The sequence below is a fragment of the Passer domesticus genome, chromosome 2 (assembly GCF_036417665.1).
Source record: "Passer domesticus isolate bPasDom1 chromosome 2, bPasDom1.hap1, whole genome shotgun sequence".
NCBI lineage: Eukaryota > Metazoa > Chordata > Aves > Passeriformes > Passeridae > Passer > Passer domesticus.
In genome coordinates, this window is record NC_087475.1 from 55633342 (window position 1) to 55705430 (window position 72089).

Here is a 72089-nt window from a genome sequence, read left to right on the forward strand (position 1 = left end):
TTTATGTTGGATATTAGGAGAAGGTTCTTCACCCAGAGGTGGATGGACACTAGAACAGGCTCTCCAGGGAAGTGGTCACACTGTCAAGCATGACAGGGTTCAAGAAGCATTTGCAATGCTCTCAGGCATGATGTAATTCTGTGCAGGGCTAGGAGACGGATTCCAATGATCCTTGTAGGTCCCTTAAATTTAACATATTCTGTGATTCTGCGATTCTTTCCTGAGGAAACCATTTATAATGAATCAGGTGGCTTCAACCCTAAAAGAAACAATTTCCAGCTTGGGAAAGAGGAAAAGTGAGGCCCTGATCATATAGCTGAGCTATTTTTATACTGCAAAAGAGAAAGACAACGATTTTCTGTGAACTGTGAAAATGAAGGGTACACTCTGCCTTTGACCATCTAGCATTTCTAAGTTCCCAGCTATGTTGTATATATGGATATGAAATTTTGTTGAGTATTGGAACAGGAGGTATTGGGGTTTTTTTAAGAGAATATAATATTTTAACATAATATAATGTTCTCTGAGTTCACTATGCTCACTTCTAAAACAAATAAGTTTGCTGTCCCAATTACTTTTATTTTCTTTTGTAAAGATTGCTCAATGTTTTATAATATAAGTGAAGACTGTTTGAGTTATACCATAGTTTTCCTAACACTGCTGATAATTAAAAGAGCCATTAATTCAGTGAAGTTACAAATACATTATAGCAAGAAAATGCACTCCACTGTTTTTCACATTTGTATACATCATATATGATATTATTAAATGAGTATTATACCAACTTTTTCCTGTGGAACTGTAAGTGACTTGAGCATAAACTTTCATTTAACTAAACCATAGAGAAAAGGTAATAGTACACAATGATTTTCCTATGCAGAATGAAAACAGTGCGGAAATATGAATTAAGGTCCTTAAACAAGTTTTTTATCATGAGCATCATTCAACACATTCTACACAGCAGTAGTCCCAACATAAATACTTAATAATAGAGAACTTCAGAACATTAATATGGTTTTGATTACATTTGCTAGCTTAAAGAGATGCTTGAAAGGGTTTTAACAGGGAAAGAAGCTGACATTATTTCTTAACATTTGTTAAAAAGGTATAATTGCTCATAACTGACTACTCTGAGCTGTCAGATTTCACTGCATTTCTTTATATATTTGATGCAGGTACTGATTACCTAAATTAAAAGTAAAAATATTCCTAGATTTTGAGTGGAATATATCTATATATAGATATAAGTAAACTTGTTTCTAATCCCTCTGAATTCAGGAGTGTAGAACAGAAACGCTTATTGAAATTCCAATAACCTAGATAACAAACTAATGGAAACTAAACTCCTGTATTCCTGCATCTGCTTTAAGTGCACCTTCAGGTTATAAGCAGTGAACAGTAAACAAATATATATCATAGAGTGTCCTCTAACTGAAATGTACAGGTTGGCTTTACTACGTTAATTTAAAAAAAAAAAACAAACCAACTTTTCCTTGTTACAACATCTCTAGCATTTTTGCTAGACTTGTTAATATTATACAGTCGTAATATCATATCTACTGCAATTTGACAGCATTACTTCTTTACATGTTGAGCACAAGAAAGTTAGGTGAGTTTTACAGCTCATAGTACACAATAATTTAAGTTTAGTGGAAAGCATAGGCAGATTTTATAAGTGCTTTTTTAACTGCAGAAAAATATACCATTTACTTTGAAGCATTTTAAAATGAGCATCAGGCAGTGTTTAAAATCTATCTAGCTTACAGGGCTGTAAGCAATGATCCAGAAAAGTGTCACACAGAATTAAAATATCTACTTCTGTACCAAGTTGTAGTGTAACTAGTACCAGTACTATGTTATCCTTGCTAAATGATCAGTTTTAGTAGTTTCATATCAACAAACTTTACAAGTATATGGTTAACATTTCTTTCTTTTTATATAATTCAAAAAGTGGGCATGACTACAGTAAACGGAATGGTCATCTTCACAAACATGGATGTGAATATAGCATGAATGCTATATTTTTTGTTAATTTTTTATTTTGTTCTTTTAAAAATTCAGATACTTTACCACTAAAAGTAATGAGAAACTTAGGATCCTGTACTACAAATAAATCAAAACTAATGCAAGAAAACACAAAAGACAGCCTTTTGATAAAAGAGAGAAAGTTCTATCAGCCAAATAATCCAAAGTCTTTCATTTGTATGGCATTATTTAATTTTTGCATTTCTCCTAATGTCCTACTGATATAAATTTTAGTCTTCAATTCCTAGCCATGGCTCTTGTTAAATATTAACTTCTTTTTTTTTTTAATGTGGGTAGTTAATTGCACTTCTTTTAATTATGTGTTTTAACTGCTTGCAGTTTTTCATTCTCCATATCCACACCTGGTATCTCCCTCTGCCTTAATCCTGTTGCGCATACTTTTATGTAGAAATGTTTACACTTTTATGAAGATTACCTGCAAGATATCTTGCATACCAACAATCTGTAGATTTTTGCAATATTTGTGCAATTTCTGCATCTAGATAATTTAATTATTTTCCTTGCTCTCCAGGCCACAGTGTGGGTTATCTCTACAGTAATCATTACTTTGTGGTAAACTGTGTTTAAAACTATATGAATTAAAAGAATACTTCAATAATTTCTCACAAGCTCTCTTGTGTTCTGTTTTCCAGTTGATGTGCTATTTGGATTATCCTTATTAATTATATATACAGAGTCGGAAAATTGAACAATTACTTTGTTATTAATTCAAACATTTTGTAACGTCATTTGCCTTTTGGAAACACTATGTATGTTATACACAGTTAATCACCCATGTATATATTTCTATTGTATTTCTACTTGTCCTTCTCTTGTGCTATCCAAAAGCCTTTAGGCTTAGGAAGTTAAAAATATATTTACTTCTTTATATTTTATAGAGCCGAAATTTTCAGAGAAGTCTTAGATCCCTACTTATCCTTAAATTCCTTCTGTGACCAAGTTATACTGATAGACATATACTGCTAACAATGAACCATTTTTGAGTGAGTTTGGTTGTCCTCTTAGAGGGTGGAAGACATGCCCTGGAGGGAAGACCCCTTGTGTAAAGGGCCTCTACTGGAAGCTTTGTCTATTTCTTGTGAGATACTGATACACATATAAGATAATAGAGAAGAATTCCTTATCTTGTAATCAGCTGGAAGAAGGAAAATGATATTATGGCCTAAATGCACTGTTTTCCTTCATGTTACTCTATTTCAGCTCTTACCTTTAAGGCAAGGTGAAGAAAGGAGTGGGTCCTGACAGAGAATTTTTAATCCAGAGTTTTTATTTCTGAATACTGCAACAGCTCCACAGCACGCCCAACTCTGTAATGTACTTGTCCTCTTACATGGGGAGAGGGGCAGAGGAGGGGACCCAGGGAGCACCAACCAGGTACAGGGGGAGGGGGTTTCAGGTGAGAGGGACACCTGTGTGGGCCAATGGCCCCCCAGGGGGTGGAGAGCATCCTTTAAACCTGCCTAGCACTCGGCACTCCCCTTGGAATTTCTGGGTCGATAGACAGTGCCCAGCAGGGGTCAAGGGTGGGGAAAGGAAAGGTGATTGACATCCACCTGTCGAAGGAAATTTCAGGAAGAAGCCAAGGGAACTGAGGCAAGCAATGACATCATGCTGCAACAACTTTTAAGTTAAAATTGTGCCTGGAAATATCTAAATCTTGCAGTTCCTGATTTGAATTGAAAATATTCTATCAGCTATTTAAGCTTAAGATGAAAGAAATGTGTGAAAAAAGCACCAGACTAGAAAACAGAGATGCTGTATGGGGGAAGAAAGATATCAAATACAAGTAAAGAATACCCTTAAACAGATCACCTTCTGATGGGCATTAGAGGAAATTACAAGAAGTAAGTTTATATGCATGCACTCGATATTTTCTAAATTCACAGCACTCCTTTGAAGTGTAACAAGGAAATTAAATAGCTGTCTCTTATCAGTGAAATCTGAGCTACCTTAAAATATTGTCTACACCTTAAGCTGTAGAGAATGTTAGAGAATAATAAAGATTACACAAAGGTAATTGTGTTTAAGAAAAATGGTTATCAGTACAGAGAAAAAAAAATAAATGAAACCTAAAGGGGTAATGAGCACTAAAATACTGCAAATGAGAGGGCATAAAGGCAGTCTATCAGGGAGTATAAACTAAAGAGGAAAGAATAAAGGTTTGCAGTGTCGGAAGATGGGTCATCCTGCCCTCTTGGAGCACATATGTAAATACATACCTATTAAATTTAAACATCTGAACCTACATGAGAAGCAGGAGGTGAAAACTATACTTCTATAAAAAGCAATGGCTTTCTGAGAGGCTTTATTTTCATGTTAGTCTCAATAAAAATGAAATGTTGCATGTCGCATGAAAAAAAAAGCAAATCCTAAGTTTACAGAAGAGATGATTTCCTTGGATCCCTTCAGGATATAATGTTTGTTTACTAAAGGGACAGATGTGAGCATGACACAAAAGGAAGGTATAAAACTTTATTATAATATTTTACATATTTCAAAGGAAAAAAATCTATAAAAAGACAGACATGGGAAACTAACAATGAAAAAATAAAATCATTAGGTAATTGATTTATTGAATCATCAATCTTTCTCTTGTCTTCTGTATGCATGAAATAATGCACAAGACTGATGTAAATGAAGCCTACACAAAGTGTGAAAATCTCATTTCAACTTCTTGAGCAAGGAAGGTCTACTAATGTCTATTTATCTCATATCAGGTAGATTGGGATTTATTGGAAAATGGAGAAACTATGAACACAGACTGTATGACTGAAAAACATACAATAGATAAAGTACAGGTTTGGAATTCAGAAAAGTATTGAAACAGCTCCCACTATCTTTTCAGAGAACGGCTTAAGTAAAATGAGAAGCTAGATCCAAATGACCTGTGAAGGCACTTTGGAAAGCATTTCAGTATAGAAACCTTTGTAGAATCAAAGCTGAGAAATAGACTGGGTTATAAAACTTTTATAAAAGATTCATTTGAAATACTGCAGGAGCAATTGCTAGCTCTAGGGAAGCAACTTTAAAAGAAAGTTGAAAGTACTAATCTATTTCTTCTTATAAAAAACAATGCATTTCTGAAGTTATCCCATGTGGAATAGGGAGCAATCTCTAATAGAAAAGTTAGACTAAGGCTTTATAATCCAGTAAAAACTCTAAATTCCCCACCCACTCTTCTGTATGGAAGTGGGAAACAAGGAATTTTCATCTGCCTTTTCAAAATCTAGAACTTAGAAGCGATATTGACCCCACATTTATTTGATGTCCACATTACAGAGAAAAGTTTTGGGGTTTTTTTTGACATCCTGCTGGACACATAAAATGTTGATTAACTTGGTAACTGTTCTATAGCAGTCAAAATCTTCTTTGGGGAAGACTGTGGATCTCACCCCTCTTCTTGTTGTGTAAGTTTTGTGATAATTCTTGAAATATTCAGCACAAGCAAAAGCTTGTTCATATGACTCTCTCCTCAACTCTGAATCCTCTTTTTAAACTGGACTTGTCTAGGCAGTATGACTACCTTAGGAATACAGGTCTTGAATGCACTAAAATGCCTGAAAAAGAAACTAGATAAAATCTGTTAGGGACTGTGAGACCATGGCAGATGTTTCTGGACAAATGGCTATTTTAGACAAATGATCATAACTACACAATGATTTGGGAGGCTGGGCAGCAGACTGTGAGGCTGCACCTTAGTGCTGTGTCCAGTTCTGGGCCACTCAGTTTAGGAAGGACATTTTGATACTTGAATGTATCTAGAGGACTGCAAAAACGGCTGGTGACGGGCTTGGAACAAAAGCCCTATGAGGAACCACTGAAGGAGCTGGGGGTGTTTAGCCTGGAGAAAAGGAGGCTCAGAGTTGATCTTATCACTCTCTGCAACTCCCTGAAAGGGCATTGTAGCCAGGTGGGGGTCGATCCCAGGCTACAACTGATGAGAACAAGAAGTCTTAAGCTGTGCCAAGGGAAATTTAGGTTAGGAAAAAAAAAAAGTTCTTTACTGGAAGAGTGATTGGACACTGGAATCATCTGCCCAGGCAGGTGGTGGAGTCACTGTCCCTGGAAGTGTTTAAAAAAAGACTGGATGTGGCACTCAGTGCCATGCTTTAGTTGATGCGGAGATGTTAGGTCATAGGTTGGACTAGGTGATCTTAAAGGTCTTTTCCATCCTAGTTCATCCTGTGATTCTGTGATTGTCTACCACAAGATGGACACTGAATCAAGAGTACTAGTTCATAAAACCTACCAATACATAGGCAAGTTTTTATAAACTTACTGGGAAACATCAAGTCATGCAAACTGCTAAGCTTCCACCTGGCTTTATCCCCAGCAGACTGTGTCATTGAGTGTTATAGACTGTATCTGACAAAGGATGTATATACTGGAAAATTTCCCTAACTCCAAGTAGGCAGTCAGTCCTGGGCATGTGCTTAAGACACAAAGAGTCAGGGTAATTTTCTATACAGCTCTAGGTTCTAGATAGTTGTCGTCATGCCAGCATCCATATTTCTTTATTGTCAGAAGATGGAGGGAGAATAAACAATACTGAAGACTTTCAATGGTCATCACTGAGCTAACCAGTCTGCTTCATTTATGATTCCATATCTCTTCAAAAATTTTCAATCATGTTTTCATTTCTAAAAGTACAATCAGTTTACTGATTATTTTGAGCAATAATATTCAATTTATTTCATTATTACCTGAAAACACACACATAGAGTCTTCAACTCTCCATCATTACCCTCTCGGAGAAGAACCACAGAGCTACCTGGGGAAGGGAGGGAAAAGACTTCCAGTAGGGAGCTTTTGATGAGGACACCAAAAGCACTTCCCACATAGTTGCTGCATTGACATTATTCCATCAGTAAGAAAAACTCAGATGAATAGATCAGTAAGTTATGTCAATGCACATTCATTTTAGTGAGAAAATGCACTGATAGCTCTAACAGCCTTGTTGAAAATACATAATGTTTTATTTACAGGTAAAGTTATTAATATGCATAACCAATTCAATTTACCTGAACATTCACCATCATTTGCTAAAGCAAAGATTTGGCTTACTGGATGACAGCTCTAAGAAATATTTCTTACCGTTTTTCTGTCTTACTAAATATTAAAAAAATACATGGGGCAGAATGAAAACCTTAAGGACAAAAAAAATTAAAGGTGTTATTCATAAGACAACTTACAGGTGGATTTGTCAGCCAATATGAAGATGTCTTTTTGAGAGTCAAGGAACGCAAAAAATGGCATACGTAAGCTGTTGTGCACCTGTTTCCAGGGGAACATATTTCTCAGATGTATTCTTTATTTCTTCTCTACTTCCAGAGGATGCTAAACAACTGATATGAAGTGTCAGAAGATTTGTCTTCTAAAGAATCACGGAAAATGGAGGCATGGTAAGCTGCACGGAGACATCATTTGCATAATCATCTGTAGAAAATATGTAATCATAAAGATGCTCTTGCTGACACTATTTAGCGCCTGTAAACAGCTAAGAGTAAATAGGTTCTGTAATCTTTTTTTTTTTCTACCTGCAAAATTGTAATCAGATCTGGCTATGGTTTCAAATGAATTTCACATAAATGAACCAAAGAGCAATCATAGTGAAAAACACCATGGAGAGGTGCTCAGTAGTATTTTGCATACTTCAGCATAAATAGATAGTGATGAAGGACAAAGGGACATCTGGTGACTATATAGGTATATACATTAATCTTAATATTCTGCATTGCTGTCAAAAAAAATCAAAGCTACAGAGAACTCAGTCTATCCAGACATAACTGTCACTGTCTATTTGAATAAAATATGCAGATTAATATACTTGATCACACAAAAATCAGATGCTGAATAAATTATTTTTTAATCCGATTCCATGCCTGTATTTCCTGAACAAAACAGCCAGTCACAGATGCCGTATCCAAAGCATAAGGACTTAGTTATGTTAGTGTTTTACCCTTGCCTCAATATGGACTAGAGCAGCATATTTTCCTCCCTAAAATACTTTGAATGTAATTTATAAAAAACACATTCTTCATCTGTACTGAGAGAAAACCACACCTGAATAATATATTGCATTCAGTTTAATAAGACTAGTAAGGCAGTTACAAGATATATTCCTTTCCTTCACTCAAATTCAAGAAGGCAAAAAATAGTAAATGGTTGCTAGCTGTTGGGTTCTTTCATATTTTAAGGTCTGCCTTCTTCTGTACCCTAGGTTGCATGTAAGCAGCAGCTAAAAATTTATTCTTAAAAGTACCACTATTTAATTCATTGATTCTTGTGTCTCCATTCTCTTGAGTACAAAAATACCCTACTGCTTATATAAGGAATAGCTTTTTTTTTTTTTTCTATTTCAGATAAAGTTCAAGCAAGCATCATTTTTCCCAGGTAGCTTCAAAATATATGTAGCATTTCTTTGCAAGCAGTAATTTCCCCATTTCTGCATTGCAGTCTATCTCTCACTGTAGGAAACATAGCATGCTTATAGATTAAAAATTTCTAACCACTGATATTGGTGAAAAGCAGCACAAAATTAGCTCTTCTCTGTCTTCTCCCTCTTGCAACCCTTCAGTTCATAATGAATAGCAATGAGGAACTACAGCTAAATGGAACAGTCAAGCTGTGATCTCAACTATTAATACTCATAAGCAGTGATTACACAATGCTAAGTATTGTCATTACAACATGATTTTCTGCTGTTAGGCCACAGAATATGCTGCAGAAAATCTTTAAAAAGTCAAATCAATAAGAGCATAAATGAGTCTGATTTCTTTATTTCTTTTTAGTTATGTAGCACATCAAAATAATTTCTAACATAAAATAAAATTTTGAATATTAATTTTAGAGAAAGATGATGAATAAGAGCACTAAACAATAGAAAAGAAATAACAAAAATAATCCCACCCTATTTTTGCAATAGTTGTATGAGTATTGTTAATTAAGTCTCTTGGAAAATAAGCTGTTAATGGCATTCACATGTTTTAATTTATCTCAATTATTAATTAAATACTCCCTCCAGGGTCTGAAAATACGGTTCACTGTTTTCAAGTTTCCCTTGATCTGAGTAAAACCCAGTTCTGATTTTGCTTAGTCCTCATTATCTTTCCCTCAAAACCTTAATCAAGTGCACTTTTTCAGAACTTTGCAAATTGGGTATCTAGCTCATAATTAAACCCATTTGCTTGCCCTACCAGACACCTGTTCAATACTTCCAAATAACTTGTGTCCTTTCACAAGTATCTTGCTATCCTTTCCACAGATCCTCTAGTTTACAAGTCTACTTGCAGAGCCAAATGAAGTAGAAAAATAAGACAAAGCCTAATGGAAAAAATAATTCTTTATAATGGTCTAAAGAAATGTGTGTATATATTAAAGAAGGAATATGTGTATATATTATAGAATGAATATACATATATCATTTTCTTTCCAGTATTTTGTCAGTGTTCTTTCTGATTTTCAGATATATTTTTCTAAACCCACCAGGGCTTTCATTTTTATTTCACAAAATGGATTGCTCTAAGCAATTCTGGTGCTTTTTCTGTATTCATTCTCCTTCTGACTTTTCTTGGTCACCTGTCTCAAGTTCGTCTTCTCCTGAGAAGATCCTTTGACCTATCAAACTTATTTTCTCCAGGTGGTAACAAGCTCTTTTTGTATAGTTTTTCTTCTTTTTTTTAATAGGTCACTAGTACTTGACAACCGTACATTTTTCCACTTTGAATACTGATGCAGTTTCATGTGCTTTTAGCTGATGATGGTTCTGTAAGAGCAGCTTCCATGATTCCTTCTGCTGCCCTTTTATTATACCGCACCTTTGAAGTCTGGCTATGAACTGTGCCCTTCAAGAGACTCTACAGATGCTGTCAGCCTACAGTAGTAAGGATTTAGTGAGGAAGTGCAATAAAATAGAACTGTGGGATTTTTGTTTGGTTGATTTCTGAATATATGGTCTTATACACTTGTCAAATTCGAGTTTTTGTTGTGATTGTCACTCCAGCCAGCAAATGTCACCCAGCCATTCACTCATTCCTCTCCCCCCTTCCCTGTGAGATGGGAAAGGGAATCAAAAAAGGGTAAAACCTGTGATTTCACAAACCAATAGTTTAATAATTGAAACATATTAAAATATTACTATGGTGATGGTAATATTATTATGATCATTATCATTAATAGTAATAATAATAGCAAAAACAATAATAACAATGGAGGGAAAAACAAGAAACACAAGTTTTTTTGCAGTATATTATTTCTTAAATAGCATTAGGGACAAATAAAGTAATATCTCCTGTTTGTAATAACAAAAAAGGGTGATCTCAAGATCAAAAAATAATTGTCCACCTTTGCTTTTCATAGATAACTCTTCACAGACATTAAAAATCATAACAGAAACCTTCACTTGGTGGATAAAACCTCTTGGACACTAGTCATGTGTAGTATATCAGTGAGATAAAATGGTATACATCTGGTTGTCAGTAGTAAATATCCTTTCGTAATAATTAGCATTTCAGAAGAAATTTGGCTTTTCTATTTTGAGGTATACTGGGGAAAATAACTTCCAGAAAGTAATAAGGTTCAACACAGCAGGTTTTAATACTGTATCTTTTAACTTTACTATTGCAATCAATGTGCTTATTTGCAGGATAATATTTTTTAACATGAAGAGCATGTCAGACTATCCTTGCCCCTTTGGAAATGGTGGTATGGGACCGAATTTAGTCTCCTGTTTTCCTTCTTGCCATTTCCAAATTTAGCTCTACTTAAGAACTTCTCTTAATTCAAGACTGTAGAAGGAAATGTTAGTATGCTCCTACAGGGAGTATTTGCTGAAAGTTCATCAGCTTTTCTCTTCTCTGTGAAACAAGACTAGTGAAAATTGGTGGCTTTTAGAGTTGTTTTTACATACTTTTACTAATTTGTTTTTGCTATTTTGTAAAGAACAAAGCCTCACTTTGCTTATAAATAAGTTTCTCTACAAAGCCACTTTCACCTATTTGTAAATGTTCTATCCATATACCTTATAACAATGTACTGATATAAGATTTCCTACATGTTGTATTGAAATTAAAAGTGAAAACTATGGGAGAGTGTTTAATAAGAAAGTTATTTAGAAAAGGAGAAACAAATAATGTGTTTGATTGTATTAACTTATTTAGGTGACATTTTATTTTTACATTTAATATAAGCTTCTTTTACCCCACTGCCTTTTAGCTCAGCATGCTGCCTGTGTGAGACGACAGTACAGACTGCATTGAGCCAGGCTTCATATATTGCACAGGCATCAGATTTCTAGAGCAACTTAATGTTAACTCCATTCAGCTATTAATTCCCCTGAGAACAGCAATACTACAGATTATAAATTTGTTTCAAGATGTATTGGTTACCTTCTCTTGTTTACCTTTATATCACAGTAAATTAACATGCATATGTGTTGAAACTCTAGCTGGTGACCTCCTCTAGTTACTAAAGCTTGACATTTTAATAAGATAAACAAATGTTTTTATTTGTACAGTGTGGAGTATTTTACCAATGATCTGATGAGATTTTTTTAAGATGCTTGTTCTTTATATACTGGACATAAAAAACATGTTTGCTAGATACCCTATTAATCTGCTGATTCATTGAATGCTTGTTATAATTTAAAGGTCAGGGCTATCCATTAAACTTATCAACATGGTGCAAGATTCTTTAAATCAAAAATGTTCTTGAGTGAACTTCATTAATTCTATGGCATGAATGCTAAAACAATAGTAAGAAAAGTTAATTCTCCAAGCTGATGGATTGCAGCCTGTGGCCCTTTTGGCTACAGACTTTCAATAGAGTGGAGTGACAGGTAGTTCACATACAAAGTAGGTAAATTTCCTTTGGAACTTATAATTTATTTCCCATTAAATTAGATCATTAGGAAAAATAATTCAAGACTTGATTCCAGGAATATGAGGTATAATACCATTATTTTATTGGAACACATAGTATATCAGAGTAGCAGAATTTAGACTGGATTCAGCTTTCAATTTGGTTTCGTGAACTGTTTTAACTGAGACATTGTAGTTGAGCCAATAGAGAAACTGTACACCTGATATTATCAAATTAATAGAAAATAATGAACTGGTGAATAATTAAAAGATTCTATGTTTTATTACTGAGAATCATTCAAAGATTCTATGTTTTTATTTCTCAGGAAAATTAAATAACCTCTAAAAAGACATGGCAAATAATATTCCAGGATATATAACGTTATGTAACAGCTGTATTGTTTAGCTATGTAGAAGAGAAGATTTGATATCAGCTTCATTTTCACTGTTATATTAACCTGCTATATAATATTGTAATTCATTGTGATTCTCCTAAATGTCTAAATCAATGCTTAAAGAAAAGTCTGAAAAGGTTACCTTTTTGGGTTTCTTCCTTTCTTTTTTTTATTTATTTTTTTTGTTTGTTTGGGTTATTTTTTATGTAATAAAGATTTATATAGATAGAGTTCCAAGCATGCAAGTAACAAAATATATTGACAACTGCAAGACCACTGGCAATGTTTAGTTGTGGGTGACCTTTAAAAAAATATCTTCTGCCTCCAGGCACACACATGCTATTTACACTAATCCTCTTAAGTTTCCCTTATGGTTCCAGTATGCTGCTGCTTACCCTAACACCACCTTCTGCCTTTGGACCTAATTTGTCTACTTCAGATTGTTTTTTCAGCTTTTGATAGTAGCTGCTAACATGGCAAATTTTCCTGTAAAATTTGCTAGGACTGTGCAGCTGATTCCAAAAAATCAGGATAGGCATTATGGAGTACAGCCTGACGATTAGAGGAAGGCATTCCAAAGCAGATTTGCAAGTTGTTGGAGGTAGAGTGGAGACTAAAAAGGGGCTAGAAAATTCAATCAAAAGTTATTATGATGCATAAAGAACATTTAGGAAAGGATAGAGGGGATTTTTTTGTATTGTCATATCTGCTCTTCAGTGTTATCAATGAGTTATTGTCTAACGGTAAGAAAACAACTTATTCAAAGCTGTACATGAAAGATTAAAAATTATTAAAAATTAAATAATTTTTCATTGACACTCATTTCCATGGAGTGTGCTTTTTCACATTTTCTTTGATTGTAAAAACCTAAATATAATTAGACACAGGTAATACTGCTAACATATATATGTATACCCAGATAATACTGTTAAAAAGTACTGTCTTACAAATGTGTAATGTACACTTACAGCCTAGATATCCAGATGCATCCTATTAAAAGCAGCATGGGCTGCAGGCAGAGGGAGGTGACTCTTCCCCTCTACTCTGCTCACTCAAAATGCCACCTGGAATGCTGCATCCTGCTCAGGTGCCCCCAACATGGACCTGTTGGAGAAATTTGTTCAAAACATAAATTCCCTTTTTAGGTGAATAAAAGTTCCAAATTCAGTTGGCTTTCTTTAGTTTTGGTATCTTTATTTATGAATTACTCAGTTTAGACTGTTTTAGCTAGATCTAGAAAAGGTTAAATATGCCTAAAAGTGAGATGTTTCAGTATAGATATTGTCAAGTCACTGTTAGGAGTGGAAAAAAATCATTTAATATATTTAGATTATCCAAACTGCAGTGGAAATGCTGAGTATCTCAATATATAGACACCAACTAAAATCACAAGTGGGCCAACAACATAGCCATAAGGAAATTCTGAAGACAGGGTCTGAATTAAATATTAACTTTCTGCTCTTTAAATGAGAACTTTATTTCCTCAAAATACCATAAATCATGTTTTAGATCCTTAAAACCTATGCTATTAAAATATATTGAGATCCAAAAGTCAAAAAATTTATTTTCAAATAGAAACAAAATTAAAGTGTGAATGAACAAAAATCTAAAATACTGCATTAAAGAAAAGTACCAAAAAATCACTTCCTTAGTAGGCCAGGGTGCAGTCCTCTGTGTCATAGCAATTAGAGTACTGGCTGTAGTGAAGTCTTGTTTATACAGATATGTGTCTTTTCATTGATTAATCAATTTAATTTTAATACAGCAAATCAGTAAATTTGTACTTAATAAAAAAATTGTAGCATCTTTTCCCCAAAGAAATATGATGGCTCAGTGAAGACTGTTGTGTGACAGCTTCAAAGTAATTAAACCTTTGTCCCAGCACTAGCCATCCACTTATTTCTGTGAAACTAGAGTCACATATCTTTCAAATTTCCACCTCTGTATTAAATCTGCTTTAAATCAGTCAGTGGGTTCAAAAATTTCTCCATAAGGGAACTCTCAGACAGAAATAGAAATTAAATAATCCCCTTTGCCATCACTGGAAACCCAAGTGATACTTATGCACTTAAACTAACAGAAAGATTTTTCTCCTACATGGAGCAGGTAAACATCACTAGTGTATTTATTTGAAGCTTTCTCACAGTGGGCAAATTTTATCAACAAAGGGCTAGTCACACCTGTCTGTGTGAAATAGTCTCAACACAGGAAGATTTAAAGAATGCCTTAGAAATCAGTATATGCTCTGTTTCATTCTTCTTTCTTTCTCAGGGGATAAATGGGTTGGGGCAATGGCCTTCAACTGAGAGCTTATCTATTTAAACCTGAGATTTAACTATGATGGTTTACATGTTGTTGGCAGTAAAAGAGCAATGGTTTCTAAGATTGAGTGAACAAGGTACGATGTGTCTATCAACGTAAAAGAAGGTCATGATGGAAATTAAGCTTCACAAAATCAACAGGGATGATAGTACAGGTATTTGAAAAACTCTTTCCCTGTGTCAGAGTGGCTTGAAAAGTAGGGAGTCTGAGTAATAAAAAGGAAAACTTGAAAGAAATATGAGACATATTACTGAGGGTTTATTTTGCAGAGATGGAAGAACTAGGAATCAAGGTAGAAAGCATAGCACTTGAACTTTGGAGGTGACATGTGAAAACAAAATGTGTATCCTCAGAAGTTCAGCCACTGCTGGTTTAAAAATTGTCTGTCCTAAATTCATTCTCTAGCATTTAGCAAAATGAACTTGCATAAGCTTTTTTCCCCAGTTCCAAGGTCTAGCTTTTAAGCCTGTGGAGGTTTCTGAAGCTCAAAAAATTGAACTTAGAACCCTCACATATCTGTCCACACTGGTTGATATGGAATCCAGGTTTGTTTTTTTTTAAATGTTTATGATCAAATAAACTATGTTTCTCTGTCAAAGCAGGGTGAATAAAACCCCAGAAAATCAAGTTCCTGTCTTTGAAGTAGATGTTCCAGCTGTAAAGATATTTAGCTATATTCACTTCTCAGCAGTCTTTCTAACCTCATAAATCTTGAATTCTTTCCTACATAGCTTCAACACGAGGAATGAAGAGTAGTCCAAAAGACATGAATAACTTATAAGCTGACAGTTATGGCACTTAAAAGTAAGTGATAGTTTGTAAAGAGTCAGATCTTGTCATTGTGTATTAGTCATGCTCTAAGAACACCTCTCTGGTTGCGACATTGCCTTTGTCAGAGATTGCTAGGTTCAATGCCCTTTCTAGATGGAAAAAAAAATCTTTAACTTCCTAGGAATATTTTTATCAGGAAACTACTACTCAGGCTGAATGCAAAGTTGTGGATATTTTGTTACCTAATATTGTTAGATAAGAAGTAATAGGTAAGAAAAAAAAGCTTCACAAAAAAACATGCAAAACCAACCCCACAAATAAGCAAACAACAAAAAAAGGACACACAAGAAGGGGACATAATATGTCTAATTTATTGATTATGGATGTCAGGGAAGGGGCATGGTCTTTATATACATTAGGCTATGGTAAAAAATTAGTCCAGATGTCCCACTATCTTTCTAAATGCTCAATATATGGTTTTACACAAAAGGTTGTTAAGAGACTGCTGTTTAGTGGAGAAATCTGATCCCTAGATCTAGAATGGAGAAAAGGCCTTAGACATGGCTGAGGAAGATACTTGCAATGTGAATAGGTTGTGTCTAGATGCAATTTTCTCTACTGATTAGCTTCTGACATGTTTTTCTTAGATTCCCCAGGGTATTTAAGAAAACAACTCTTAAATTGTCTTTGCCCTATCACACTCTTTTCTCTTTTATCCATCAAAAACTTTGCAACTGATCAATTTCATTCAAATGCTGCAGAGGATGAAGGACCCAAAATGTAAAAAATGTTCTTTTGCATTCTGAGATAAAAAAATGATAGATTAAGAAAAATTAAATACTTTATTAAGCTGGCCTATCAGCACACACAGTCAACCAATCAGTCACAGCAAGCAGATTTCTGAACTCATTGAAATACAAGTAATCTCTGTCACAGAAAGTCAGTGAGTCAGCATTTCTTCAATGAGCTGGAAAGAAAAGGGGAGGAGGCTGAAAGTGATAATTCTGACGTCAAGTTGTCATGGGCAGTATATTATATGAACATATAAATCATGAATTAAACTTTGTTGCTGCAGTTGCCATGGAAAAGGTTGCTTTGCACTTCCATTTTAAGGGCAAACTTACACAGACAGAAATAGATAAACTTTTTAAAGTTCATCCCCAGGCCTATCAGAGGCAGTCCAAGAAGCTAATGCTCCTTTTAGACTACAATTGGCTCAAAATATAAGCAAGATGTGCTGGGTTGTCTTGGTTAAGGGACAAATTCCCACCTGGTGGCTCAAACACTCCACATGCCCAAAAGCTCAATAATTTACTCTTCATAAAAGCAAATAAGTGGTACTTTTATTCAAATTTTTGCAGTTTGAAAATCTTTGCAATTTTTTTCATGATCATTGTGGTCATAGGTGTTCAGTATGTCACATTTCCTTGTAGAGTTCGTTTACTTTTCTTACATATTGAGGGAAAAAAATTAGGTTACAGTTATGCTAAAGATTATCTATTTTTGGGGTGTCTAAAATATACGGAGGTGATTCTAACCTTTTATTATCCAGGGAAAAACCGTTGAAACCACATTTGTGTTTTGCCCAGTTTTGGAGGGATTTTTCTTTCTGGTCTGAGCCTCTTCTTTACTATGAATTTTCTTCACTGCTCTGAGTTTTAAATGTAGGTACCTGACTTAATTAGCAAAAAAAAAAAAGTTTCATATCTATATTTCTTTTTTTTTATATAATCTTTTAAAGTTTATATGAAAGAAATATTTTGACTTTATTGTTCAAAAGAAAATGCCATATTCCTAAGTCATGTTACCTTTCGAAGAATCATTCTAAAGGAAGAGGTGAAATGGGGTTGTGGTACTGAATTTAAAATCCACAGAAACCTGAGATTGATTAATAGATTGATTCTATCTCTTAACTTTCTTATCATTGCCTTGTCCTGATTCATGGTTGCATAACCCTGTTAACACTGATTCTTCGGTGCTTTGTCTGAGATACTTTTCTACAGAGATAGAAGGTAGAGGGACCATAATCAATACTATCTCTCTTACTATTAACTTAATGTAAAATTCTTGCAAGGTTCATGGTATGACAATGCTTGCAACACATCTTCCTTGGTTCACTAGGGAGCTATGAAGTGATCTGGGAGAAATGATGGTGCAGTGGTAGATGAGAATTGGCAATTTTTCTTTTCAGAAGAATGGAATAGTTTGGAAACCTAGCTCTCAGTTCTGAAAAAGAATTCTGATGAAAGAAAAAGAAATCAAAACTCTCAGATGTTTTTGACCTATCTGCTTTAGAGCAGAAACTTAACCTTACAGACATGCAAAATTCAGTGATGCTTAGTGTTCCAGGCATCTTATCTGTGTTTCAGAACTCTATTATATCTCTTTTTTTCCCTTCCAATAAGGAGTGAAAACAAGTCTTAAAATACACTGTGAGATTAATTTCCACTTCTCTAGGCAGATATAAATATTAATCCCTAGCATACACCCTAAAACCTCTAATGACTGAGATAACACTATTTGTATCAAAATGCAGATCTCCTGTAGGCTGTTGAGTAGCATTGAAATTGGTAGCAATATTAGAGCAATCCTATACTTAAATCCAGCAAAATAGAGCTCTTTTAGTGTTTGTTCTATCTGCATAAGCTATTCAAAACCTCAGTTTAGAAAGAGAGGGACAATGTATGCAAAAACCTCTAATATTTGTACTTTGGGATTTTTTTTAAGGAACCTGACTAATTTCCTATTACAGACATTTCTAAAATGAGTTCTATTATTCAGACACTGTTGTTTTAAATCAAATTGGTTCAAGATGTAACAGGTAACTATTATTAAAACATTTATGTATTTTATTGTAATTTTAATATTGAATTAGTTATATGAAATGATTCAGTATACAATTGAAACTTCTGTTTGAAAGTGGAATCATCTAAATCTATACTCATGTGTCAATATAAAGCACATTCTGAACACTGATGCATGTGCTTCTGAAAAAAGCTTACCTTGATCCTTCTTATCAAATGATTGTGCAAGGCACATAATTTTAAGTTTTTCTGGCACTGAAAATTGGATTACATGGAATGAACACAAATTTATAGAAACTAAGGATTATCTCATGAAGATCTCCATTAATTTAAGGCCATACTACTTTGATTCTGTCCTTTTAGAAGGAAAATGCGTGTTCCTCAGCAAGTGAGAAGGCTCCTGACAGCAGTGTGTGTGCAGGCGTATGTGTGTGCAGTAGCATTCTAAGTATTGAAAATATTTGTGGTTCTGTGATGGGCTGACCTTGGCTGGCCACCACGTGCCCACCAAGCCACTCTATCACTCCTTGTCCTCAAAGGAACAGAGAGACAAAATTGAGACAAAAATGAGAAAGGTCATGGTTTGAAATAAGGAAGATAATTCACTCACCTAGGTAAATGGGCAAAAGAGATTGGATTCAATTTAGTCAAATTTATTTCTAGTTATTAAAAACAAATCTAAAAACACCTCCCAGATCACTTCTTTCCAGATTTAACTTTCTTCTCGACTTCTCTATCTCCTCCCATCACATATCTCAGGGGCCTGGAAAAAGTGGATTGGAGTCAATTCATAAGGCTTCATATGTATTTTTTCCTCTGATACCCTGCCACAGTGTGAGGTCCCTCCAGTGGGATACAGTCCTTCCCAAACTGTTCTAACGTCCCTTCCCACAGGCTGCAATGCGGGCTTCTTCTATGTGGTAGAGTTAAGAGACCTTCAGATACAGACTGCTCCACTACGGATCCCACAGCTTCTTTCAGAAAACCCACAATAATTTGGGCTTCTCTCCATAAGCCTTGTCTCCTGTTAATAACCTGTTCCTGTGTGGGGTCTCCATGAGCTGCAGCTTCATTCATGGTTGACATGGTCCACTGTAGGTTCCTCCACAGACTGCAGGTGGATATCTGTTTCATTGTGGTCCTTTGTAGGCTTCAGGGGGACACCATGCATCACCTCAGTCTTCTTCATGAACTGTGGGGGAATTTTGTTGCAATGCCTGAAGCACCTCCTCCTTCTCCTTATTTGATCTTGGTGCCTGAACCGTTGTTTCTCTCATAGTTCTCAATCCTCTCTCAAATCTGCTGCACAGCATTTTTACCATCTCTTTAAAATATGATATCACAGAGGTACGACTGACATAGAGAATGGGATCGGCTTTGCCAGGTGTGGGTCCGTCTTTGAGACAGCTTGAGCTGATTCTCCCTGACATAGGGGCAGCTCCTAGTAGTTTCTTTTCATAGAAGTCACTCCTGAAGTTTCCTTGCTACCAAACTTTTGGCATGTAAACCCATAACAGATTCTAAAGACCTATCTAGTAAAGCTTTCAGATACAGCTGCTTAGAACAGTCAATCCCCTGCAGAATCTGGCTCATACCTTCATAGAAGTATGACCATTTACTTCATCTCTTATTTGCATAGAACTCAAATATGATGGCCTTCTGTTCTTTTGAATACGTGCATGAATTTTCAGGAGTGTCTCATAAATCTAACAAATACCTTTCCTGTAAGAGGTATCATGGAAGAAATACTGTAATGAGTATCTGTTTCCAAGAAAAAAAAAATTTAAAACCATAGTCAACAAGAATATCAATTCACATATTAATTCAGACACGTTCCACTTCTGATGATATACTTGGTTGACTTGGATTGTATTTGGTTTTCAAGGCCAATCTTTAGGAAAGACAGCTATAGTTAAGGGAAAAATGAAAGTATCAAAATAATTTGTTGCAAATTTTTGCTCTTTCTCAAATTCTCCCGAGGATCACAGGGAGATAAATATTGAATTTAAGATCCCATAAACTATTCAGATTGGCTCAGCTCTAGAAAGGAAATGAATTAAAGCATTTCTCATCCAGCTGAGAGCAAAACACACTAAATGAACTTTAAAAGCCTTCTGTTTCCTGGATATCAAGGACTCTAGGAAGATGCTAGATACATATATGTTATTTCATAATGAAACTTTTCCTTTAAAACTCCCCTCTGGTAGTCCACAGATCCTGGAAATTCAAGAGTAAGATCTGTACTTCCCACTGTTTACCTCTAAAAAGGTTGCATGCTAAAGCACTTAGCTTTAAGATTAAGATATTTAAAAGCTATGGAATAAAAGCAGACAAACAAGCAAACAACAAAACCCCAGGTGAAAAAGCAAACAAACAAGCAAAAAGAGTCAAAAGCCTGGGGTAACACTCTCATAATTCCTTCAAGATGAGAATGTGTGAAAAAAAAATCAGTGATTTTTCACATTTAAATATATATTTTATTTAACTGGAACAAGATAATTATATATATATATCTATAAAGGTTTTGAGCTGCTGAATTATAAAGACAAAAAATGGTTGGAAAATCTTTTTATTTCCCACTGCATTTCTATAGTTTGAAAGTATTGCTTCCACCATTTTGCATACAAATTTCCTTTTCTTCTCTGGTTTGTTTGTCTGTAGCAGATTCCCTGATTACTGTATTTTTTCACCCATCTGTCCCTATCCTCTGGTCCAAAAAGCCCTCATCAAATCATGGTCAATTGTCCTTCCTCATTTCTCAGGATTTAACCTGATAAAATGTGCTGTAGCAAAGACTACAGCTATCAACAATCATCACCTCTGCTGCTCAGTGACAGCCTACATAGCACTATATGTTTGGTCTGTACAACGCCCAGGAACTGACTGCATACTTATACTATTTGTCATAGATTGGGATTTATGTATTTTGATACATCTATCTTTTTTCCTCTTTCATGATTATCAATTGTGTTATCTAACAGTTTCAATAGAAATGACAATTTTATGAAGGGTTCTGGTTTGGACCCTTAAAACAGAAACCATTTGATATTTTGGAGCATTATCAAAAGACTATGCTCTATTTCTTACATTTTCCTTTGTAATGCTTTGTTTTAGTAATATTCCTCAGTAACTCACAGTCTTGTGAGTGATTTTTTTCTGGTTATCGCTGATCACTGAAGATACTTTCTCTGCTGACCTCTGTAACATTAGCTCTCAAATTGATTTATGAAGCTTTAGTAGATGTATAACTTGTTACCCTGTGGTCTCCTTGTGGAAATTGGTAGGAGTGTTGGGCTCTGTGTACAAATGCTGCAGTGACCTAGTTATTTGGATCTGTGCAATTTTGCTAAGCATACCTTAGGTAGTTTTTTTAAAATACCTTTAACTTAAAAGGTTATAGTAAAATGCAAATAAGGTGTTTATTTACAGCAGGTCATAAAGACAACATAGTTAGAAATGCTTTGAAAAGACAAGTGAAAGAAAATCAATTCCTAATTTACACTAACATAATATAAAAGACCTGTTTGGCTGCTTAGTCCCTTATATTTTGAGTTGCATTTGTCAAGGAGAATCACATCTTTACAGATCCTGGCTTTAACATATAGTTTTATTCTTAGAGTCTTCTCAGTATCACATTCAGATTCAAATCTTTTTCTCCATCCTTCTCTTTATCCAGGTTCTCCTTTCCAGCCTGTAGTCTGTTATGCTATTTCCATGCAAGGTGGCAGCTGTGAATACTCCTTAAGAGAGAGAAAAAAAAATCTGTGGGGATATTACAGACATATTGTATTAATTTTAATTTGAAAAATAAGTTTTAAAAAAAGTTATATCATATAATTTTATGACAATGAGAATTCATTGTTTTGTGTTTTGTTTTTTGTTTTCAAAGGAAGTGAAGAAAGTATTTATTCCAAAAGTCAGTTTCAGACTAGATTGGCTCCAGGTCTCTGTCTACAAAATATTCCTCACAGTCAATTTTTGAAGCCCAATGGTGAGATGTTTTTAGGATTTAGCTAGTGTAAATGTGCTCACAACCACCTGTGATAACCCCTTCTAGTTATAAGTGTGGCTAAAATGTATTATTCTTTTCCTTTTCTGCAGAATATTTCTGGGGGATTAGGTTTGTTTTGTTTGTATGTTATTTTGTACTTTTTTTAAAAAACTACAACCAAAAAAAAAAAAATTAAGCAACCAAATAAACATTTTGCTTTAGCCTAGAAAGAAGTAACCACTACTTTAAAAACAAATACAAAACCCCCCAAAAGAAACCTAATGAAACAATCCCAAACCAAACAAACACAGCAAACTCACACACACAAATACAAAAACAAACCATGAGCAGCTGCCTGGACACTACAGGTCATTGATTGTCAATTTCTGACATTTACAGAATAAGATTTTTTGAGCTAAAACCTATATTTTGTTTATTAATGTGCACACAGTCCATGGAATAAGGGATAGTGGTCTTGATGAAAATTATAAGCACTATAACACGTTGAACTGAACTGCCAGGAAGAGGGGAATCCAAAAAATTTGTTTTAAAAAAAGTTTGTACCTTTATCATTGTTCAGAGATTATTCAGTACTTCTCTCTTTAGTAACTGTAAATATATAAATCTCAAGGATCAGAAGCTTGTATCTTTCTGAGCAGAGTGAGAGCAATTCTCATTTTACAATACTAATAATTAAAAAATAAGTGGATGATCAACACCTTTTAAAGGGAATACTTTTGAAAATCAGCCTATAGATTTAGATGTTGCAGACTTTTAAAGAGCCTGGTACATAAAAAAATCTCATTGGATCAATAACAAAATTTCTGATCTTCTCCAGATAGCAAATGACTACACTGACATTGGTTGTCATATATCTTAACACAGAAATCCATCATCTCTGTAAAAAGCTGATGAAACTACAACAGATATATTACAAGAACCTTATTCAGATTCATTTCTCAGAAGGACATAATAGTTTTATGTTTCTTTTTGCTTTTATATTCAAGTGTAACTAGTCATTGACAGAGTTTGTAAACCTTGGATATCCTAAAAGCCTTGTTCACCAATTTGTATGGTTCTTTTCCTGCAGAAAAAAACCCCAAAAACCAAAAACTAAAGAAAAAAAAAAAATTAAAAATCACTGACAAAATAGAAATGCATCTCTGATTGATGCATCAGCATTACATCTCCTGGAATTTCTTAAGTGCCTATCAGATCCTGAAAAATGGCATTTATACTGGGTTTTAGGTATATATGTAGAAAATACTGGCTTTAGATGTATGAATGTGCTTATCTAGTTTTACATTAAGTTCTAGTATAACACACATTCTTACAGATGAACTGGGTGTCTGGTTGCTATTAGGTTTTTCCTCTCAAGAAAAAACCTGTACAAGTGGTCTTCATGAAGAAAACTTACCTATGTTGAATTCTGATGGAACAAACTTGCTTGTAGTCAATACTTGTTTACTTTTATATATAGGTGTTCCTTTGTGTAAAATCTAAGTATAAAAATACTCACAGGATAAAAAAGTAACTTCTCTTAGAGTTCCTTTGTGCTTGCTTTTTTTATCTCTGCAAGTTTCACCAGTTTTGACTGCTATTCAGAAATAAACCTTTAAGGTGATAAAATAGATATTGTATTCCACAAGTGATTGGAAGAATAACAAATGATAAGAAAATAATTCAGTTAGATATTTATAAAAAAATTATGGTCTTTTACTTTTCAAGTACACTGATTTCTTTAGTGCAAAAAATAATTCAAAAATTTCTTTTAAAAACTTGTTCTATTTTGTGTCACTTATTTTTGAGGCAGTTACTGATGTATTTTACTTGTACACAAAAAATTTACAAGAATGATCTTTGCTTTCAAAACAACATCAAGAATAAATGACAGAATGATAAAAAGATTCTACTTTGAAATAATTAAACTGTACACTTGATACTAAACTGGCCTGCAGGGAGTAACAGAGCACAGTGTGCTTGTTCTGGTTTAGTAATGATACTCCCTAGTATAGCTCTCTCACTGGGACTCCCCAAACCGCACTGCTGCTGGCTTGCTCCCCTTCCTTCATCTTCCACTCACGCTCCCTCTAATCCACCTGTTTCTCCCATGGATGGCCACAGAGGAGATTTGGAGGCACAATAGGCAGAGGTCATGGGTTAAAAGAAGAATGAGATAAGAAAGAGTATCAGCAACAATATTAATAACAAAAGTGCACAAAAGAGAGGATAATTTACATGTAAAATGCTCAGGAACCCAACCTCAATGTGATACCCCCTCTCCCTCACCAGCAACAAAATGAAGTGAAATCAAATAACATCTGGGTCCTGGCTTCACCCCCTTCTCCCTGCCCCCTCCCGCTATTGCAAAAAGGCAACCCTGTCCTTGGCTGAAACTGGGACAACACACAAAATTGGATGAATTACAAATAAATGACATATCCATATTGCTAAATAAACCAGGCTAAAAGCACACTGCGTCACTGAACTATTGATTCTCCATACAGCTTGTTAAAACATTGTCTGATACAGTTTTGATCCACAACTGTAGAAACCAGTAAATAACATAGTTCAAATGACAGAATGTATAAAAAAATACCTCCAATAGGTAGTGCAGATAAAATTGATTTGGTTTGACTTCCCAATCTTCCAAAACTATTCCACTCTTCTTGTATAGGCATCTCTCTATCCTTTCACTCCATCCCAGGCCATGTCTTTTGTGTCGTGCTATGTGTGGAAAAATGACTGGGGACACAGTTAAAGTGGAAAGTTATAGACACAGTTATATCCACATGAAAATTACTGGGGGGAATATGTTTGCTGCTTCCTGGATGGAATGTGGTCAGCATGCCCAGCATCCCCAACAAAGAATACAATATGAGACGGATTAAAAGTTGAACTCCAAGAGGAATCTGGTGGTACTTTTTAGCTGATAAACCTTGCAGCAGTTGACAAATAAGAGAGATAAAGGAAGATGGCCTTCTTTTGAATCAGGAGTTGTGGTAAAATCTCTTTCCTTGGACTGATGTGTATCCCTATCCCAAGATTATCTCAGATATAATACTGACATTACCTACCTCCAAAGTATGACTACTGCTTGCTGAATAAGATGTATTATCGCGGGAATTTCCAACCAGGCGATGCCTGGTAGGGTGCTGTGGCCAAGATAGCTCAGGTAGGCTCAGCACAGCGGCGGAATTCCGCAGGATTCTTTATTAGGGTCTTCCACGAAGGTTGTCAGTGACAGCTCTTCTGCCGAAGAATTAGGCAGAATTAGGGGTTTATATACCCTACAGTGTAGGGTATATAAACCCCTAATTGGAAATTGTCCAATAGTAAGGGTCAGGGGAAAGTGACCTATAGGCTTACAGAGAGATAAGCGGGGTCCGAAAGGCAGAAGAGAGGGGCTTCTAAGGTCCAGTCATGATGACTTGGCTTTTCCTAGCTCAGGCTTCTGACCTCCAAGGAGGCCTTGCAGCCCCTGGGCCTGCTATAATGTATGACTAGAATCATTCACTCTCTACCTAAATGCAAAGAAATACTATAAAAGTAAGTTAAGAATGGTGAGAATTTAGGAAAGACTCCATGGTAACTTCTTGGAACTGTTGTAAGGCTGAATGTGTCTTCTCTTCCATAGGGACACCTATTGAATAAGAACCACACTCTACAGGCCCTGAACGATTATCTTTAGGTAATTTTTGTTAGGGATTAGGGCTTGTCTTGTGCATTGCTTTGAATGCATTTTGGAGTCAGATACTATCAGTGGCAATCCTCAAACCTTAACTTGTCTTGATATTATTATTAAAGAATGTTATTCTGCAAACTTTTAGAGCAAATCCTTCAAGGTTGCTAGCAGTCTCCTGTGGTGAGTAAAGGTGTGGAGACCCATGAGGAGATCTCTCTGTTGGCATCTGTCCCTGAATAAGTCAGTCAAATCAATCTCTGATCCAGCACACTATTCAGTAGAGTCCCCACAATGGGATGCTGACAGACTGGTCAGGCACAAGGGTCTCAGCTTTCCAGGAGCACGGACAGACTAATCCAACACTTGGGATTTGAGGAAATGTCCCATTTTCATGTGACTCTGTAAAATATCAGCCTGGCAAACTCCTACACAGATCTTACACAATTCAGATGTTTAAAACCAGAAAATAATACGTGCACATGTACATATATACCTGTATGTGTATAAAAATGAACCTTCTTGTGTGAATACACGGACACCATATGTAATCCAGAGTGACCCAGAACAGTGCAATGTCATGTGACTATGCTCAAACTATTTCTTTTAGCCTCAAACCTAAAGAACAAATCCTGTCCCTCTTATTTTGCAGTACCGACATAATTCATTGTGCTCCATCATTATTTGCCTAAGGAATCTCATTGAAATCAGTGGAACTGTTTGTATACTAACTCCCCATGAGCAGAGACACAGAGAATTCCATGAACCATTTCTGAATTCAGAACTGGTGAAAGTCAATGTCAGAAATAGATTCATTTCCACCAATAAATTTCCCAGCATTTATTTCTAATTCATTTAGTGTTTGAAGGATTCAAAATTATTTCACCAAATTGATGGAAATTCCTTTAACAAGAGAAAAAAGTCAGCTATCAAACCAAGCTCAGAACTGTCTTTATTTTATTCTTTTGTTTTGAAAGAAATTTCATATTGCTGAGTTTACAGAGGTTAAAATTATATCAAAGGCATAAGGTAATGCCAAAAATACTGAGTATAGGAGAGGAAGTCACTTATAAAAAATGAAATAGCATTCCTGTTTTCTGAAGCCTGGAGGGAAACATCCTACTGTAAAAATAAAGAAAAAGGCAATGGAGGAAAGCCATTGCTCAGGAGAAGTGTCTCACTAATACACATTTATTGGTTTCTGTGACCAGATTGAATTCTGACTTTGAAAGGAGACTAGTGGAAAGGGGAAAATGTGTTCTTTTAGAAAAGGGATATTGTTTTTTGGAGTATAATGATCTACATTTTCATACAGATGCTGAACTAAATTTTCTATAGATACTGGTATATATAGCACATTTATCATGTTCACATTTATCAAAAAACAAGCGGTCTCCTTTCTATTTCAGACAGGAAAATAACGCATGTTAGATAATACATTAAACCTAATTACATATTTTTAGAAAGCTGTACATGTACAACTCAAAAATGTTTATGTGAAAAAACTAGATCAAATGTGACAAATTAGACCAAAACCATATTGGTCTTCTTTTAATGAGCAGTATTCTGGATTATTTTACTCCTTTTTTATGTGTTATAGAAACTATGCATGACAGCCACCATAACAGATCTGGACTAGGTTTCTGCTGAATAAATAAACAAAAATATGTATTCCACTATAAAAATACCTTTTATTAATAACATTTCAGCTCAAGCTGTGTGTGTCTGAAGAAGGACCTTGAATGATGAAATCCCCAGGCAGTCATACTCTTATGATCTAAGAATCTCCACACCCCAACAAAATTTGTGTCAATAGATGTATTAGGGTCTGGTGTATTCCTGTTATTCATTGGGTCCCTTCCCAGGTGAGCAATTTCTTTCCTTATCTCTGGGCTGCAGGTTCCTCTGGTGATTGTACTTCTCTTATCTTCAGTCTTGAACAATCTCTACTGCCTTCTTTTATTTAACTGGGTAAAAGTTCACCATATCTAGGTGAAAGCTCAGAGCTTGCCACCTAAGGCTTCAGCAAATTGAGCTGCTAAAGCTAGACAAGTTATGTTAAAAAAAATTATATAAATAGTATCCCAAAAACACAGAGTATGTCGGAATGCTTTCTCTTTATTTTATAGAAATACGTAATTTATCAACATAAAGAAACATAAATAATGCCTAATTTAATTTAGTAGGTGATTAACACTTTGACTAACACCTGACTAAAAACCTTTGGAGACTAACACCTGACTAAAGACCTTTGGACTAATATCAGGGTGTCTAGTCTATTAAGAAAGAACTTTGCAGTATTTCCAGGCCATTCCTTAACTTAGAGCAATGAATTTCTGTACAAAATACAACACAGCATAAAAAATTCTGAAAGCCTTTGAAATTCTGTATTATTTATATTTATATTTTGTACATCCTCCTGATTAAATTCTTCTACTCAGTAAAAAATATTACATTAAATGAGACATTGCTTGGTCTAAAATAACAATAAAAATCTCATAGTTTACAAAAACAGCCATTTGTACTAATTAATCCACCAGGGAAAAAACCTCATCTCTTACACATAAATAATATGTAATTTAATGAAACTATAGGACACTGGAGAGAAGGAATTGCTTGTTTCTTTGTTTCAAGCATTTAGATTATTTATTGGATCTTGATGTTGAATTTTAAAATGGGTTATCTTATTCCAGCAATGTATTTTCCTTTTATCTGCAATGACATAAAAAAACCAAAAATACAAACAAACTAACAAAAAACCTACAAAATTTCAACCTGAGGACAATTCCCATTAAACCCAACAGAATCTGAAACGTAGTAGCAAGGAAGAAAACTGAAAATGAATGCATAAAAATGTAACATGTGGTGAAATGAAAATAAAACAGAGACAGAATATATTGTCAGATATTTTCCTCACACTTTTCTGTGTGCTCTTGACTTCACTAGAGTACAGCAGAACATATTTATTATTATTACTAGTTTAAACATGAGCATAAAGAGATAGTATATTTAAATCAATGTCCTTTAACAGAAAGATTTATAATGGTGTGAATTTACTAGGTAAGAACAGACAAGATCAGAATCTTTCTGGATTGTACATTGCTTTTGATATCTATGTTAGACATTTAGTAAGAAACTGAATGAATTTCACACTAATACTAGATGCACACATTGCAGTCAACTTTTGACTGCAAGAAGAGGCTCCTGGTATGACCTGATCTTCTTCCACTGAGTGCTAAGAACTTGCACTGGGTCTTTAGGCGTAAGAACTCATCAGACCAAATATTGTGATCATACAAGATTCATTAATGCATTAAAAATTGCAAAATATTATATCAGCTGGAAACTTTTCAAATCATAATTTTTATTCCTATTGCTAAGTTGTGTGTCCACAAACATTTCCCTTCCCATATAAAAACAAAATACTTTTAGAGGGAAAAAAACCCCTACTGTCTAGGTAATTTTTTTCCTATTCTCTCCTAATAAGCAACCCTCTAATGTTGCTTGAATAACATTTTTCAGAACTTGTGCTTACAGTCAACCTTTGCAATATTTGCACAATACTGTGCCCAAAGCACAGTATTGACAAGTCTATATAATTTACTTTCAAGTTGTAAGACTCAAAATAAACAAACAAACAAATAAATAAAAAGTAAAACTATACAGTTTTTTGTTTTAAAGACATTCTCTGAACCAGATAAAAAAAATTCAATTTTATAGTCAGCAATCAAAGAGTAAGCACACATATTTTTACTGAAGTTTGATTTATTCAATAAAGTCTGGAGGGTATGTAGAATTTGTAAAGGCTATTTACAACACTGTCAATTTATCTTAGCAATGGAGCTAACTGATTTATCACAGCTATGTCAGCATTAATCTAGTTCCAGTTTCTCTAATACAGCCAAGACAGACACACAGGCTGAGTGGATCTTTGAAACAAGTCAGAATATATATATTTTGCAGCCCCATTAATTAATGTTTTCAGATTCAAACTCATATCACCATTCTACATCTGAAAAGTTTGAAATATATTAAATAGGTAGGATATTTGGCAGACTTGTACACTAGCAAAAATCTAAAGACTTATAGGACTGGCCTTTTAGACCATTTGGTGCATCAGAGAATGTGATGTCTTTATGCGCAATTTCCTAAATTAAATTTTTCATGCTGTGGCCAAGATTAAAAAAAGAAACTGAAGAAGGAAAAAAAAAAAAAGAAAACAAACAAACAACCCCCCAACTATTAGATTTCCTTTTTTCACACAATATTGCTTATTTATTATATCTAACTTTGCTTGTTGAATATAATTTAGCAGCTTTCAAGGAAAGAATAGACCATGATACAAAAAACCTCTCAAAGTAAGAAATTAATATAATAAACCAATAATCTGAATGAAGAAAATAAAGACTGGCAATAAAATTGTACCTAGAAATATTATATGGCATTTTAAAAATTCACAACAAAATCTAACTAGCAGATAGTCTAGAATTCATGGCATTCCTGCAGGAAATGAAGTCTTCATTCTGCCAGAATCCCTTAAATTATGCAGCTGGTATCTGGCAGACCTATTGAACAATTAGGTGGGATAAAAATTTAAAGCAGAATAGTTACAGCTAACAAACATTTTCTTGCATGCAATACATTCTTCATTGAATTTCACTGTCAAAAGAAAAAAACTTCTCACAAAGTGGTGACTAAATGACAGAAACTTCGGACGGGGATAGATGCTCTCCTAAGGAAGAGACAACTCATAGTCAGCATGCTGTAGAAGGAGTTAGCTCTCTGCATCCTGGATACAAACTGGTTGAAGGATCTGAAATAATTTTTTAACTTTTGTTTATCTTACAGGCATAGCCAGTGGCATGAAGCATATCACCATGTACCGAACTGAAAGTAACTCCGCAATATCACATGCTCTTTAAGACTGGTTGTTAGGTACTTTTGAGTCTCTCAGAACACCCCTCAACAGACCAGTGACTGCTGATTGTCCTAGTTTTGACCAAGGATGTTAGGAGCACGGAGCCATGGGGATATGTCCAGGTTCTTATTCTATACCAACCACATCATCACTGCAGGAGCACAAATAAGGGATTCTCACTTCCATGAAGAGGGGCCCCTGGCTTCAAGTGGAAGAAAAAGGGGATGCACAGATGCTCTACCACGGTATTTCTTCCTTCTTTCCAGGGGAGTAAATGGTGGGGTTTGTCTGTTTCTTTTTTATTTTTGTTGTCTCAGTCTTGGGGAAGAAGCATGGGTGCAAACTATTTCTCCAACATGGTTGGCTTCTTTCTTGGCCTTAGGGCTGTGGGAAAATGTGCATGCAGATGGGTTTGTCTGCCATTTTCTGCTTTGTCTCAGGAGCCACATGGCACCAGCTCAGACTGGGTCAGTTGGACTCTGGAACATTTTGCATGGAATAATTCTGATTTTGTACACATTTGTTAATACTATGGTTGCTCTTACTGTTTTCTTATCACATTGCTCTTCCCAGTATTTTTTTCCTTATCTCAGCTCGGGTAGGGGAAGGGGAATGGCTGCATAGAGCTTGATTTCCAGCTCGATTTAAACCACAACACTGATACTGCTCAATCTCTAGATTTTTCTCTTGTGTGATTTTTGTCTTGTTTATCTGTTAAGCTTCAAGACAAGACCAGAACTGAAAATGGAGATCAAAGAAAGACTCATCTGAAATGACAGTAGGTTCCTACAACACATTTGACTCTTTTCACCTCCATAATCTTCAACCACTCTTCAATACACTGAAGGTATATAGCACATTTGCACACTCTAGCCTGTTCCAACACATACACCTATTTCAGGTACACAGTGACACTGTCCATTGTGGTACGACATGGTATCCAGTAGATAGTCAGAGACAAGTGTCTTGCACCAGCATGGATATTAATTTCAAACACAGGTGACTTCTCTCAGGGTGATGACTGCAGAAGGTTTTATGAAAGATAAAAGCATAATTTTAAAGCCCAGCTACTGTTCTAACTCATTCAGCAAAACCATACTTATATTAATCTGAGACATATAGATTTGCCAAGAAAACCATTAGCTAGACTACTACCAGAGGTAACATTTTCCCTTTTGACATTTGGGTAAACAAACTCAAAGACATTCTCTTCCACAACTTTAGCATGGAAGAAAATTGTGCAACAGATCAAATATGAACCATAAGTACTTAAAAGCTGCTCTTTTCTTTTTGCACTAGTCCATTTTACATATTTTTCACTAGCTACCAAATGTGTTGTGACTACTTTTAAAGAGACTGATGATCGATTTGGAATTCAGAGTGTGTTAGAAGCATAGAGTGATTTATATGGAGAGGTATGAAGGTGACATATTTTGCCCTGAGGCACAAATGCCCAGTGAGATCGCTTAAAAAGGGACGGCCCATCTCTAAAGTTATCTAAAAGTGAACAGAGACTACTTTCCTTTTCTCAGATAAAATCTTTAATAATCTTAGACAATTTTTGAGAAGCAGACTATACAAGGCAACCATGACAAATATAAAAATCATGTGAAGGTGACTTTGCAAACTGCATCAATCTTTCCTGCACCAGTAACTGTAAGAAACTTGATTTTGTGTGATTCTCTTTTCAGTTATCTTTTTATATCTTTTTTTTCCTTTGCTAAATAAAGCAAAGGAAAAAACCCTTCTATATTTACATTTGTTTTGTCATATACTCCATTTAAAATCTAAAAGTGCAAACCACTCAAATTTTATGCTTCACATCACTGTCAACATGAATATAGATTTGTCTAAATTGATCTTCAGGACAATCAGAATTCATATTGAATATGCTGTTCTGACTAGGCTAATAATCGACTTTTCTATCAATAACAGCAACACGTCATCTGCATACAACATGATGTGTTGCCATTTACTGCCTCAATACTGTCTATTTTTAGAATTTCTTGCCATTTTTCTGTCAAGGTTTCCATTACTCTATTAAGTAAGATAGCTGAAAGTCAATCATTTACTGTTATTTTACTGAGTGAAAAATATAGAAATGGATCTAAAGAAGTAGAAAATATGACAATTATTAAAATTATGACAATTATGGAATTTATTAAATTATTAAAATTTTGAACTAACTCTGAGCATGTTATGTACAATCTCACCATTTAATTCCCTCCATCCCAGCCCTGCTTCTCCATGAACATGTAATAATGCAATAGAATTAATAACTGTAATAAAATTAAAAACTCAATATGAAACACAGGGATTACCTCACTTCCCTAAATTCCTCCCACATCAAACTATAACAATGGCTAACACTGCTACTGTAGTTCCCATCAAGCCATAGCATGTGCATCCTAGTTTCTTATAAGACAACCTTCTACTTTTTTTTCTTTTTACTGTAAGAGTATTATGTTAAATCCTTAGGTAACTAAGGTTAAACTGAAGAAATACCAGAAGGGGAATTGGGAGAAAAAGAAAAATGCATATTTTTCCCTCCAGGGCTTAGTGCTTGAGGGGATATGTAGGTATCTTTTGATGTTTACAAGCTGATGTGCTTTGTTCATCAGACATGGAAAGTATACCCACATAGCCTTGTGATATGTAATAATTCACCTGGAGTTGCTGCTTGTTTTGTTGTGGTTTAACCTCAGTCAGCAGCCAATACCCAGACAGCCACTCATTCATTCCCCCACCAGTAGGATCAGGGAGAGAATTGGAAGAGTAAAAGGTAGAAAACTCATGGGTTGAGTTAAAGGTGGTTTAATAGGGAAAGCAAAAGCTGTGCACACAAACAAAGCAAAACAATGAATTAATTCACCACTTCCCATGGGCAGGGAGGTGTTCAGTCATCTCCAGGAGAGCAGGGCTTTATCAACCATGATGGTGACTTAGGAAGACAAACACCACAACTCCAGATGTTCATCCTTTCTCCTATATCCAAATTTCTTTACTGAGCACAATGTCATATAATCTGGAATATCCCCTTGGTCATTTTGGGTCACCTATCCTGCTTGTGTCCCCTTCCAACCTCCCATGTACCCCCAACCTCCTTACCATTGTGGGGATACAAAAAGCAGGTAAACACTGCTCAGCAACAACAGAAATATCTCCATATTATCAACCCTGTGTTCAGCACAAATCCAAAACACAGCCCCATAACAGCCACTGTGAAGAAAATGCACTTGTTCCCTGCCAAAACCCACACACATACAAAATTAAGGGCTACTAAAAATTTGACGTAATAATTTTTAAATACCTTTAAACATCACCTTCCACTGTCCTTGAGATGCCTGGAAGTGTTCTTCTATTAGGCAGTGTAAGAAAATGTTTTAAAGACATGGAAATTAAGCTATTTAATAGAAATTATTGAAGATTTGTTCAAAATTTTATACCATAATTTAATCATTGGGCATTGATACATGCCTTTAGCACACAAAATTATACTTGGGAAGAAGTCTTTTGAAAAAAAACACCATTTGCATACATGTAAAAAGCAGTATAAAGATACAAATATATGTGTGTTTTCATGTATATATAGATATGCCCATGTATGTTCACATGTATATGTGTATGTCTGTATTTGTGTGTGGCTTTAGTCATGTTTTGACAGATTTTAAAGATTAATTATGCACATCATATGAAATGATCATTTCTTCTTACTACATAAGTGAAAAAAGATGAAAATAAGAAAAACAATTTTCATCATTCATTTTTTTCCTACCTTTCTGTCATTCACTGCACCTTGGAAACAGTAGAGAAACAATGACAAACTTTAGGAACAGAGAAAAAGAATATGAGAAAATCAAACTGCACAGGCTGAACATAGGGCAAAGCATGTTTTCTGTTATGAAGATATACGCATAAAATAAAGGACAGGAACTTGGACAAAAATGAAGAGCAGAAGGCTAAAGAAGTAGTTAGGAATGGATGAATAATGATTTTAGAAAAAACCCTAGGGCAGCTGGATAGAAGACAGATATTGCAGATGAAATGGAGTGTTTTGAAAGATTGGGAAAAAGGCAAGTTTGAACTGGTCTTTTCACTTAATGAATGGATTTAGTCATTCATAGTCTACTGCTGAGTCTGAAGGAGAGTATTACTTACTGGTTAAAAAACCCATTTGAATGATGTAATACCATGTAAGTTCATGAGGTCAGTATTGGCTATCTCTGATCCTGTGAGCAAAGATGAATAACAGCAAATATCAGGAAACTCTTGTACTTCCCTGTTCTGCAACTAGAAGCTGGAATACATTATTTTAATACTTTTCAAATTCTCAGTAGGCATTTTAGCTTTTCTTTGATGTACAGATACTTTTATGATTGTGAACAACAGCACCTTTTCCTTCACACCTCTACTCCCTCTCTTCAGAAATATAAGGTGCCAAAGAGTGTTGTTATCCTGTGCTGCTGTGGGGTCAGACATTCGTCACAGTTTTCTATAAATAAAGTCTGTTATTTTACAAAGAATTTTGACTTCTGGCAGATATGGTTTTGCTTCTGTCTTCACTGCATGCTATATAAAGTACCCAAAAGCAATGTAAATAATCACCCTCCTTATATAAAGGGCTATTTCTACTTATTGCATATCTGTCTCAAAGGAAATAGCAAAGTTCCTGATGAAAGTCAGTGAGTTAAAATGTTACAAGGAAGAAAATCAATCTAAAAACTATTCTTATGTTTGGCTTTGAACACACACACAAAAAAAGCTTTTTGAAATAATTTTCCCTTCAAGTACATGCTTACAAAAGTTATTGAGGGACTAAGTATATCCCAATATTTTATACTCTTCAGTCTGTTTGACTTAATATTGATTATATCACATTTTTGCTTGTATTTGTCTTCTTTCATCTAATAAGAAAGGCTTGATATGACACTGAACAACCTGAGAAAGACTATTACCCCTTAATAACTGATCAATTTATTTCCAAACAATGTTTTGTCATTGCTTTTTTTCTTATTAAAACCAGAGATAAGATTAATAATTTTTTTTCTTTTTCCTTTGTCTTATTCTAGTCAGGGTAACAATGATGCGATCTATCCAAGAAACATTTCCTCTCACCCACTGTTCTTGTTGTGAGCCACACTTAGGTTCTTTAGGCTGAACTCAATTTCCTAGGGCTGTAAAACGCCTTTTAAAATCCTCCCTAATATCATAGAATCACAGAAGACATAAGGGTGAAAGGGACCTCTGTAGGTCATCTAGTCCAACCCCACCTTGTCAAGTAGTGTCCCCTGGAGCACAATAGTCAGGGTTGTGTCCAGCCACCTTTTGAATGTCTCCCAAGAAGCAGAATCCACCTCTCTGAGCAGTCTCTTCCAGTTCTCTGACATCCTCACAGTAAAGAGGTTCATCCTCATGTAGAACTTTCTGTGTTCCAATTTCTTCCCTTTTCCTCTAGTCAATAGCTCAGCATGCCAAGAAGAGCCTGGCTCCAACCCCTTGGATCCTTGCTTCAGATACTTGCATACATTGAAAAGACCATTGTTCAGTCTTGCCTTCTCAAGACTGAACAGGCCCAACTCACTAATAAGAGAGATGGTCAAATAGCCTCATCTGTTGCAGCATATGCCACAGCACATGCCACAGTCAAGATGGCCACGATACACAGAGTACCACCATATAACACCAGAAGGCTTCAACCCATACAAAGTAACATCACACCAAAAGGCTTCAGGCCTCAGCCCCTCTTGGTCTTTAGCCCAGCCTTTTATAGCCCTCATTGTTCACGCATTGCACCTGTATGCCCTCTGTTCCCTTTGGTGGTTGGTCAGTGCAACTCAGCACTCCATGTCTCATTACCTTCAATGCTGCTCACCTGCTTTTCACAGCTGTAGCACATTAGGGATGAGGCTCTGCCGCAGCCCCCACTCCCAATTACCACAAACTGTGTACCTACACTCATGATATTCATAGCCCTCTGCAAGACCTCCTCTAGGAGCTCCATATCTCTCTTGTTCTGAGGAGCCCAGAACTGTCCACAGTGCTCTAGATGTGGCTTCACCAGGGCTGAATAGAGGGGCAGGTTCTCCTCCCTTGACCTGCTGGCAACTTTTCCTAATACACCCCACAACACAATCAGCCTTCTTGGCCCCCAGGACACACTGCTGGCTCATGGACAGCTTGTTGTCCACCAGGACCCCCAGGTCCTTCTCTGCAGAGCTGTTTTCCAGCCTTACTGGGGCATGAGATTAATTCTACCCCAGGTGCACGGCCCTGAACTTGCCTTTGTTGAATTTCAGAAGGCCTTGCTCTGTCCATCTCTCCAGCCTGTCAAGGTCTTTCTACAGGCTTACACAGCACTGTGGGGTATTGGCCACTTCTGCTAGCTTTGTGTCGCCCCCAAACTTGATGATGTTACATTCTGTCCCTTTAAGCAAGTCATCAATGAATACACTTAATTAATAACCACAACACTGCAACTCTCTAGTAGCTGATCACAGCCCTCTGAGACCTTCCATTCATACTGCTCTCAATCTACCTCATACACCATTCTTCCAGCCTGCACTTCTTAAGTTCTTGGCTTAAATTTCAGGTGTCCTTCCAGAATAGTTTAGGCATACCATCCTCAAGTCATATCATAGATTCATGGAATGTTTTGGGTTAGAAGGGGCCTTAAAAATCATCTGGTTCCAACCCCATAGACTTGGACAAGAACACCTTTCACTAGACCATGTTGCTAAGAGCCCTATCCATCCTGGCCTTGAACACTTCTAGGGATGGGTCCTTCACAACATCTCTGGGCAACATGTTCAAGTGTCTCACCACCCTCACAGTAGAGAATTCCTTCCTAATACCTGTTCTAAACCTACTCTCTCTCAGTTTTTCCCCTCTCTGTACAGTACAGTGTCATTTTGGAAACGTAAAACTATTTAAAAACTAAAGTTAAATTAATAAATTATATTCACCCTACTTTCAGAGGTGTGTTTTTTCCCATCATACAGTCCACTTAGCAAGAAAGTAGATTTAGTTAATGTGTGTAAATCATAAAAAAAAAAGCCTATTCAAAATTTTCTTTATCTATCAAGGGAACAACAATTTCCACACTGCATGATGGAATATAGGAAACTTTAAGAATGTTATAAAAATTATTTTACAAGAACTCCAGGAACTGAATTATTTTATCTGACTCACAGAGGGAAGAAAAAAAGAAAAGGAAAAATACCATAGTTCTGTAGTTAAAAACCCCCACTAACTACACTAATTTTCATCCAAAAAGGCACTGAAATATAGCAATTGTATTAAGGAATAAAAATAAACTTCTCCCAAAGTGAATAACCCAATTTTGAGAAACATCATGATTCATTCTTTTCATTCCTTTCATGTATTACATACTTAATAGAGAGAAGAAAAGCAACTTCCTATTTAACATTTTACTTCAGTATTCTCATCAAATTACTCCCTACTCCACTCCCTTTTCATCCAAGGCTCAATTTAGTTCAAAAATTGTTTATGCCACAGTTTTTCTGATTTTTCTATGAGAAATTATTAGTAGATGATTCTGCAGCTAGTTTGATAAAGGAAGATGATTCTGCAGCTAGCTAGATAAAACCTTTAAACCTAATGCTCTTAAAAATTAGTTTCCTTTTTAGAAGGAGGGGTAAAAAATAGAACCTAATGGGCAGGAACACTGATTTTCTCCAATGTGAGTCCTTCCCTCGCTACAGTCCACATTTCTTCATTAGCTGCTCCAGCATGGGACCCTGCAGGGGAACAGCTGCCTCACTTGTTCTTCATCACAGGCTGAAGTGGAATCTCTGCTCTGGTGCACGGACCACCTCTTCCCCCTCTTTCTTTGTGACTTTGGTGTCTGCAGGGGTATTTCTCTCACATACTGACAGAGAAGTCATTCGATTTTCCTATCCCTGAAAACTTTGCCACACAAAACTAATACAAGGTTAAAGTTTTCTTTCCTGAAATTCAGGGTTCTGGCCCTGCTTTTTGTACTGCTTCCTCCTCTTAGTATCATGACCTCCATCTTCCCATGGTCACTGCAGCCAAGACTGTCCCAGATTCTAATCCACAGCTCATTCTTCCTCATTTATAAATAACAGGTTCAGGTGGCAACATTTCCTTGTCAGCTTCTTGAACAACTCTTTTTGGAAATTGTCATCAATGCAGTCATAGATTGCTTGTGCATTGATATGTAGCCATTTTAGCAAATTTCAAGGTGAAATAGTGTATAAAATGTAAGTTTTGTCAAAACTAACTGCAAGTTTTGGGAGAAAAAAAGATGACAGTTACTTAAAATTCTATCGCATTTAACGTTTTGGTTTTTTTCCCTTGGAAGTATCTCACCCTGCCAAAGGACTCCATTCAATAATCTCCATGTCCGTGAAAAAGTGATAAACATAAAACTGATACTTCTGCACCTCTTTGAAGACTCAATAGTATATATTCCTTGTTGCTGTTTTCTCAACACATGTAAGAGGTGAATATTCAAACTTTAGAAATGAAACACACTTGATGTCTCTTTTTATGCGTCTTAGATTTCCAATCTATACTTCTGAAATGATTTTCTACTTGTGGCTATAGGCATGTTAGAACCACAATGTAAGATCATATTTCCTGGTAATAATAATAATAGCAATAATGTAGCTTCTCACTCAACAACCAAATATTTCTAATTCTTTTGACAGAGGAACATTCAGTCAAATTAATAAAAGACCCATAGAAAAGACAAAATATAAAACATCACTACTTGAAACCTAGTGGGAAAAAATATAATCAGACCTACAGTTTACAAAAAATTTTATCTTTAGTAAAAACATGATAATATTACATATGATAGTCAAAAAAGCAATTAACTTGACTCATGATAGTTATATTCAATATACAAATAGATTTTTGTGCAGTCTGTTATGAATCACTGCCATGCAAAATGTCAAGCCTAAGAAAATTTTCTAGTAGATTAGGGAAACAGCAGATACTGCAGCTTTCAAATACCATCCTGAAAGTTTTACCTGCTCTGAATTTGAAAATCAAAATCTTATCTGAAAAATTGGAATCTACTTTATATTAAAAAAAACCAACAAGTTAATAAAGCTACTGCTGAGAGTAGACTTTTCGTAATAAAGTAAGATTTATTTTAAACTGCTAAATTAATTCCAAAGACTACAGTTAATTTTCTGAATGTATTGGAATACATACAATATTTGACAAGGAGAATCTAATTAAAATGAAATATCATTTGAATAATATTTTAATCTTACTTATCTCAATTGGGTAAGTATTAACACATCCTTTAATTTACATTTCATCCACTGATTTCATATGCAGTTTCTCACAATGAGTAATGACAAACTTAGAGTAAGACAGTATAGCTTTGCTTCATTCTTGCTTATTGTCATATTCACAATAAGTATAAACTCTTTATAAAAAAGTCCTTTTTTCAGTTTTTTTTATGTTTGTTTGGTTTGGTTTGGTTTTTTTTCATAGAGAGGGAACAGATTTGGAATATCTGTTAGGGTATATTTCACAATAGTTTATTCTCAACAATTAGAAAGCCAGTTTACTTGTTCTTTTCTTATTGCAATTCAATAATATTTTTCTATCACTCCCTCTAATGTTGCAGTGTCTACTGTGGATCACTTACTTCTTAGAATTTTAAGGAGTTATGACTAGCTTTATCAGTTTTGTGCGGACTCATATTTTTCACTTGATACAAGCATGGCTAAAAAAATTATTAGAAAATTCTTTGTGTCATTTCAGTGATAAAAATAATAAAGTCAGAACTGGTGTAAGTTAAATATTTAAATAAATATGCTTTGGAATATGTATGATTTTTTTTCATTAGCAGCGCAAGTTCATAAACTATTTATTTACTTGACAGTACTTTGTGTAAGGATCTGTCTTGTCCTGATCTGATTTAGTTCCTTTTAGCTGTTCATATTCCACCCCAAAGAATTCTGTTGTGCTCTGTCTTCTTGTTGCCTAAGCCCCACACAGTTCAACCCAAGTAAGACTAGCATTTGTGAATTTAGGAACCAAAGAAAAATTTCAAGGGTGAGTATAGCACAAGGAGGGCAGGGAGGGATTAGATTCTGGGAAGTTTAACCAGAACAATTTTTATAGTATTAGTACTGGCATTTTCCTTTTAAAACTAGGAAAAAAAATATCAGATATGACTGCAGATAACTTTGCAACTAAATCTTCACCAAACACTTCCCCCCACCCCCACTGTTGTTGATCATAAGGGTTTTTGTGGTTTTTTGGTTTTTCGTATGTCTGTCAAACCAGCCATGAGTTCTCAGCCGTATGACCTGGTAAAAGCCTAAGCTACATTCAGAGAGTGGAAACTACTGCACTACTCCATCAAGCTAACCTCACAGATGATAATATAATTTATAATCAGCTAATTATATACTTAATCATAATAATATTTGACACTTTTGTGCTATTGTCATCATATTTTTAAGAATATGAGAAAAAACTGATAATTCCTGAGGGAGGAAATTTTAACACTTGTAGAATACTTAAATTTTCCCCTTTTTTGGAGCAGCAGCAGGATAGAGAAATAGATATTTTTTATTTTAAAATCTTGTTGAAAACTGACATAAGTCATTACTAATCTTGAAGTACATTCTACACATGTAATATATTAATAAATTGGTTACTGAGGAATTATGATGGGTACGGATATTTTAATATTATTTAAAATTTCCAGCCAGTATTACATAAAAAATGAGTATTTCATATTTCAAAAAGATTAGTTCTAAAATAAAAAGTGCATTGAGTAATCTGTGAAAACAGAAACACCTTCACAAATCTAATACCCCTTAAAATTTCAGAACAGAAGGAAAATGAACATGTAAACAAAATAGCCAAATAAAAAGGTGCATTGAAAGGACCATAGCTGAAAAAACCTTTATTCCATTTACAATAGAAAACAAGTATTTTCAGTTTCCAGTGGAAGAGACTGAAGCAAGAGAATTAGAAGGGGAAAAATGGAAAATATCTAGGTAAAACTTATGAATTATGAGAAAAACTTATGCTGGAGGTGGAGCTTTAAGGGGTTTTCTTCAATAGTTATTTGTAGATTCAGACATTCAATAACCTCCCTCTGACTCTGGATGAAGTTCCCGGAATGTAAATATGCTACTGATTTTTCATATTCCAGTGACAGTTCACCCCTCCTCTGAATGCAGTCATTCTTTGGTTTGCCAGATTCTCTCTGCACACTGTATATTTCAGAATTTTGGTAAAGAATTAGAATTCTGGGACTAAAATCAATGCAAAATATACACTACATTTTCTAGCAATGAAATTTCAATGTTATTTGCTCTCTTAGAAAAAAATCTAGTATGCAATTCATAAAACTGTGTGAATTCAGTTTTTTGGAAAGGGGTTAATTAATTAATTGTAATGCCAATAGTGAGAACAAATTAATTTATATTATATTAATAATAAGAATGCTTTCATATACTAATTCAAATTAAAGGATAAACAGAAATGGTTCAGAGTATTTCTAATGTGATATTTTGAAATGGAAGTTTTTGCAGGTTTAGTCAAAAAAGCCAGCGGCAAAAAAATCATGCAATATGTCATTTAATTCTTAGACACAAAGAGAATCCTACCTGCTCCATTTCCACTACAGTTTTATAATTTCTCAATATCCACGTGTCCTTCCATTAGGTTAAGGAGTTAACTTTCCTTAAAATTATATTCACTAAGCTAAGGTCTAAGAGAAACATTCTGTTTCATTTGAAAGGTTTTACATTTGGTTTTAAAAAGTTAAGAGAGGTATGCTGTTTTTTCCTGGGAAAAATTAACTTTTTTCAGTATAGTAGTTAGTATAGGAAAATGGTTTGGATTTCTGCTGGAAACTGTTGATAACTCTGAGATGCTTTCAGTGTTGCTGAGCAGTGCTTACACAGATTCAAGATCTCCTTTGTCTCAGTCCACTTCACCAGTGAGGAGAAAGGTGTTGTGCAAGAAGCTGGGACACAACACAGAGGCGGCACTTGATCCAGACGGATCAAAGGGATATTCCAGACCATATGGTGTCATGCTCAGCATATAAAGCTGAGGGAAGAAGCAGGGAGGGAGAGCAACAGTCAGCATGATGGTGTTTGTATTCCAACATCACCATTATATGTGATGGAGCCCCGCTTTCCTGGAGATGGTGGGAAACCTCCCTAAAGCTGGGAAATGGTAAAGACGTTCCTTGTTTTGCTTTGCTGGGCATGCAGCTTTTGCTGTTTTGCTATTAAACTGCCTTTGTCTCAACCCACAGTTTTCTCACTTTTTGATTCATTTTGCCATCCCACTGAGTGAGAGCGACTGAGCAGCTGGGTAGAGTTTGTCGATATCTGGGCTTAAACTGCAGCATTGAGTAACACCGACATTTTGCACCATCCACTTGAAAGTAGACTTGGATTATTTCTTTACTTTTAATATGTATAATGTGATAGTGATTTAGAATGTATCAGAGCACAATGGTCTTACCAAGTTCCTGAAAGGAACCACAGAAATTCTTCTTCTGTCTACAAATAATTCTATGTTTCTCTGGTTCCAGGTCTGATTTGATCCCATGAGGTCTCTGAAGGTGGTTTTGCTTTTGGTTTTGATTTTTTTAATAGTCTTTAGGAAGAGGCAATGTATAACAAAAAATTTGTTCTTGATTGCATTTTTTAAAAATTTTATTTTATTCTATTCAATTATTTCTTACTAGGGAAAAAAAACAAACACTGAAGTAAATGTAATGTACAAGAAGAAATTTGTTCTTGACTGCAGTTTTTTTTCAATTTTATTTTACTTTATTCTATTATTACTCACTAAGGAAAAAAATACCATTGAAGTAAATACAGAAGAGCTGTTCACATCTTTTGGAACTCATATTTTTTTCTGTCCCCAGTTTAGAAAATAGAAAACATTATAGAATTTTAGAAAGACTGGGAAGAGAAATTATTAATAGATAAAAATCAAACTTTTTGTCTTTATTCTTCACTCTTGCAGCATGCATATCTTCACTACAACTGGATGAAATGCAGGACTAGAAAAGTTAAATATAAAAAGACACAACTTTCTAATATTATGCTCATAGGCACACCAGATAGGTTTGTTAATTACAAAACTTAATTATAGTATCCATCTTTCATTTTATTCCTTGAAATTTAAGTGACATTACATGAGCTCATTCATCATGTCATTCCTACTTGTCCTCCTTCTTGGGTTTTGTATATGAGATGAAATATCACTCTAAGAAAAAGAAGGAAATTAAAAAATCTTTGACTAGATATATTTTATGCACAAATAGAAAAACTTTTAGAAAATTATCTGCTGAGCAATTTCCAACTAAGACAGGGATAAACATCAGGAAAGCGTACATGATAAACAAGAAAATTATAATGATACTCACTATTGATCTATGGAGCAATTTATGCAAGGCAAAATTTTCTGAAGAATGATGATGATAACTCAAAAAGTTTAGGTGCAGAAGGTGAAGAATCTCCGTAAAATATTGTGATATTAATTTGTAAATATTATAATAACATCATCATATTATTCAAAAGATAGAAAACTTTTGCAATAATATTTGATCGAAAATACAATTTATAAGTAGATGAAGTAATAGATGAAGAACCACGACAATAAAGGAACTGTTGTGTAGAAGTTAAAATTGGATAAGAGAAATCCTAAAAGTATTAGAATATTTGCACTAAAATAATCTGATAATCTGATCTCTAGATGCTGAAACTTTTTAAATTCTACTTTGGATCATTCTGATGCCTATGGAAGCCTACATTTGTAGGTGGGACAGTAAATATAACCTTCAGTCTAGTGGTTTAGTGAAGACCGCTAGATTGTGGGAAATTAATTCCTGGAGGTGTTAAAAGCAAGATCCTAAGCACCTTGATAAAAATCTCAAAGTTGGTGCTGCTTTGAGTGGAGAATTGGAACCAATGACTTCCTGAGTGCCTTCCAAGATTGATTTTTATATGCGTCTATAGTAACCGGCATAACTATTTGTATAATTTAATAAAAATGCAAAGAATATTATTAAGAGATTAAAAATCTCCAAATATATATGTTTCCTTTTGGCTTTAATTCATTTTAGGGATCTATTCAGAATGTCATTTGTGACAGTGGAAGAACTTTCAGCATTTTTTTACAGCTCTATGTATAGCAGTGTTTTCAGTCTACAGAATTAATGACAAACCTGATGGCAGAGTATTGCACAAAGAAGCAATGCTAGCTCACATCCTAGAAACTGGCTTATGATGTGCTGTGTCCAGAAAAATTGATCTGCTTTGCTTTGCTGTATCTCTACTGTTTCTGGCAGTGGAGATTTTTTGGGACACAACCAGTTCAGTGGATGTCACTGCTTCATAAAATGTAGACATAGCTTCTATAGGTCATCTTGGCCTTTTTTTCTCAGGAAACAAGACAACCTTACCCACCTTTGAATTCTTAATGAATTAAAAAATATAGAAGAAATAAAAGTTGTGCTATCATTTATAATAAAATAGATGATGAAAAGTTTTGCCATTGACTCTACTAGAATTATACTTCAATAAAAATTAAATTAATAATGAAGAAGGGGGGATGTGAAGGACAAGGAAATTGAACATGTCTACAAAAACTTCTCTAATTTTCTTTAAACCATTATAAAATTACATTTTATTTGAATTATATTTTAGTCTGACAGTATCTTCACTCACTTTGTCTTTATGTATGTACACAACCATATGCAGAAGTAGATTCATGTGCTAGATTTGGCCAAGACAGAGTTAATTTTTTACAGTAGCTGGTAAGGGGGCATAACCAGACCCCTTTATTGTTGTTCAATAATGATATGACCAGCCCCTGAAGACAAGAGGAACTAAGGTTCATGTTAATAGATCTTTTGGGGTGCATTAGAGTGAAAGAGCATTGTCTGATCGGTGTTCATGAATATACATCTATATGTGTAGGGTTTATTTTAGAACAATTTGTTTGCAAAAGAAAGCAGGTATGTTGCTGCTTTGGCTATTATCTATAGTGATACAGCAATACAGCATAAAAATAACACTTAAGAAAATGAATAAGGAAATGAAAGAAAGAGAAAGGATAAGACTAGAAAGATTTCATCACCCATGGATCTAGCAACAAGACTGGATTGTTGCAATTTTGATGTCCGTTAGTCAAAGTAATGGCCACAGTCTCAATCCTTTGGGGTTAGGGGAACCCTGTGAAACACAAAGTTTAGTGGGTTAATGTGCAGTTACACTTCCATGGGAATGCTCAGGTACCTCCCTGGGGTCGGGGAGTATTACTCTCTCCGTTGCAACACTATGGATCCGCTCCAATGCTGTGGCTGATACACATGTCCTCTGGTGGAAGGCCCCAGAAATTAGTCTGAGGCACATGTGGCGTCTTTGATAGTCTATGACAACTTCTAGGACATGCGAGCTGCCCTTCCCATCAGCAAAGCTGAGCAGAGTTTTATCCCATCAGAAGGGACAAAAATCCTAGGTCTAAGTGGGAATGGTCTTTGTGAATGTGACCTTCCCCAGGGCAGCTGAGCCCATTGTGTAATGAAGGACAAAAAGTACCAGCCTGCCTCTGCAGGGTGTTCTCTTTTCTGCCTCAAAAGTCAGAGCCTCCAGTAGTGGGTGTTTGCTCCCTCTTTTTTATGTGGCTCAGAGGTTTCACCATCACACCCACTAAAATACTCCTTTCCTCACATCCATGTACTGAAAAGACATCAAAGCATTTTGCCACCTCTGCAAATGGCTGATTGTTTTGTCATGAAACATTAACATTTCAGTGTCTCAAAGATACTCTCCAACATCACCTGCCAGGAGCAGGAGCAAGGGAGGCCATTTAGAGAGCCAAAGTGTGATACTCTTCATTGTACCACACAAAAATGTGGGAACCAGAACACAAGACTGAGAAATTTAAATGCTCCTATAGAAAAGTTAACTCAGAAAAGGGGCAGATAGGGGAAATACTATGGGATATATCAAGTATGGGATAATAGAAACCATAAATTCTCATGTAATTGTGTTTCATGTTCTTAATGGTTTATAAGACAGAGTGCTTTGAGAGATAAACTTATTGTTTTACTTTATACATAGTAAGATTTCTTTGAAATATTCCAGAAATTCAAATAACATTTTCTCTAGAATAGATTAATTTGTAAGAAAAGCAGACTATAGAACATAACTATGTAAAATTATAAGTTATATTTGGTCTCATATGAAAACCAAATACCAGTTTCTTTTCAAGCATTAATACATTGCATTTTAAAAGTTATTTAGGATTACGAATTTTTGGATTGAATTGGAACCTCCATACTGATGTTAGTAACTATTTTATCTGATGTATTTTAAAGCAGGATCTTGACTTTCATTTTACTTTTATGTTTGTCTAGCTGTAAACAAAAATCACACTAAGATAAAATCTCATCTGAAAATTGACAATGATTACCACACTTTTAATTCCCCATGTCTTATACAAACCAAAGTCAAATCCCCAAACACCTCAGCAGCACAATAGGATTTTTGATATTTTCTAGGTGGTCTCATGTCAGAGATTTCACAGATTCCCTCTGTTTTCCAAATTCATCTATTTGACTGTGTGTGTAAAAATGCAGTGCAAAAATAGAGTACATGCCTTTTCCTGTAAGCTTCTTTAAAGCTATGGAGCTATGGAATATGGATACAAAACACCTCAGATAATTAAAATATATATTTGAGTGGGAGTTCCCAGAATAATCTCTATTTTGAAATACTTAATTTTAATAAAACTTTAAGTATATACTTTGTAGAGAATTAAAAAAAAAGTAAAAAAGTAGCAAATGAAATGAGGAGTTGAAATTTTTTACTGAATTATGAGACAAGAATTCCTAATCCCTATTTACCATTAATGTTTTTTCTTCTAGTCCAAAAGTTATAATCTGTTTGTTTTTAAAAATTAAGTAATAAATTCTGAAAACAAGATAAAGGATCTCAATATTTATATTTTAATTCTTCTTCATTGTTAACAAATTTCAAATTTCTTCAAGCAAATAAATTACACTCAAGACTTTTTTTTTTTCTTCCAATTTTGTATTGCAAGTATTTAGAATTTCCCTTAGATTCAAAAGGGTAACATAGTAAAGTGTATTTCCCTATACCCTATGTTGTAGTATATGGCCCTATATCCAGTAACACATTCCCTGTGGCTGCACTGTTCAGTATCTCTTTTTTGACAGGGTGCAGATCTTGTTTGTATCAAAAGTAGTAAACCATGCTTTAGTTTTACTAAAATAGCAATACAAATTAATACTGTTCACTTTAATCTTACATCATATTCACTGTAGAACTAAGATGTTTATTACCAAATCTTTATTTGAACATTGCTATATTGTGAACAATTAACTTTTTCTTTTATTACATAATTATTATGGTGCATTTAAAGTAAAACCTCAATAACTGGAAAGGATACAATACCATCTATAAATCCTACACTGCATTTATTTTCCTTCAGTAGATGCACAATTTTTTCATTATATACTAGGACCGTGTATAAACTGTTACATTATATAAAATATGTCAAGAGACCACAAGATAAAATTTAAGCATTTGAAGTCATATCACAATGGTTCAGCAAAATTCACATACTTTTTCAGACACCTGTCTCCATAGCACTTTCCATGATTCCAACACCTGAAACTAAGTAATACGGAGATTGCATACTTATAAGGTTTATGCCTTGGGTAGATTTTAGTAGAGTGATTAATTCCTATGTGCATATCCACAAGCTGATTTGTTTGGGTCTGCTCTCTGCCAGAATGTCAATGGGCCAATGGGTGGGAAGTAGCTTGTACCCATTCTATCAAATTTTCTTCTCTCAGACAATGTCAAAGACATCCATATTGTCAGCCTGAAGTGGCAGCCTTCAGGCTATACCTGAGTATAATTTGTTATAAATGCTGACTAGCATCAGCAGCTAGTCTAAAAAAATGATATCTTTGGGAAATATGTTGTAGAAAACACTCAGTTTCCAATTCTTGGGATATCACAATGTAAAAACAACTTACAAGCTCATCAGATCTCTTCTCTGTATCTCTGGCTCTGGCACAAACCACCCTTTGGGGCTGTGGGGAAACTTGGTATCTGAGAAATGTCATAATGTACAATAGAATTCAGATGACACAGAACCAATCTAAAATTGTTTGGTATTTCCTTAATTTTCTGACACAAACAGAGAAGCAAATAAACAAAATGATAGCTGTCTTTCCACTATTGCAAAAAATCCAAATCTATCTGAAAAATACTACAGGTGGGAAGGACACCATTAGTTACTGAGATCTTAAAGAAACTATGGGTTCATTTCCTGGTCCTTTGGTTGATGTAAAGAAACAATCACCTCTTTCAAAACTTTTCTGAAACACTTGGTGGTGGTTCTGGTACTTGGTTAGAAGACAGCTGTAAGTACTTTACAAAATGACTGGTACGTACGTGATCCAGATAGGATTTTGAATAGAATGAGTAAAAGATGATCTTGAAGACTTTTGATTAAAAGTCTGATGGAGTCAATAGCAGGTACATCTGTATTCCTAATTAAATAATATATCGAGTGTTTTATTTCACCTATATAAATTATGGATCACCTTGTGTTATCTTGAAGATTCAGTTTCTATTTGATTTTATGTTTGTGTAATACATTTCTCAAAATATATTACATTTTCTTCAAAACAGAAATAAAGAATGAGACTATAAGCAGTGACAAATCTCCACATTCTTTCCCAATCGACACTTGTGGAACTGAAAGCATTTTTGAGAATAACATTTCCATTTGTCTCATTTTTTATTAATTCAGAAAACAATATCTTTTGGATTTGTTGCATACTTTCAGAATTACAGTCTAACTTATTTAGTGCCATCTCCAGTTATGGTTGAGTTACAGAATTAAGGGATAGGGAAACAAAAATATTACTGCTGTCACATGGCAAAACATAAGAATGATGTAAAATATAAAGAAAATGTCATTTAAATGAAAGGTTTTGAAAGGCAAGAAGGTGATTGATGGCAGTTTTAAACTCTACAAGGCAGGCATACAGTTGGGAATTTGCCAGTAGTTCTGCAATTAATTAGCATACAAATATCAGTATTTCCCTGTGTGGAACATGTGCTATAGAGTGATGCATACATTTCATAAGTCACAGAAAATAACTCAAAGTCTTCTTTACATTTGGTCCTGGGCTGTCAGTGCTTTTAACATAATTCAACCTTGTAATTAAATACACTAAATACAAATTTGTGGAATATTAATAGCCCAGCATATATTTGATACAGCTATATTAGATTATTAGTATTTTTATTTTTTATATATTAAAATGGACTGAAGATAAAAACCTAATAGTATTAACTCTCTTGTATGTACATGTAATAATGAGGCTATCAATTGTCATGTATTTAAATTTAAATTAGTCAAAATAGCATATTGTTTATGAAACAGAAATGTTATTTTGAACAGCTTTCTTTCTGTGCAGCACTGCTGACTAATGCTACTGTTTACATCTAGATATGAACTTTCCATTATGACATGTAGTTTTGGTAATAATCATAGACTGTTTCTGAATTTTAATTATTCCTTAGTGTTTTGGTTTTTCAAAAACCCCAACCCCCTCCCAAAATAACCCTACCCACCCCCCCCAAAAAAGGTGATTGATCTTTTTAAGAAGAGTGCATCCAAAGTTTTAAGACAGCTCTGCATATTAATTTTTCAAAGATTAAGGACAGGTATAATATTTAATTGTATTAGTTAGAGATCATATACTGGGTCAGACCAAAGCTGGATCTTGTCCAGTGTTTTGATTTCAAGTGTAGCTGTTTAGCTAAAAAGGCACTTCAAACAATAGACAAAACCAATTCCTGAACATGCATCTCCTAATATCCTTTTATACCTTCAGCTGTATTTGAAATTTCAGGGACCTGAACCTGAGCAGACCTATGACATTTTTTTCATAGAAACATAGAATCATTGAGATTGGAAAAGACTTTGCACAGCTTTACACAGGACAACCACTTTCTGTGAACCACCACCTTCTGACTGGGATCTGATTCCTAGTTCCTGCTCTGGAAGTCAAAGAAAACAGTCCATTCCTTGATTTTCCATGGCACTCATGAAAACACATTTCACATTTACCCAAGGCACCTTTCCTCTGAAATGAAGACCCCTTGCTGATGTAGTCATTCCTTCCACAGAAACAATTTCACTCAGACTTGAGAAAGGAAGCTGATTCCTTACCAGCACCACTACTTGCTGTCACAGCACCAAGAGACTGACAGCCATGGAGGACTCCAGTGGAGTCCTGGGACATGTGCAATGTGGGGGGAAGTCTCAGGGGGTGGGCAGGGATAGCTGGGCTTGTCAATGCCTTCAGAACATGGACATTTCTAAAAGGTCTTTTGTTCAGTTGCATTAGTTCTACAAATCATGGCAAATATGGAACAGTTTTAGAATCCACAAGATGATAGAGTAGTCAGAAAGAGAGAATTTTATTAAATGCTGAATGTGTGACAGTCTGAACTCATGATTTGGGATGCTTCTCATGTATTGAATTTATTGAATTCCACTGAAATACTGATTAGTAAACAGCCATGAATTTAGAGAGTATAATAATCAAAGAGTTAATTCAGCCATTGTGTCTTCATGAATTTTTTTTTTCTGCCATACATATGTGGAGTTCAACAAAGATAGCATTTAATAATGATAACTACACTGACTGCACTGACTGCAACATTGCTAGAAGCTAGAATAAAGAGACTTTCCAAAGATTTAAAAAGATATAATGAGAGATCTTAATTAAATGCTCCTACAGTTTTCTCAGATCTACTGTAAATACCTTCTAGGTTTTTAGAAACAATGATAACTTGTTTTTCTTTCTATTTAACAAGTTTTCATTTGTGCTATGCATCTTTCTCTAATTTGCTCAAGTTAAGGTCAGCTGTGTTAACCTTCATGTCTTTTATCCGAGTCTTCTCAAGAAGGATGAATAATTTAATTTGTAATCTTCTGCTTTACAGTATAAATACCATATTTTGTTAATCAAGCATAATAAAACACTGTGAGTTTCCCAGTAATTCAATATATTTTGTGTTTACTTATTCTGATCAGTTTTTTCTAGCTCAATGATAAACTCCAGAGGAAAGGGGAAATTTCCTTCTTAAATACAACTCATTATCTTCACCTTTGTGTATATGCATGTTCATGTTTGGAAAGAGATATCTGAATGTCAGAGAGAGAGCACTGGAAATTAAAGACATTGCCATGTAGCTTTGAAGACCCTCAAAAGAGCAGGAGTCTGTCTACAATCAGACAACAAACCAAAGGAAAACCTCAGAGGTAACATAAGAAACTCTCTTACAAACAAAAAAGGAAATTCTTTGAAGTCTATTTAGCCCAGGAAATTACTGAAAATTGTTAGATTGGAAGAGGCAATAGAAGAAAAAAAATGCAAAATCACTGCAATGACACAGTGGGAAAAGGAAAGTTTTGTATTTCATTGCTTCAATCAAAAAGCTATCCCTATTTTCTTATACTTTTTAATATCACCTCTGTTCTCATAAAATGTTAACTGTAGGATTTGAAACTACTTTGATAATTTTCTATTTTCAGTTCAAGAAGGAGGGAGGTGTGAGTGTATATGCCTGAGAAAGATGAGGGAGAGAGGGATGGAGAGAGATTTTAGAAAATATTTTTTGAGTATAAATAAAATATAGTCAGTTGAAATGATCTGTAGTGTGCTACTCTTGTTAGTTACATAGTCTTACATACAGCTACTTTTGAAATCAGTGTGGATGAAAAAGAGTTAATGTGTAGAGAAAAAAATCTTTTTATGGAAGATATAATCATCACCCTGTACATCACACATCTCAAGGTGTTTTATTTCAGAGTAAATTCAGTTTGGTCATATGGACTGAATGCATATTTTCAGCTGAAGATCATTCAGTGCATTCCTGCAACTCATTTTCCACTTCTCTGAAATAAGCCCAGTTCTTACATAAGACAGTGCTTCACAATGAACTGAAATAGTTTTAATAGGGACTGATAATAAGCAGATTGCTTCAAAGGTTCCTCCGGTCTAGACTAAAACTTTGATTCAGATATGCTTATAGTAGATGGCTCCTATTCAGGATTTAGGATATTACTTGCATGATATGTAAAGTACTTTGGGATTGATGCATGAAGAACATTTATTAAGGTCTAAGGATACTTCCAAGTGATAGCATATTTCTGCAAATATATTGTGCAGTGGGTATATACTTCTACTAATACTGTGATTACTCCTACTTATTTCCCACAGTAGTCTCAAAAGTTCAAAATTTGTACGTATATAATAATTTCAGCCATATATAATCCATACAGTTGATAATTTACATTCCCTTGGTTTGACTAGAATGGAAAAAATTTTCTTCATAGCAGCCTGTATGGTGCTGTGCTTTAGATTTGTAATTAAATCAGTGTTGGTTATACAACTGTTCTAGCTATTGCTTGTGCAACATTGAGGCTTTATTTGCTTCTCAGCCTACTCTACCCGAGCATATAGAATATGGATAGGCACAAATTTGGGAGGGGACACTGGCTGAAGAGCTGACTCCAATGGATCAAAGAGATATCCAATACTGTATGACACAATGCTCAACAATAAGTTTGGGGCATAATTTTTCAGAAGGGATTGTAGCACAAAGACTGAGCATTGGTCTGTTTGTAGGAGATGGTGAGTCATTGTCTTTGCATCATTTGCTTGTTTATATCAGTTATAGCATGTGGTGGGCAATTTTTTTTTGTTTGTTTTTTGTTTGCTTGGTTGGTTGGTTTGGTTTTGTTTTTTCCCTTCAAAAATTAAACTCAGTTTATCTTGACTCACAAGTTTTTGGTATGCTTGCTCTTCTGAATCTTTCCTCCATCTCACTGTGGAGGAAGAGCAAGAAACTGATGGATGCTCAGTTGCCAACTGGGGTCAATCCACTACACCCCAAAATTCCCAGTTTAAAAAACTCTAGCACAGCTGGCACAGGAGGAAATAAAATAATGAAACGCCATTGAGATTAAAGAAACAAGGCCATTAGCCAGTTCTTGGGAAAGAAATAATATTTTGCAGAACTGACAGCAGAAGTTTACTGAGGGAAGGAGTTCTTGCCATTCTTTTCATATTGGTAACAAAGGAATATAGCTGGGATATTGACTCACAAAGTATTAATTTCATTAATATGAAATGACTTGTCATTTATACACCCAAAAATACATTGAATTCACAAAGCTGATATTTATTTTGGACTGCAAGCCCTGAGTTTTGTCCGTCATCATAAAGTGCAGAAACCATTAGAGGCTGATCCAAGAGTTTGTTGATGAGAAAGTTGTGCAGGACTGAGAAAGCAATGAAGCTCACAGTGGTTCACAGCCTTTGGTCCCTAATGGGAGTAGGGAAACTTTTACCAAGATCTAGAATGCTCCTTACTATTGACATAGAAATAGAATTTTAGAGCACAAAAAATGGCGCATGAGTATTTTGCAGTGTAGATAATAAGGCAGATAATCAAGATTTTCCCCTCATTAAGTTCAAGTTTTAGAAATTTCAATTAATTAATTTATTCATTTGTACTTATAATATGAACTTTTCTTCACTGTAAGAAATTATGCATATAGTTTTCACAAATGGGATATGGGAAAAGACACCGTTATTCTCTGCTACAGCAGACTTACAGATATTTTTTTTCCCCCAAATTAAAAGGGAATATAACAAAACTTTAAATTATCAGCCATTATCACGATTATTTGGTCTGTCAAGAGTCCTCTTCTATGCAGAGCAGCTTCACAAAGGTTTTTCAATGAATGTGCACAAAATTCAACTTGAGTTCTAAGAGGCTCAGTTTCTATGCAATCTACTGTTAGGGTACGATACGATTATAGATAGAATTGCACTGATTTAGAATTTCAGTAAACACTAATTACAGCATCATTTTCTATTCATTATGATTGATGAGATTCAATTAATTGTTATGACATCATATCATTTTATTTGTAAATATTTGTAAATATTGTAAATGTTTATTTTATTAGAAATGTAGATTTCAACACATCATGTGTATAATTTTGAAAATTAATATCACTGCTCTATAAGCTAATGATGTGGTAATTCCAGTTTTATAAAATCTGAGAAAGTTGTTTTGAAACCATGTAATAGGTAATTAAAAACAAAACAAAACAAAAAAAACCCCTATGTGTTCATTGTTCAGCATTTCCTGGATTGGATGAGATTTCATAAAATCAATTCCTAGTATGGGAAACAAAGAATAAGTGATAATATATATGTTTATACAAGGCTTAAACAGCAGATGGTATTTTCGGAGAAATACTGAAAAATTTAACTGCAGGGTTTCTCACAAAATTATGTGGTTTGATCTGCTGGAGCCAAATTAAAAATTCTCTTTACAGTGCTTAAAACAGAATTAGAGATAGTATTAACTTTTCATTTTAGCATGAATAAACATTAAAAAAAAAACCTCAAGATATTTTCATTTCCACTTATTATAAAATAAACCTTATGTTGTCAAATGTTGCATATACTTTTGAAATAAACTGCTGTAGAGAAGTATTTTTCCAGGCACACTCTCCATTTTTATTTGTTTTATTTGTTTGCTTTTTCCCCATAAATTAAAGCTTAATAGAGTGAGAAAAACTGAAAAATCTGAATTAGTTTTTCTTCACTCTGAAGTTTAACAGTGACAAGTGAAAGCCCTGCCCCTGGGACAAAATGAAGAAAATAAGCCAAAGATCCAGTGCAGACTAGGATCTGCATGGCTGAGCAGAAGTCATGCTGAAAGGGACCCGGAGGCCCTGGTGGAAAATAAGCTAAACACAAGGTAATGTTGCACTGCTGCAGGAAAAAAAAAAAAAAAAAAAAAAAAAAAAAAGCAAATCAGACCCTGGGCTGCATCTGTAGGGGCATTTCTAGTCTAGTTAGAGGACTGGAACAAGGGGGTTGAAACTAGATGATCTTGAAGGTGTCTTTCAACCTAAGCCATTCTATGATTATCATCCTACACTATTCAGTGCTTGTTTATACGGCCACACCTGGCAACTGGTGCTCAGTTCTGATTCCACAAAAGAAGAAACATATGTATGGACAGTAGAGGCCCAGGAAGATGATTGAAGTAATGGATAAGCTGCCCTGGGGGGAAAGACTGAAGTAACTAAGTCTGAAGAAGAGAAGTTTCAGTAGGATCTTCATCAAAATATTCCAGTAAGGATGGCTACAGAGGGGATGGAGGCACTCTCTTCACAAAGAATCATGACTCTGTGGTTCATTCTGGTGTATAGCTGGCAGAAGCTCATGTCCAAACTGATGTCCTTCCCCACAAACAGGTTTCTTTTACCTTTTATATACATATACTTCAACTTAACCAAATTATCAAGAATAATCTTTATGTTCTTTCACTTGTCTGACAAAATTTATCTTGTTTTTATCACTGTTACTTGTATCTCATGTTAAATTTAGTATTTTTTGAATCTTTACAATGAAACATAAATCCTGTTCTGTTATATAGGGAGTCACAAAGTCATGAACCTCTACAACACAAGATAAGATGAAAATCAATGTGCTGAAATAAGATGTTGATTTATAAGTGCAGTGTTCAACATAATTTTCTTCTAAATTAATATATTTTTTTAATTTGTGAAATCTTTGTCTTTTCTCTTTATTTGAATTTTACAGGTTTTCTGTGTCATGCAAATCTAATCTGAGATGAAGTTGTAAAGAATTTTGTATCTCTTGCTTAAGTCAAATCTCAGTGAGGATTTGGGTTAGGGTCCCTTCAAATATTCAGGACTCTACAACACCTTAATCTCTAGTATTCAAGAACATGCAATTTTTTTTTTATGAGTAACTTTAATTTTCATTTTGTCTCTTCAAAATAAATTAAAAACGGCTGGAAAGTCCTTCATAAGTTTAAAAAGTCTGAACTAAGGATGATACTTCAAAAAATCCTGTTAATGACTATTAATTGTTTGGGGGGTTTAACTTTCTATAGGAAACTACCTCCCAGCATACTTACTTACCCTCAACAGTCTTGCTTCATTACTTTTATCAGTTTCCCTCCATTTAAAAATGAATTTGTATTCATATTATTTCTTCTATTAAGCTTTTGTAAACCTCAACTTCATGCTCACTGATCCTTTTTTACTCCATGGAAATGAATTACTTTCCCTCAGTATGCAGATCAGCTCATCAGTTGAAAATCTGACATCATCTTTTTAATCTTTTATTTCTGAACTTTATACTTTCTTCTCCACTCTTCAAAGGAAAGAAAGAAAAAAAAGGGAAAAAAAGATTCCTAATAAATCACAATGAGTAGCCCTGAAGAGAAGTTGGAGTATCAAGTAAAAACCACATTATGTTCTCAGAGAAATAAATATAAATTTGGTAATTGCCCTTAAGAGTGGAGCAGAATTTTGCTGTGTTCTTTAAAAAATTACATGCATGCATGCAGTAAAAATTGTAAAATATACGTTTTCTGTTGGATCATCTGCTGGTTTAGAGTGCAATTCTTTAATATTATTTACCATAAGGAATGATACACAAATGAAGGCAGCAATAACTATCTCAACAGTGGACCAGTGTCTTTTGTGCATAAGGATAATTAAAGTAGTTAGGTTTTTTTGGTAAAAACTGTCTCTTTTAACAGGGTCTTTCATGAATCTCTCTCTCCAGTCCAACCAGACTCAGTATTTCCAATTGGAACACAAAACTGGGAAAAGTAATTTTCTATTGAAATTAAAATGTCTTTTATTTTCTTTTCTGAAGTGAAGATATCTAAATGTATGCATTTAGGGGACTGCAATTAAAGGGAGTTGAGGGCTGCAACTATATGGAGAAAAACTACACACCATCGTTTGCATTACACTGTTTACATAAACAGTATGACACTGTTTACGTAAAAGGTTTGAAAATAAGTCTATATTTCCTCCCATTTGAAAGATCAGTTTTCTTTTACTGCAATCAAACAGATTGCACTGAGTTCGTGGGCTGACAAATCCTTCCAAACTCTCCCTGGATCCCTGCAGGACCTGTCTGCGAGTCTGTTGCAAGCTGACCTTAAATCCATGCATCTGCCTCTCTGTTCCTGAAAAAGGTATGACTTTCAATGTCATTGTGTGTTTCTTCAGCTGTAATTCAAAGGTTTTTTTAAGCATATCAGTGAAAATATAAATATATCAGTGAAATAAAGTACCTTTTTCTCTTTACGGAAGTGCTCCTAAATGTGTACTACCCAAGACAAGGTGACCCCTTACTGCCTAGCATTACCCATGTTGGGATGAACCCATTAGTAGATCTGGAATAAACAGGTCTAATAACTCTACCATCCAACACACTGTGTATCAATTCTTGCTCTCAGAAGTGGGCATTAAGCTGCACTGAGCTGTGGTGCAATTACTCTCTATGAAACAGCTAATTTGCTTTTCATTTCTGGAACAATTCACCTACAGCTAGTTCAGTTTGCAGTGTAGACATGTGCAAGACACACAAACACTTCTGGGGGTTCCAGCTGGAAGCTTTATAGTAGCCAAAAGGCTAACTAACTGTCCCACTTTTAAATTCAGCCTCCACAGAATAATTAAAAAGGATTAAAATAGAAACCAGAACATCAATATGTGCAATTCTTGCCTTAGGCAAAGTTGACCTTTTACTTACAGACACCTCCACATCCTCCACTCCCTCCACTACCCCCTCCTTACATTTACTACCATTTCATTGAAAATCTTCCGGGAAGGAGTTTAAGAGAGAGTCTCCCTATCTGCCTTTGGAGAAAAAATATTCCACAGTGAGACCTTTCAACATCAGGTAATTTAACCATGAAATGCAACTCTCTAAGTTTACTAAAATACACTATTCATGTGTCGCTATTTTAACTTATCACAGTGCTATTTGCTAATGAAAATATTAGAAGTCTGAGTTAATGCAAATTTAATAATCCTCAGTTTTCATATGTGAACTACTGGCTCATATTTTCCTACATGACAGTAATGCCATAGTTAGCTTGTATGACACCCAGATTAGTAGTGATGGGGTTGGATCAAATTAATAACACTTTACAGGGGACAGATCTAAATTATATATTTGCTATGAGCAGATCTTTTAAGATTATTCTGGTTTTTATAGTAGGTAAGTGTCCCATTTAAGATATGAAAACACCTTCGAAAACAAAAACACTTTGTCAAAAAGATAGAAGTAAAACAAAGGAATTTTCTTTTTGAAATTCTTCACTTTTGTCACTTTAGTAGTAAAAGTATAATTTCATATTTTCTTAAATGTCCTTATACACCCCTCTGTTAAATGCACATATATAGCTCTAGTGAGCCAACAGCTGAGCGCAACTCATTGGCTATAGTAATATATTCCTCAGTGGGTTACTTGTGTTCCTCTCTTATTCCTATATATATTTCAAGTAAATATTGATTAGAGAATTCCAAGAAAAGGCCTGTGAAGGAATAGCACAACTATTTATTCCGTATGTTTGCTTACTAGAAAAAAAATGCAATAAACTTAATAGGTGGATATTTCGCTATCATATTCTTGAAAGCATATACTAACAAAAAGCTGTATTTCTCTTACTGCAGTCAATAAAAAAAAGAAGTTTCCCACTTTACTGAAGAATAGAAAGAGTCAAATAGACCCTAAGTGGTGCTAGTATCTTACTAAGAAGACTGTTGACATTTTTCACAAATAGAGATGTCACTTATTTATATAATGTCTGAATTTCACATTTATGAAGGTGTTTTTTCTAGTGGGAATATTTTTATGGCATTCACTCCAGGTGTCCTTAATCACAGAGATAATTCAGACAGACTTGCAAACATGCAACAGGTTTACTGTTTTGAGCCAAGCTGCAGAGGTTGAAAACAGGATAAAAGATACACACTCCCATATTGTCCTCTTTGTACTTTCTGCTTGATGTTTTATAGCCTTTCTTAATCATCACTGCCACCATATTTACTGTCCTTTCAAAAACACTTTTCAAACCCCAAAATACTTCTTTCTCTTATTTAGGCACACTCTCTCATGCCCTTATTTGTAGCTGCCTTAGTAATCTTACTTGCTTAGTGATTTCACCTTTATCAGACATACTGCAAATTATACAGTTTCAGTCTCTTCCTCCTGTACTTTTTTTTTTGTGGCAACAATTGACTGTTTGCCAACTCTGCAAATTGTCTTATCAGTATTTTGTCAAGAATGAGGCATATCTTTTTGCAATGTTTTAAATTAAATATTTTAATGATAAACCTGACATCTGGGAAACAGCCAAACACTATTAAAGCTTTCTTAAATATTTTTGTTTACAGTCTAAGTCCAGACAAAAGAGACAAAAAGGCTACATATAGGACTTCAGAATCCTAGGGAAAAAGAAACAACATTAACTGTTAGAAGCTATAGAATTATGATGTGACTTTGTATACCTTTATAAAAAGTACTTGTTTTTTATATATTCCAAAAATCACTAAAAGCATAGAGCTGTAAGAGGGGTGTTTTTTCTAAAGCATTTATCAAAAAGTATGTCAATATCATGAAACTAAAATATTCATTAAAAAGTTATAAATTTATGAAGAACCTTTGACAATTGCTTTTTTCTATAACTCTCTTCCTGCCAAATTTCCAGCAACAGCTGCAATTTTCTGGCTTAGAACATTTAAACAGCACATTTTTTTCAGATAAAACACATTTAAAAAACCCAAAAGATTACACTGTAATAGTTTGGAAATATAGGATGTTTAGACTTGCCTGGTGCTTATGGTTAAAATCTACCTCAAAATCTTTAAGCAAATGCCATGCCGAAATATTAATTATGGCATGCTGACTGCACCTCTGACCATATCCTTTCACTCATCACTTCATGTGAATAAATTTTAAAAAGCCATTCTAAAATATATGCTTTATTGCTGGTTTACTTATCTTAAAATCCTGGATTTTCAGGGTTGGCTGAGTGCTTGACAAGCATATGTTAACTCTAGTACCTTGAAGATACTGTGGATGTTATTGATGTTATTGTTTAGTCTAGGTCACCTTTTGGTCTCTGCTCTTTGAAAACGTGTTCTTAACTTGACAAAGACCTTGCTGACAAATATCTAGCTTCTAAGATTTTTTTTTATTTTTTCCCAAGGATAAATTAACCATAAGCCCATAAGCTTTTTAATACTTACCAGAAGAAAACCAGAGTTGTACAGTTTATCAGTGTCCTTGCTAAACTAGAGGGATTTCAACTGACAATACTCATCAAGAACAAAATCTAGTTGACAAGAACCTCACTGTACAGTTTGTATACTAAAGATGCAAAGACAGTTATTGGGTGTTTTGATAGTTACCCAATTCTTCTTTTGTTCATCAAAATGTTCTAAAACATAGTCTGAAAAATTATCATCTTAGTATCAGTGACAAGTCTTGAGCTGACTTAACCAGGGAGACTAACTTTCCAAGAGATCATTGATGGGGACGATTTTATGAGTCAGTTTTACATAGAACCCCTTTGATGTCTTTCTCCCTTAAACACAAAGGGCTATAGTATGGGTACAAATAAATAGGCTCTGGTTTGCTCCTTCAGTCACATTCCTGCACTATTAACATTTTAATTCAGCCTGTCATTTAACATTTCAGGTTTCTCCTCTGAACAGTATGTATGCAGCAAAGACTTGACACTTCTGGGTTAGACTGTACTGTATCCCAAGGTCCCTTTCAACCTCAGTTATTCTGTGCTTCTGTGCAGTGTTATTAGATAGTCTATCAAAATATTGATAGATTTTTCTTACTGTGTCAATGAGAATATTTTTCTTTTTATATTTGATGGAAAGCCTGCATTTTCTTTGGAAAGGAATTAGAGAACCATAAATTCAGGATTACATCTTAAAGGCCACAGAAAGAATGAATCATACTTGATTCTCCTGTAATGGAGTCCTTTTCTGTGATGTCTATCTCATATCAGCCATAACAAAACCAAGATCCTGTAAGCCAGTCTACTAGCTTCTATGCTGTCAAGAGCATTTACTGAGATTTTAGCTCAGTTTTGGCATTAAGTTTCTGTTTCCTATTGATCATACTTATGGGTTTGCTTTTCCTTTTCTTATATCCATAACAGCATTTTGAAATATTTTTCTTTCATGAATTTTTAATATATATATATATTTAATACAATCTTTCAGTTACTGAAAATTTTGTATGTAAATTCAACAAACGCTCTGAAAAATATAAACTTATCTTTGCTCATAAAACTACCATGGCCTCAAGTGTCATTCCCAGGGAATATGAAAGATTTTCTCATGAAAGAGCCCTTTAGAAGGTGTTAAAGTACTGACTTGCCCTGTTCTTGTCTTAAAAGTAAATTCTTTTGTTGAATAGTTTGAGTAACTGATGCAAATGACCATTTCTGAGTTCTTGTACCCAACCAAATAAAGACTGTAAGCTCTTGTTTAATCTTAAATTCAGTCTAGGAAACCAATCTATTGTAACAGAGAATGGTAGAAATATGAAGTCATAACAAATTAAATACAATTAGGTCTAAATGTCAGAAATACAGAAAAGTAACAAAACCCCATTGACTTTACAAAGCTTATAAGACTACATAGAATTTAGAAGTAGAACTGTGAAATTAGTTAAGGTAGATTCCTGTTTCTGGTAAGTATTTCTGTCAAGTGGTTATAAAGCTTGTAGTTGTGGATCTGTAGAACAATCTTACTGTAGTAACCAAGAGCAACGTATTGGGAACTTTGGCATCTTGTAAATCCTTCTTTGTGTACTACAGAGCTGAATCAAGGGGAGATAGTAAGTTGTAGCATCCCATGAACTCTCTTCCCTTGGCCAATCTCCAAGCCCTCAGCCCTGGAAACATTAACTACTTATCACAGAAGTAGCCCTCCCAAAGGGAAAAACAGTCTCCCCCATGGACTATGTGTTGCAACTTCCTCTGGTTTCTCCTTCCCCTGTCACTGGCTTGGCATCCTTGGTGGCCACCCCCCTTCCCCTGGAGGCCAGTCCCCTATGCCCAGCCCTTAGCTCTGCCCCTCACACTTTCCTCTTTATAAGCTGCCTGTTCCATGTGGTTCATCCGCTTTCCCTGGGTTTGTTCCACAGTGTCTGGTGTTACCCTGCTGGAATAAAACCTTGCAAAAGAGCCTTTCTTGCCTCTGTTGCTGAGCCAGTTGGGGGGAGTGTTGAGTGGAGGTTTGACTGCATTGCCTGAATGTTAACTCAGCTTACTTTTTGACAGGAGAGGCTTGTTGAGGACCAGGGATAGGCAGCAGAACTTACCACTTTAACACCTGCATTTTTAGTGAGGTAAGAATTATTCGGTGGCAGCCATTAAATGGTCATGTCTGGCTGGAAAAAACTTTTCTAATATCACTCCTGCAAAGAACCGCTTAGCTCTAGCAGCATAAAGATTAACTCAAGATCTGGTGCAATGTGCTATGATAGATAACATGAGTCTTGACACTGGCAGTTACAAATGACTGATATATTGCATTACAGTTTATTTCCAATGACTCTTCTTCTGTTGTTTGTTGTTTTCGTTTTTAATTTTCATTTCACAGGTATGCAAATATTCTACTCATTCTACAATGGATATTTTCAAAGGTCTGAGTTTTCTTGGAAAGATTAAGCTGAAACCTTTCAGATTTTTCCCCAGAGGCATTAAGGGAACATATACTGTCACACATTTTTTCTTTGTTTTTGGGGTGGTTTTGTTTGTTTGTTTGTTGGGGGTTTTTTTTGGTTGGTTGGTTTTGTTCTTTTTTTTTTCTTTCTTTTTTTTTTCTAAAACAATTTCTTCCTTCTGGAGCAGACATTTGACATTAGGCTGATACTTTGCTTAATAAAGTAAATGAAGGAAATGTGTTTGCGATTTCATTACAAAATAAAGAAAAAGAAAATAATTTGTTCAGATAAGATTAAATTTCTAATTCACACTCATTTGCTAGAGATTAATTATAGTTTGGCATCAAATTATCTAAAAATTCATTCTTCACTGTTCATATTCAGTGAAGGCAATATGAGTTGAGCATGATTTTTTTCCTTGCAATTGTTACTCTATAAAGAAGCTGTATTTCCAGAAGCCAATAAACTGGATATTTCCTATATCTTGTACAGGACAAATTCCTCTAATTTAGTATGACTGTTCTTTGTTTTTTCTTCCTGTGGGGTTCTTCAATTATTCTTAATGCAAATTATCTGAAGAAAATTTCTGGAATCAGGAACTGAAGTGAGATGCACCTATGTTGTATATATCCTGATGTTATATGCATCTGTACCATGTACACATCTGGGAAGGAACATCTGAAGAGATCAGAGGTGTACAGTCAGGTTTGTGAGTGAAGTACCATTTATACTGTTTCCACATATCTTACTGACAGTATGTTCAATAGTGTTTAGACTACTGATTGCTTTCTAGTTTGGTGATTGTTGAGATAAGGAGAGATCTAGGTTCCTGAAGTATTAAATCACTTTTGAAATTCTATCCTCATATGTCATCAATGTATTTCAAATTTAAATTGTGGTTCACATGATATTTTCTTTACAGAAAAAAAAAAAAGGAAAGGAAAATACTACAGAGATAAAAATTGCAGTACTGCTATTACTGTGACAACACTACAATATGATACTTCAGATGTTCATTATTCTCAAAAGCTAAAAATAACCTGCTTATTAATGTGTCATTGCTCTTTGTTTCACACAACACTATTTTTTCATTGTAATAAATTAATCTTAAAACTATTAGATTCGTACTATATAAAAAATTGCTTACAAATCTCGTATGTTGCCATTTTGGAGTATTAGAATTATTAATGTAACCATTAATAATGCAGTTTTAATTTTAGAAGTCTATTCATATTTACTATATTATTATTGCTTTACAATCTTTAAATTAAAATGCATTTTATGTTATACTAATTTGCATTTAAAATCAGATAACATGCTATGCATATTTAACATAGGGGAACATAATTAACCTCTATATGCTTAATATCGTCTTTAGCATTCCAAGCTAAGCATGTTCAAAATACAAAATTGCATGCAATTATAAAATAATTAAATAGGTTTTTTCTGTTGTATATTGATTACAACAGGAACCCATGTGATTTATCAATAACTACAGAATAAGTAAATTCCTAAGTGACAGTTCTCAGGCTTACTACACTTTGAAATAACAGATATTAAAAGAGGTTAACTTAACAGAAAAGATATGTTCAACCAATTAATAGAAATACATAGTCAACAAAAATGCAAAAAAATATTGTGGATTCCAGATTTAAATGATTCTTTATCAATTTGCTATTTAAACAACAGAAAGATAGGTAGAGAAGTATACACAACACTACTATTTATGAATGTTGTAAAGAATACCATAGCCAGGAGTATACAGTATATTAGATTACATATACAATTATTTTGGCAAAAGTATTTCACAGCTGTACTGTACTGTGATGCAGTTGTAGGTGGGTGGGGCTTTTTGAGGGCTATCTAGAATATTAATATGATTTATACAAATATAGGACATTCTAGTAGGATTTGATTAGAAATGTATCTGATCGTCCAGAATTTAGAGATATTTAAAAGATATCTGTCACTTTTTCTTTCATCAGCCTTTAAACACTAAATCATTAATGTTTACAGGGTAAAGAGGATCCAATATTTTCTCTTTGAAGGAAATGACCCTTTAGTGTTACTGTATTTCAGCCCTCTCTTGTTGTTAAAATGCCCATCTTTTTAGGAATCTGAGTCCTTCTTACTGGTCACTACCCCTGGTCCTGTAACAGCCACATCTGTGTGCATAAAGTGCACACTGGGCACTGACAATGCCAGCATTTCTCTGTCTCAGCAAAATTCAGTTTTGTTTTACTCAGAAGAAAAAACTTTTCCTGTTGTGGTGTTGTTGGTGTGTTTTGGTTTTTCTTCCTGCAGGAAAGGCAAAGTAATTGGAAAAAGGAAACATAATCTATTTGAGGTGAAAATGAGATCTGAAGAACCAAGATTTTTGTGCCTGCTGTCAACAAGGAGGGAATAGAACTCTGCTGCCATTGAGAGAGGAAACTCTCTCAATGTCCTTTCAAAGCCAGATGCATGCTGCACATAGTAACTTTTTGCTTGATGGCAGTGGGAATCAATGAGTAAAACCTACAATGAAGTGAAGGTGCTTCTGCACTAGCAGGGAGAGAAGGAGTAAACCTAATGTATAATGCTCATCTATATGATAGAGACCCACTCAAACATTGGGGGTGTAAAATGTTATTCCAGTTGCATAGTCAGATTTTCTTAAGAGATGTAACACAGAGACTTCTGTAACGATAACTGAAAAAGACTGACATTTTTAATGGGTTTGTTTTTCTCTTTTTTTTTTCTTTTTTTCCCAAAAGCTGCAGAAAGGATTATGTAAAGGATGAACAAAGAGATTTTGATTTACCCAAGATTAGAAGAAGTGACTGCTAAATCCAACATCATCTGGAAGTGACTATATCCTGAGACAACATCCAATCAACAGTAATCAATCCTTTCAATTGTGTAATAAAGTCTTGAGAAGATGAAGCTTTGCCACTGAAATGTGACATTGTTTTTCATTAAATAATGAAGCAATTATTGTTGTAGTAAACTAATGTCAAACAGCAGTGAGTAAGGACAATCCTTCATCTCTAAGTGTCTCATATTAGTTCATTTTGTTAAAGTACTTTAAACACTGGGCAAAAGTATGCAGAAAAAAAAGATGGAAATGAAAATATTGCAATGGATTCACTTTACAATGAGAAAAATATTTACTTATTGATTTGTTTGCATTTATTCTTTCATGAATAATGAAATAGTTATGAAATACCTGTCTTCTGTTGTTTTAAATGCATCTCTGAAAAGCAGATATCACACTGAGGTACAAGAAGGAATCAAAAAAGTAAAAAACTCTTGAAGTTCTGTAGCAATAGATACAATTTATCACTCAGGCCTTTATCTGTCCATCTTCACCTTTTAATCCCTACTGCGTCTCAGCTGTTAATGAAATAACCTCACAATATCCAGTGTTCATTGCCGATGTCTACGTTTGCATCGTTTTTGTTTATTTTTTTGCATAGTGGCTTTGAAATCCTGAGTGAGTGTATAAATGAGTTATCTTTCTTCTTTCCCTTACCCTCTCATGAGCTTCTTTCTCTGAAGTACGATGCCTACTTATGTATTAAATATTCACCACAGTTACAGGACTTGAATCAATCTCCTGAATCAGCTAGTAAAAACACAACAATGGAAACCTTGAAGCAGAGACTAAAAGGTAACTAAACATTCCTCCTTGTATGGTCTTTCTGCTGAGATATCAAATATGAAAGGTCTTCTATTAAAAATACTTTTTTAGCAAATTACATTTTTAAATATAAATTCAGAAATTATGTCCAGTAACGTACTAATTATTGATAAGGAGGAAGGCATCTTATTTAGCATTTGTGATGTTTGGTATTATGGAGGAAATTAACAACAGAACATTTTCTGAAGAAGTTAATGCTTCTTTATTTTATTAAAATATATACTCATGTATATTAATAAATATTGTATAGCAACATAGACAATTACATAATATGCTGAATTAAATATAGATTTTCTAAGACAATACTGACTGAAAATAGACCTAAAGCTTTATAAGGTCAGATTACAAACAACACTATGATAGAATGTGAGACAAAACTTCCAATCAACTAAAATTTCAATACTAATGAAGTTTACCATTAAGAATTTGAGACATTTTATACAGCATTTAATTGGTGAATGTGAAACATCTGGTGTGAAGAAAATGAAGAAAATAAGAACTATGCTTGACTTCTAGTGACTGAAAACAGAAAGAAACTTTGACAAAATAATCAGATAAGAATGATATTAAATGGCGAACACTATAACTACTTATATATCTTTCTTTCCACATCATTCTTTTTAGTTACCATTTTATGAGCAAAACAAAAGACACTTTTGGGTTCTTATGTCTAATATGATTCTTTGTGATAAATGTTTGAAAGTGACAAAGACCTACAATTTACTTCATTTCGTATCTGCTGTGTAAAATGGGATGTAAATATACAGTGGTTATGATTAAATGGTAATGTAAAATATATTAAGAAAGAGAGAGGATTTAGGTTATATGTTGTTTTTATATTTATTGTTTAAATAATTATTGGTATCTACTAAAAATAAATAAAAAGTGAAAAAGTAAACAGGATGTCTCTTTGTTCCTGACAGGCTCTAGTTAATCCATTGCCCCCAAAGCAGATAATTAAAGGATTTTAGATGTGTTGCTGGTGAATTCAATTTGACACATTAGAGTTTATAATCCCTGTGACCTCAATTATTGAGTATGAATGATAGCAAATACTACTAATCCAAATGCCTGGTGTCTTAATTTCTTTATAAAATCCAATACTTAGTTACCTAGCTGTGAATGAAGGTTATATGAATCACACAAAAACCCCAACCTTCAAGTTAAAAAAAAAAAAAAAAACAACAAAAAAAGGCCAATTGTTCTGTCTGTGAAGGTCACTCCAATGTGCATTGTCTATGATCTAAAATATATGGAAAAGAACATGCAAAAATGTTTGTCCTTGACATTTATGTAAAAAAAAAAAAAGGGAGATTGATAGGAGAATTAAATTTTGTAGAGAAACTGATTCCTTCAGTGTTTCTTTTTAATTTTCTGCAAATCTATGCTAAAAAACTTCACATTACATTACTTGATAACTTTGAGGAAATATACAATGAAGTTGTAGTTACTATACAAAACTGAGTCAGACGCTGAAGCAGTAAAAGTTCTATATTCCAGTTACAATAAATTCCTGATATATTTAGATTTTTTTCTTCAACTTGTATTTTCAGACTTGAAAACTCTTGTTATGGCAGAGATCCAACATACCCAGTTGGTGGCCAGTCACTAGTGGGACTCACAAAGTCTCAGTACTGTGCCCAGATCTGTTTAATATCGTTATCAATGGCTTGGATGAGAAGATCAAGTGCATCCTCAGTAGGTTTGCAGAGAACATGACATTGGGCAGGAGTAGGCCTTATACATTAGGTTTGTTCCTTCTCTCACTGCTATTTCAGAAGCAACTTCACTTTACTGTAGGTTTTACTCATCGATTCCCACTGCCATCAAACAAAAAGTTACTATGCATAACGTGTCTGGCTTTCAGAGGAGAGAGGTTCCTCTCAATGGCGTCAGAGTTCTATTCCCTCCTTGTTGACAGCAGGCACAAAAATTTTGGTTCTTCAGATCTCATTTTCACCTCATAGATTATGTTTCCTTTTTCCAGAGGGTAGGAAGAATCAGGGTAGGCTGCCTGGATGGGCTGAGGCCAGTTGCCAGAGGTTCAACAAAGTCAAGTGCTGGGTCCTGCACTTCAGTCACAACCCCATACAGCTGAAAAATGGTTCGTCAGAAAAGTACCTGGGAGTGCTGGTCTACAGGTGCTGAACATGAGACAACAGTATGCCAAGAGTCTCTTATTGTCTATTTGTGTGAAACTGTTCTGTCGTTTGGAATAAATTATGAAAACAAGTTTGTCTATTCCTGCTGTACTGAAACCATCGTCTCATCACATATTCTAAGTTTCTACAGTTTGAAGTATGACAATGTAATTTTCTACAACTTGAAGGTGACTTTGTGTGTGATAGGCATCTACAATTATGTTTTCATATGTCGTTCCATTGAAGCACTTAAACTGAAACCATCTTCTAAATATTTCAATGAAGACAGATATTTTCTTGATTTTTTTGTAATTCCTCAGCTAACGTAGTCAATACAAGTAAACAATTATAAAACAACATGATAGAAATTAATGTTCCCATGAATGTCATCACAGGGAGAAGTCCATCTTTCTTCACACTGCTTGAGCATTGCCATGCAGCACTAAAATTAAGGTTATCTGTTGCATTGTGCTACTAATTTTCCAGCAAGGAAGAATAACAAGAAGTCATCTAAATCTAAGAAAAATTTTTTGAGTGACTTCAGTGACACCCAAATGAGACCTAAATAGCATGTCACCTCCACATTAAAAACAAAAGTAATAGTAATTACATTACTATCACTTTAACAAAGTATATCTGTTTTGCTGTAATTATGTTTATTTTCTTTATTATATAAACTTCTAAGCTGCATTATGAAGGACTGTTTTTCATGTTTTTAGAAACATTGAAAAATTGAGACTTTTTGCCTTTGAAACTTATTGCTATTTTAAGAGTTTTGTTAATGTGGTTGCTATCCTTCCATAGTGTGTGTTATTTTCATTTTGCAGTTTTTATATTTTATTTTTTGTAATACTTCTAGAATCAGATTCTTTGGGTAGCCAAAAATGATCTTTCCATCTCCCTAACAAGACTAAGTAGGGTATTAATCAAGTGACAGAAAATATCGACATGACAAACACTTTGGGCTTAAAGGAGTGCATAAGAAAATGCCAACAATAAATTCCCTGTGTAACTAAGTTTTTTGTTAAGGAGAATGTAGGGTTGATTTTCAGCTGATACAGATCACCCCTGCAGCATAAAGCTCTCTATTGACCTTGACTGGCTACTGAAGATGGAATTGAGCCATAGGTTTTTGCTACTTATTATGTTATGTGTATATAATACCTTTGTGCAAGACAAAATTCATTAAACAATTTTTATTAAATAATTTTTTTAGAATATTTTAATGGATTTTATAAATATTTTTAGGTAATAGAAATCCACAGACTTCATAAAACCCAATATCAAATAAGACATTGTCATTTACAACCTTTCGATAATGTATCTCTGATTACATACAATGAAAATAATTGAATTTGACCAGAAAATTTATATGTAGTTTTCTTAGTAGAAGTAATACATCTCTATATAAAGATGTAACCCGGAAAGAAATAAGTCTTTGAAAGTGTTAGGAGAAAAGTGTTGGAATCGTCCAGAAACAGCATTTAAAAATAATTTTCAGATAGAAATGAAAAAGCAGTTTGTAAGAAGTGATGCTTCTAGACTTTTGTCTCCTTTTGTTTGAGCAGCTGCACACAGAAAATAAGAAAGGTATATTGATTTTTTTTAATATAACTTTGGTTTTTGAAAACAATATTGAAGTTCGTAAATATATATAGTTTACAAATATTTGCATTCTATAATTGCTTCTATAGAAAACTGGAAAAGTTGAAATAGAGTAGTCCATTTTTTTTTCTGCAGAGAGCAGCAGAATTTTAACTAGTTTCTTTTCCCACTGTTCAGCATCTGATATGTGTTCTTCAATCAAACTTCCAAACCCCCTTCAAAAAAGGCTCATATGTGAAATGATAAAAAATAAAGAGCCAATACATTCAGATAATAGGAATTTCTGAAAGTATTATGTGTAGTGCAAGGTTTGGCATGCGTGCCATAATGGATTGTTAAGCAGGGTTTGCTTTCATCATATTTCAATGTTGGATTTTGAAGAGCAGTTTAAAGTTATTGTAGTTCTTTTTAATAAAAGTTGTATTAGTTTGGAAATATTTAAAGTCTTTTGTTTGATACAGGATTTTTTTCTGTGTAAAATGCATATTTATATGTTTAAATAGATATATAACAAATGATGAAAAAGTAGGTTTGTTATACAAAAGACAGTGTTACTCATTTGCTATAAACTTGTCTCAAAATCCTCGTAAGTTTAGATAGACTGCATAATGTTGAGTAAGAAAAATGCATACAAAAATTGGTTTTACAGCAGCTTCCATATTGATTTATGTAGACATTAATTTGCCATTTAAGTCTTAAATTTGACTATTAATAATTCTTGACATTCAAAAGATCTTTTTATATCAAAAAGTCTAGTTAATTTCTTAAAAAAGATGACTTTGCACATTAGTGCATTTCCTTAAAGAGACATGCATTTTTAACAACTTTTAAACAAAAATAATTGTCATTAAATTACCAAAATATTATTAAAATACCAGTCTGTATTCATTGAAAAAGTATAGCCATATATTTGCTTAGCATATAACAGAGCAATTTATTCAAGTAAGAATTAAAATGTGCTAATATTCATAAAACATGGCATATTTTCCAGATTTTAGTTGCTGTATCTAAAGCAAAATTACATTATTTCTTGGAAACAAGGTTAAAATAATTGTTTAATTTAAAGTTTACTTAACTTAGGTAAGGGCAAAAGGAAGTTCATTTCAGCTTATAATGTGATCACTGAAAGTAAGCAGAAATAATCACCCTGATGCCTTAAGTTTTGGCTTTCACATTTTCCAGATTCTGTACTTCATTAGTGCATAAC

General features: G+C 34.4%; 3 long non-coding RNA genes across 3 annotated transcripts; 1 reads left to right on the forward strand and 2 right to left on the reverse strand.

The window, feature by feature from the left end:
- Positions 1 to 24290: 24290 nt before the first annotated feature.
- On the reverse strand, positions 24291 to 25740 carry LOC135295434 (uncharacterized). Its single transcript, XR_010357528.1, has 3 exons — positions 25556 to 25740; positions 25264 to 25438; positions 24291 to 24931 (listed from the first exon to the last, which is right to left on the reverse strand). It is a non-coding gene; the product is annotated as an uncharacterized LOC135295434 (long non-coding RNA).
- A 3472-nt stretch (positions 25741 to 29212) lies between these two features.
- On the reverse strand, positions 29213 to 36512 carry LOC135293939 (uncharacterized). Its single transcript, XR_010356057.1, has 2 exons — positions 36057 to 36512; positions 29213 to 31807 (listed from the first exon to the last, which is right to left on the reverse strand). It is a non-coding gene; the product is annotated as an uncharacterized LOC135293939 (long non-coding RNA).
- A 19398-nt stretch (positions 36513 to 55910) lies between these two features.
- Positions 55911 to 67977, forward strand: LOC135293938 (uncharacterized). Its single transcript, XR_010356056.1, has 5 exons — positions 55911 to 56059; positions 57823 to 57947; positions 63069 to 63136; positions 64034 to 64159; positions 66211 to 67977. It is a non-coding gene; the product is annotated as an uncharacterized LOC135293938 (long non-coding RNA).
- The last annotated feature ends 4112 nt before the right edge of the window (positions 67978 to 72089 follow it).